At 44.1% G+C, this 72,089-nt stretch overlaps 1 long non-coding RNA gene and 1 other non-coding gene across 2 annotated transcripts; both read left to right on the top strand.

Annotated features, from left to right (window-relative positions):
* Nucleotides 1-18,093: 18,093 nt before the first annotated feature.
* LOC140120406 (uncharacterized) lies at nucleotides 18,094-27,257 on the top strand. Its single transcript, XR_011853768.1, has 2 exons — nucleotides 18,094-18,243; nucleotides 26,807-27,257. It is a non-coding gene; the product is annotated as an uncharacterized lncRNA (long non-coding RNA).
* Nucleotides 27,258-70,740: 43,483 nt separating this feature from the next.
* Nucleotides 70,741-70,822, top strand: TRNAS-GCU (transfer RNA serine (anticodon GCU)). Its single transcript has one exon. It is a non-coding gene; the product is annotated as a tRNA-Ser (tRNA).
* The last annotated feature ends 1,267 nt before the right edge of the window (nucleotides 70,823-72,089 follow it).

The raw sequence follows: 72,089 nt of genomic DNA, 5'->3' as shown, positions 1-72,089 counted from the left end.
GTCTGGTCTGGGGTCTGATGTTAATATCGAGGTCTGGTCTGGGGTCTGATATGACTGTAGCTGACATTGCTCTATAGTGAGGTCGCTGTACAATCTTAACACTACAATTCACACATTCAATAAGAAAAGGGGGCATAAACATTTTGTCTGGATATACAGCGGCCCCCAGTAGAGACCCCCCTATGACTATTATTATATGGGGCTCCTAGATCTGTGTTTTCTGTTCCCAGGATGGGGGGTTGTAATAATCTCATGGACTCCCCATCGCCCTCCGGCAGAAGTCCTGATTACTCATCTCTGGATGTGAAGCCTCCAGTGCATTAGCGGGTGATTTCGGGGGAGTCTGACCCCCTGGGGGACGCCTTGCTCAGCTTTGCACGGGGCGGCTGCACCCACATCAGCGGCTCCTGGGAGTGAAGACGTCTCGTTCCCTGTTTATTCTCCTTAAATTCCTTCCAGAATGATGTTACCCAGCAGGAGATGATACATTCCTCCCAGACGCTGCACACGTGGGGGTGGGGGGCGCTCTACCGAAATATACACAATACATATCCAGGGCGTGTGATTAATACAGCCGCTCATCCTGAGCCTCCTGGTTCATGAACATAATGCCAAAATTGTAGTGAAGACTAACACAGTGGACACAAAGGAATTCTCTTTTTACTTGACGTTTAATGTTCATGGTTGAATATTTAGTAACTTCTGTCTGTATATTATATCCTTATACCAACAGGAATTTCCTTTCTCTGATACAGAGTTGCAAAACCGCTGTATAAGAAGTTGAATGATAAAATACTCTCTGCTTATGGCCACCACTAGGGGGAGCTGAGTTAACAGGGTGCTGTTGAATCTTCAGCTCCCCCTAGTGGTTGCAGCAGGAAGAGAGAATTTAAACATGCAAATTAAATCTGTGATACAGGACTGGTGGTTCTTCAGGGGTGCGGAGCAATAAAAGGCAAGTCTGGGGCTATTTTTTTCTAATAAAACCCCACTTTTTTGTGATCTTGGACACCTAACTACCAAGTGAAATGATTCCATACCAACCGGGAAGTCAATAGAGAATTTATGATAGGCATGTCTACATGCAGACTGAAGCCCGTTATGGTGATATGTCCTCACACTGCTGTGCTCTGTGCAGCCAGTGTTAGGTATTGTCCCTGGAGAGATGCAAAATCATTCCTTTCTGTATGTTAGTAGCAGCGGGACTGTGATATATCGATTTGTATTCCAGGATTGCAGCTACTCCATTTGCAATGGGGGTGTCTATTCACACTGCTGTGCTCTGTGCACTTGAGTTGCTGTACATCGTCTTCCATGCTGTAGAATTCAACCAGAAGCCTGCAACAGCTGTTACTCACAGCACATGGGAGGAGCTGTGAAGCAGCTCTTTGCAGATAAATAAGAGCACAGCAGTGTAAGGACACACTGGCCTTATACAATCCCACAATAGTAATGGATTTCCTGCTGCTACAACACACATAAAGGTATGAATATACAGCTCTCCACGGGCAATAGCTAATACTGGCTGCAGAGAGCACAGAGCACAACAGTGTTAGGAGATAACCCTCGTACACTTGGGGAAGCTACAATTCTGTAATATTAATCCATATTTCACCGTCCTGCTGCTACTAACAACATACACATAGGTAGGATTACACATCTCTCCAGGGACAGTACCTAATACAGCGTGCAGGCTACATGACACAGAGCACAGCAGTGTGAGGAGATGCCCCCAGTGCACTTGAAGAAGCTACAATTCTGAAATATAAATAAACATATCACAGTCCTGCTGCTACTAACAACATACACATAGGTATGATTACACATCTCTTCAGGGACAATAACGAATACATTGTGGAGGATACCTGACAGAGAGCACAGAGCACAGCAGTGTGAGGAGATGCCCCCAGTGCAGTTGAAAAAGCTGCAATTCTGTAATATAAATCCATATTTCACAGTCTTGCTGCTACTAACATAAACAAAGATATGATTACACATCTCTCCATGGGCTTACCTAATACTTGATACAGAGAGCACAGAGCACAGCAGTGTGAGGAGTGGCTCCCAGTGCACTTGAAGAAGCTACAATTCTGGAATATAAATCCACATATCACAGTCCTGCTGCTACTAACATCATACACAAAGTTCTGACTACACATTTTTCCAGGGACACTAACACTGGCTGCAGTCTGTATGGTCACCACTGCTGACAGGTTCCCTTTCTTAAGCAGAGGATCTGGAGCTTTGTATCATACAAATAAAGATTATTATTCTTTATTACGGTTACGATTTCTGGACCTGTTATTAGGTGTTCCTGGTCCTGGTCAGTTGAAACCAGACGTTTCCTAATGAACCAGGAGGCTCAGGATGAACACATCTGTATTAGCAGCCGCTTTCTCTTGGAATGTTGCGTGTCTGTCCAGGATCGGCGCTCACCGTTCACCTCATTACAGATGGATGGCCGGTAGGTCTATTACTGATAAGACGCTGGCGCTGACACAAAGCAGCCCCCCGACTGCGGCGCATTAATATTAACCCTTTCCAGCATCCTAAATGTATAGGAGGGGCATCACTGACTCTAATCCAGACTACTTACCCCTGGAAGGGTCATCTCCGGATTTCATGTTATTTACTATAAGTAAGAGCCGTCAACTCCTAGAATATGCAAGATCTCTGCTTGCTGCCAGTAAATAGGAATGAATATTCTTCACTGAGGCCGCGTTCACACCATGCGTTGCGTCACGTTTTTTTGTTGCGTTTTTGATGCATTCCAAAGGCTTGATCCTTCATCACTGAGAACATTACATTTCGCTTCCACTGCATCTGCTAAAACGCAAAGTAACCTCAGCGTGTGATCACGGCTCAAGCCTTTGGAATGCGTAAAAAAAAACGCAGCAAAAAAAGTGACGCATTGTACGAACGCGGCCTGCCGGATTCAGAGAGTTCTCGCAGCAGAGGGTTTGTCACAGATGTATCCAGTCATATCCTATGTAAGGTAAATGTATCAGGACAAATCTCAACTTAATTTGTTACAATGTATCAGGGCAGGAACAATGTAGCAATAGAAGATTGTCTGGACCTGATACAAGAGTAAGGCCGCGTTCACACATTGCGTTTCGTTTGCTTTTTCATTGCATTTTGAAAAACATTACAACTTGCCTAAATGCATTATTGTTAACGCTAGCGTTTGCAATGTAAATGCAATGTTAACGCAAGCGTTAACAATTCCATAGGGGTCCAGTGACCGGGTCCTGAGGATATCAGCTGTGGAGGTCCTCTGCAATGAGGTGCTGGATAGTTCTGTTGCGGTGGGGGGTTCTGGCGGGCCGTGGTGCTGGGGTCTAGGTGACTAGCTGGAGAGGTCCTCTGCTGTGGGGGTCTTGTGGGCCATGGTGCTGGGGTTCGAGGTGACTAGTTGGAGAGGTCTGCTGCTGTGGGGGTCTGGCGATCAGGCGCTGGGGAGCTCCGCTGTGGTGGGGGGTCTGGCAGGCCATGGAGCTGGGGTCTAGGTGACCAGCTGGATAGCTCCGCTGCTGTGGTGGGGGGTCTGGCGGGCCATGGAGCTGGGGTCTAGGTGACCAGCTGGTAAGTGGTGCTGGGTGATTGGTAGGTGGCTTGGTGACCAGCACAAGTAGCTAGGGAAAAACACATAAGAAGAAGACAAAGCCTGGAGCAGACGTCCAGTGTAATATCACATGGCGTCCATTCCGGTATCTGACAGTCCGAGGGGCTACCAAACAGGAGACCCCTACCTCTATGGTGTCTATATATCCTTATAGTCATATAGACATAACAAAGTAAGAATAGTCCAGAAAACCAGGTCAGCAGAAGGGGTCCTAGGTAAGTCACTACTACTTTACCGCCCCTTTATTCTAAACCACACCCCTTTTTACTGTGCCACATAATGTAGGTACCCAAGTCCTGCCCCTTCAATAGCCCGATAGATCCGGGAACCTTCCACTAGCCTCGGCTTGCCCTCTTTTCCTTGGGACAACTTTTTTGGTGGCCTCCTGGACCTTTAGAGAAAATTTCCAAGAAGACCCACCTACCACAGCACAAACATGAATTTCTTTTACTCCACCTCTTTGCGTCGTTTAATAGGCGCCGCTCCACTGATTCGGATGCAGTTGGAATTTTTTCTCTAGCCCCTACCATTCCCAAGCAATTAATGTTTTTAGTTTTGGCACCCAGTATGCTAATAAGGCTCTAACCTGTCAAGTGGGCTGTCCTGGGGTGGGGCTTTCAGCCGGACACGCCCATCTGACAGCACAGCTGAGTTAAAATCATTGATTGCTTGGGATTGGGAGGTGCTAGAAAAAAAATTCCAACTGCACCGGAGTGTAGCCTATTGTTGGGTGCAAATAGTTGGAGGTAGTAAAAGGTTTTCTTAAAGGGAATGTGCACTTTTTTTTTTTTGTCTGAAAAAAGTTGCTTTCCCGAGATCCCATAATTATTTTAGGAGCTGAGGAAAGTCTGCGCTGCCTTAATCTACTTTACTGATGGAAGGTAAGAGGCAGCAAATGTGTTCCACATGTGTGAGCTCCGCGTCCCGCTCCGGACAAGCGATGGTATGTAAGAGGTTTCAATTACCCCTTATCCTTAAACACACACATCAGACTTGTTAAAATATCCAGGAGGACTTAAAATAAATCACGACAGAAAAATTATTATGATATCTAATTATCCGAGTTGATTCTGGAGACGTTCCAGGGAGGTCACGTGACGGCTACTACAGGAACTTCACAAGGAACTTTCCAAAAGATTAAGCCCAGAAGAAGATGGAAGAGCCAGAACTAAACATGGCGGCCGCCAGGAGCGCTGACTGTGGTAATAATATCGTGGCACTGATGGCGTCATCCAACAAGTGGACACCAGGAATATCTCCCGAGGGAAAAAATAGGAAATATGACCCTGATTGTTTATTCAAGTTTTTATGTGCAATTAATTTTTTCCACAATTTTAGGTATGTTCAATATGAACAGGGTATAGAGTGGAGCGTGTAAGGGTCCTATACTATATACTATAGATAGATAGATATGAGATGATAGATAGATATGAGATAGATAGATAGATAGATAGATAGATAGAAATGAGATAGATAGATATGAGATAGATATGAGATAGATAGATATGAGATAGATAGATAGATATGAGATAGATAGGAGATAGATAGATAGATATGAGATAGATAGATAGATATGAGATAGATAGATAGATAGATATGAGATAGATAGATAGATAGATAGATAGATAGATATGAGATAGATAGATAGATATGAGATAGATAGATAGATAGATATGAGATAGATAGATAGATAGATAGATATGAGATAGATAGATATGAGATAGATAGATATGAGATAGATAGATAGATATGAGATAGATAGGAGATAGATAGATATGAGATAGATAGATAGATATGAGATAGATAGATAGATAGATATGAGATAGATAGATAGATAGATAGATATGAGATAGATAGATAGATATGAGATAGATAGATAGATAGATATGAGATAGATAGATAGATAGATAGATAGATAGATATGAGATAGATAGATATGAGATAGATAGATATGAGATAGATAGATAGATAGATAGATAGATATGAGATATGAGATATGAGATGATAGGCATAAGATATAGATGAATAGATAAATAAATATAGTCACATATACAGTAGATACATAGGGGATAGATGTGAGACAGATAGATAAATAGACTGTATGATCTTAGACGTTTCTTCCTTGCACATATTTCCTTCTACCTACAATCTTCAGACGTGACCTTCCCTTTACATTCCTTCCCGTGTAATCTATATCTCTGGTGTCATCTGGTTTTAATAATTCTATGGAATATCTGGAGGTAAATGGGGATGTTATTCCTCACTGCAGACACCAGGGACCCGTACAAGGCAGTGTAAGGATCCTGGATAGTTCTCCTCTCATAAAATATATTGGTTCTTATCTATAGCTGTCAGTCACTGTGTGTGGGCGGGGTAATCAGGACTCTCACTGTCAATCACTGTGTGTGGGTGGGGTAATCAGGACTCTCATTACCAATTACTGTGTGTGGGCGGAGTAATCAGGACTCTCATTACCAATTACTGTGTGTGGGCGGAGTAATCAGGACTCTCATTACCAATTACTGTGTGTGGGCAGGGTAATCAGGACTCTCCTTACCAATTACTGTATGTGAGCGGAGTAATCAGGACTCTCACTATCAATCACTGTGTGTGGGAAAGGTAATCGGGACTCTCACTGTCAATCACTGTATTTGGGTGGGGTAATCAGGACTCTCACTGTCAATCACTGTGTGTGGGTGGGGTAATCAGAACTCTCACTATCAATCACTGTGTGTGGGTGGGGTAATCAGAACTCTCACTATCAATCACTGTGTGTGGGCGGAGTAATCAGGACTCTCACTGCCAATCACTGTGTGTGGGCGGAGTAATCAGGAATCTCACTATCAATCACTGTGTGTGGGAAAGGTAATCAGGACTCTCACTGTCAATCACTGTATGTGGGTGGGGTAATCAGGACTCTCACTGTCAATCACTGTGTGTGGGTGGAGTAATCAGGACTCTCACTGTCAATCACTGCAAATCAATGCAAATTTACTAAAGAGCTCCGGCTACTCCATGCCCCAGTAGCCTCTTTAGTAAATTTGCATATTAGGGGCGTTAAAAATTATAAAAGATTTGGGCAACTAAAGGATAAGCCCTGAAAAGGGCAATCCTGCTACAGATTAGAAGAACCTGCCACCAGATCTACCTTAATAGGTAGATCCGTGGTGGTAGGTTTCCTTTAAATACACGAATAAGAAGCACTTAAAGGAACGTGCAAAGGCCCTGTGTGTTAGTGGGTAATCAGGAGTCTATCTGTAGTCCTGACAAGATTTTACTCTGCGACAAATACTTACAAGTATATGTCATTGACCTCAGCTCTTTCCACTCTATCATAGAAAAAATCACCATAAAATTTCCCTCCAAGTGACTGGGAAGTTTCCCTCCAAACTTCCCTCCCCTCCTCTTGGCCGCCATATTGGAAACCTCTGGACCCTATGTTCTTGTCTCGTGGTATCTGCTACATGTGTGAATAAGTTGTGCTGTGCAGGAACATCTTGTTCTACCAACAAGATCACAGACCCAGCCATGTATGAGACCCCGGTGGTCCGCCGGCACGCGGGTGGGAAGAGACTGCGGAAGAATCTTGGAAGGAATCTTCCCTTTGTTCTTTCTCCAATCTACAAATAAATTAAAACCAGTTTAGTAAACCATGGCGACAACAGAACTAAGAATCCTATAGTAGATCCGTAATCTTCTGTGGTTATCTTTACTCCGCAGAAGAAGATGTCCAAACCCAAACGGGGCTTATGGGCACCTTGGAGGTGGGTGGATGAGTGAATGTGACCCTTGTATGTAGATGTGTCCATGCAGATGGTGATCCTCAGACCAGGACATCAATGCTCTATGGCAAATCTACTCCATTTAAAGGGATTCTGATCCGGCTCCTCCCTCCGGGCCCTGCACAAAGTATAATTCAATGAATCAGCTGTGACTGGAGTGTCCCTTTAAGAGAAGTTTCTTGAGAAGACAACACGTTACTTTGTCTAAATTGAAGGTTCTACCTTCTCAAAGTCGTCAGTGATTGCTGCTCACCCGTCATTGTTACTATAAGTGGCAGGAGGTGAAAAATAGTTGGAATTACTGTAATAATATCCAGACTGATCAATAGGTTCTGAACATCAAAGGGATTCAGAGCTGCCAGGACATTACATATACCGAAACATCTGAGAGGTCCGAAGCTTCACATACATTCTAGATGGTACGAGGCTGCCCTTACCAAAGTCACATAAGAGAATCTCTGTTACACTCCAGAGCTGTGCTCACTATTCTGCTGCTGTACATACATGACATTGCTCGTTCTGTATATCAGCTCTGGGGTATAATATCAGTACAGGATAAGTAATGTCTTATTTTTATAGACACTGTAGATTTATGTAGATTACCTTTTTATTTTAACTGTGAAATGACCCAAGGTCTGCATAAACACAACTTCCTACATTACCTGAACCCTATATAGCAGTGGTGGCGAACCTATGGCACGGGTGCCAGAGGTGGCACTCAGAGCCCTTTCTGTGGGCACTCAGGCCATTGTCCCAATTTCACCAAACAGGACCAAATCTTCCTGCAGTCCCAAGCAACTTAAAAGATACTGCTCTCAGAGCTATTTTAAAGCGACATTTCATTGGCCGTTTGACCTGCGGGAAAAGGGAGGTCAGTGGTCAGAACTGCATTGTCTTTGGAGGTCCTCCTGCTGGACCCACCATTCTTCCTGGAGAGAAGCTATAGTATAATGATGGCTTGAATTTGCCCTCCTTCTTTCAACTGTTTGGTGGCCTTAGGAGAGCCAATATAATTGAATGTTGGCAGCAATAAGTTACTGCTTGAAATGCCATGTTGGCACTTCATGGTAAATGAGTGGATATTGGTTGTAGCTTGGGCACTTGGTCTCTAAAAGGTTCTCCATCACTGCTATATAGATACAGGATGAGAGGTGATGCTTATGACAGCCATTACTCTCTCTATAAACACATTACTGCTCCCGCGTCCTCCATAATGAGGCTGTTTTTACTGCTGGACGTGACCCATAACCACAGGCTGGAGCCGGGTGTATTTCTTGTGTAATTGCCTGTGTGTCCTCCACTGATTAAAAAGTAAAACTCCAATACTGCGCATCTGTGTCCCATTAGGGATCAATCCTTAATTATCCCAAGTATAAAACTAATAACGAGATATTTTCTCAACCTCAGAACTGAGAGCGAACATCTGATGGGAAAACAAGACACAGAATATGAAAATAAAAAAGTGTCTAATAACATAAAGGATATTATCATATACTGTGTAACTTTCACTACATCTCCTAAACCAGTGATGGCGAACCTATGACACGCGTGTCAGTGTTGACACACGTAGCCATTTTCATTGACACGCGGCCGCCCGAGAGTTAAGCTTCATCCACGGCGCAGGTGCAGTAACCGGGAGGCTGAGAGATTGCACTGAGCTCCCAGCACTTCCTCCTCCTCCCCCGGGCCGTCCCGTCCCCCTGTGTGAGCTGTGCCTCGTGTCTCCAGTCAGCCCAGGTATCAGCACCGGGCACAGCAGGAGAGGCGACCCGGCCATACACCGAGGAGACTCCTCTGCAGCTCCTGATAGTTGTGGTGGGGGGAGGGTGGCAGCACAGACAGAGGCCACATCGCTGCTGCCCTGTGTGATGTCCCAGCAGCTGCCACCTCTACACGGACCATCTCCACAGCAAGGTTGAGGGAGGATAACCACTCTCATCATACAGTGAGTAAGGTCAGTGACTGTATAATAGATATCATGGCTTGTGTGTCAGTTTTGTGACGTACAAGCCCTGAAATAATCGCAACGCCTTGCATATCGCCAGACATTGCGATTATTTTGCTCCTCATGAAGGAGATGTGGACAGCGGCGCCTGCGCCCTCGCTATAACCTGTGAACTTTCATGACTGAAAGTTTGCAGGTTACTAAGCATTTCAACACGTGTCTGATTGTAACCGATCTATTACAATGTGTGATTTGTACTTAGTAATACATTATGTGGAAAATCCCTACTGTAATATGGCAGTACATGTTAGGATCAATCAGACAACCTAGGGTTAAAGTACCATAGAAGTTAAATAATTATACGTATTTGTTATTTAAACTATAAATGTCACAAAATTATGTTTTTTTTTTGTCAAGGTGACACACCACCCGAGTTATGCTCGTTTTTTGGGTGAATTTTGACACACCAAGCTCAAAACGTTGCCCAGCACTGTCCTAAACCATGTATAAGAATATAACTACTATAATACTGCCCCCTATGTACAAGAATATAACTACTATAATACTGCCCCCTATGTACAGGAATATAACTACTATAATACTGCCCCCTATGTACAAGACTATAACTACTATAATACTGCCCCCTATGTACAGGAATATAACTACTATAATACTGCCCCCTATGTACAGGAATATAACTACTATAATACTGCCCCCTATGTACAGGAATATAACTACTATAATACTGCCCCCTATGTACAAGAATATAACTACTATAATACTGCCCCCTATGTACAAGAATATAACTACTATAATACTGCCCCCTATGTACAAGAATATAACTACTATAATACTGCCCCATATGTGCAAGAATATAACTACTATAATACTGCCCCCTATGTACAAGAATATAACTACTATAATCCTGCCCCCTATGTACAAGAATATAACTACCATAATACTGCCCCCTATGTACAGGAATATAACTACTATAATACTGCCCCCTATGTACAAGAATATAACTACTATAATACTGCCCCCTATGTACAGGAATATAACTACTATAATACTGCCCCCTATGTACAGGAATATAACTACTATAATACTGCCCCTATGTACAGGAATATAACTACTATAATACTGCTTCTATGTACAGGAATATAACTACTATAATACTGCCCCCTATGTACAAGAATATAACTACTATAATAATGTTCCTATGTACAAGAATATAACTACTATAATAATGTTCCTATGTACAAGAATATAACTACTATAATACTTCCCCCCTATGTACAGGAATATAACTACTACAATACTGCCCCCTATGTACAAGAATATAACTACTATAATACTGCCCCCTATGTACAAGAATATAACTACTATAATACTACCCCCTATGTACAAGAATATAACTACTATAATACTGCCCCCTATGTACAAGAATATAACTACTATAATACTGCCCCCTATGTACAAGAATATAACTACTATAATACTGCCCCCTATGTACAAGAATATAACTACTATAATACTGCCCCCTATGTACAAGAATATAACTACCATAATACTGCCCCCTATGTACAGGAATATAACTACTATAATACTGCCCCCTATGTACAAGAATATAACTACTATAATACTGCCCCCTATGTACAGGAATATAACTACTATAATACTGCCCCCTATGTACAAGACTATAACTACTATAATACTGCCCCCTATGTACAGGAATATAACTACTATAATACTGCCCCCTATGTACAAGAATATAACTACTATAATACTGCCCCCTATGTACAGGAATATAACTACTATAATACTGCCCCCTATGTACAAGACTATAACTACTATAATACTGCCCCCTATGTACAGGAATATAACTACTATAATACTGCCCCCTATGTACAAGAATATAACTACTATAATACTGCCCCCTATGTACAGGAATATAACTACTATAATACTGCCCCCTATGTACAAGACTATAACTACTATAATACTGCCCCCTATGTACAGGAATATAACTACTATAATACTGCCCCCTATGTACAGGAATATAACTACTATAATACTGCCCCCTATGTACAGGAATATAACTACTATAATACTGCCCCCTATGTACAAGACTATAACTACTATAATACTGCCCCCTATGTACAGGAATATAACTACTATAATACTGCCCCCTATGTACAAGAATATAACTACTATAATACTGCCCCCTATGTACAGGAATATAACTACTATAATAGTGCCCCCTATGTACAAGAATATAACTACTATAATACTGCCCCCTATGTACAAGAATATAACTACTATAATACTGCCCCCTATGTACAAGAATATAACTACTATAATACTGCCCCCTATGTACAAGAATATAACTACTATAATACTGCCCCCTATGTACAAGAATATAACTACTATAATACTGCCCCCTATGTACAAGAATATAACTACTATAATCCTGCCCCCTATGTACAAGAATATAACTACCATAATACTGCCCCCTATGTACAGGAATATAACTACTATAATACTGCCCCCTATGTACAAGAATATAACTACTATAATACTGCCCCCTATGTACAGGAATATAACTACTATAATACTGCCCCCTATGTACAGGAATATAACTACTATAATACTGCCCCTATGTACAGGAATATAACTACTATAATACTGCTTCTATGTACAGGAATATAACTACTATAATACTGCCCCCTATGTACAAGAATATAACTACTATAATAATGTTCCTATGTACAAGAATATAACTACTATAATAATGTTCCTATGTACAAGAATATAACTACTATAATACTTCCCCCCTATGTACAGGAATATAACTACTACAATACTGCCCCCTATGTACAAGAATATAACTACTATAATACTGCCCCCTATGTACAGGAATATAACTACTATAATACTGCCCCCTATGTACAAGAATATAACTACTATAATACTGCCCCCTATGTACAAGAATATAACTACTATAATACTGCCCCCTATGTACAAGAATATAACTACTATAATACTGCCCCCTATGTACAAGAATATAACTACTATAATACTGCCCCCTATGTACAAGAATATAACTACCATAATACTGCCCCCTATGTACAGGAATATAACTACTATAATACTGCCCCCTATGTACAAGAATATAACTACTATAATACTGCCCCCTATGTACAGGAATATAACTACTATAATACTGCTCCCTATGTACAGGAATATAACTACTATAATACTGCCCCTATGTACAGGAATATAACTACTATAATACTGCTTCTATGTACAGGAATATAACTACTATAATACTGCCCCCTATGTACAAGAATATAACTACTATAATAATGTTCCTATGTACAAGAATATAACTACTATAATAATGTTCCTATGTACAAGAATATAACTACTATAATACTGCCCCCTATGTACAAGAATATAACTACTATAATACTGCCCCCTATGTACAAGAATATAACTACTATAATACTGCCCCCTATGTACAGGAATATAACTACTATAATACTGCCCCCTATGTACAAGAATATAACTACTATAATACTGCCCCCTATGTACAGGAATATAACTACTATAATACTGCCCCCTATGTACAGGAATATAACTACTATAATACTGCCCCTATGTACAGGAATATAACTACTATAATACTGCTTCTATGTACAGGAATATAACTACTATAATACTGCCCCCTATGTACAAGAATATAACTACTATAATAATGTTCCTATGTACAAGAATATAACTACTATAATACTGCTCCCTATGTACAGGAATATAACTACTATAATACTTCCCCCCTATGTACAGGAATATAACTACCATAATACTGCCCCCTATGTACAGGAATATAACTACTATAATACTGCCCCCTATGTACAAGAATATAACTACTATAATACTGCCCCCTATGTACAGGAATATAACTACTATAATACTGCCCCCTATGTACAAGAATATAACTACTATAATACTGCCCCCTATGTACAGGAATATAACTACTATAATACTGCCCCCTATGTACAAGACTATAACTACTATAATACTGCCCCCTATGTACAGGAATATAACTACTATAATACTGCCCCCTATGTACAAGAATATAACTACTATAATACTGCCCCCTATGTACAGGAATATAACTACTATAATACTGCCCCCTATGTACAAGACTATAACTACTATAATACTGCCCCCTATGTACAGGAATATAACTACTATAATACTGCCCCCTATGTACAAGAATATAACTACTATAATACTGCCCCCTATGTACAGGAATATAACTACTATAATAGTGCCCCCTATGTACAAGAATATAACTACTATAATACTGCCCCCTATGTACAAGAATATAACTACTATAATACTGCCCCCTATGTACAAGAATATAACTACTATAATACTGCCCCCTATGTACAAGAATATAACTACTATAATACTGCCCCCTATGTACAAGAATATAACTACTATAATACTGCCCCCTATGTACAAGAATATAACTACTATAATACTGCCCCCTATGTACAAGAATATAACTACCATAATACTGCCCCCTATGTACAGGAATATAACTACTATAATACTGCCCCCTATGTACAAGAATATAACTACTATAATACTGCCCCCTATGTACAGGAATATAACTACTATAATACTGCCCCCTATGTACAGGAATATAACTACTATAATACTGCCCCTATGTACAGGAATATAACTACTATAATACTGCTTCTATGTACAGGAATATAACTACTATAATACTGCCCCCTATGTACAAGAATATAACTACTATAATAATGTTCCTATGTACAAGAATATAACTACTATAATAATGTTCCTATGTACAAGAATATAACTACTATAATACTTCCCCCCTATGTACAGGAATATAACTACTACAATACTGCCCCCTATGTACAAGAATATAACTACTATAATACTGCCCCCTATGTACAGGAATATAACTACTATAATACTACCCCCTATGTACAAGAATATAACTACTATAATACTGCCCCCTATGTACAGGAATATATCTACTCTAATACTGCCCCCTATGTACAGGAATATAACTACTATAATACTGCCCCTATGTACAAGAATATAACTACTATAATACTGCCCCTATGTACAAGAATATAACTACTATAATACTGCCCCCTATGTACACGAATATAACTACTATAATACTGCCCCCTATGTACAGGAATATAACTACTATAATACTGCCCCCTATGTATAAGAATATAACTACTATAATACTGTCCCCTATGTACAAGAATATAACTACTCTAATACTGCTCCCTATGTACAAGAATATAACTACTCTAATACTGCCTCCTATGTACACGAATATAACTACTTTAATACTGCTCCTATGTACAGGAATATAACTACTATAATACTGCCCCCTATGTACAGGAATATAACTACTATAATACTGCCCCCTATGTACAGGAATATAACTACTATAATACTGCCCCCTATGTACAAGAATATAACTACTATAATACTGCCCCCTATGTACAGGAATATAACTACTATAATACTGCCCCCTATGTACAAGAATATAACTACTATAATACTGCCCCCTATGTACAAGAATATAACTACTATAATACTGCCCCCTATGTACAGGAATATAACTACTATAATACTGCCCCCTATGTACAGGAATATAACTACTATAATACTGCCCCCTATGTACAAGAATATAACTACTATAATACTGCCCCCTATGTACAGGAATATAACTACTATAATACTGCCCCCTATGTACAGGAATATAACTACTATAATACTGCCCCCTATGTACAGGAATATAACTACTATAATACTGCTCCCTATGTACAAGAATATAACTACTATAATACTGCTCCCTATGTACAAGAATATAACTACTATAATACTGCCCTCTATGTACAAGAATATAACTACTATAATACTGCCCCCTATGTACAGGAATATAACTACTATAATACTATCCCCTATGTACAGGAATATAACTACTATAATACTGCTCCTATGTACAGGAATATAACTACTATAATACTGCCCCCTATGTACAATAATATAACTACTATAATACTGCCCCTTATGTATAAGAATATAACTACCATAATACTGCCGCCTATGTACAAGAATATAACTACTATAATACTGTCCCCTATGTACAGGAATATAACTACTATAATACTGCCTCCTATGTACAAGAATATAACTACTCTAATACTGCTCCCTATGTACAAGAATATAACTACTATAATACTGCCTCCTATGTACACGAATATAACTACTATAATACTGCCCCCTATGTACAGGAATATAACTACTATAATACTGCCCCCTATGTACAAGAATATAACTACTATAATACTGCCCCCTATGTACAGGAATATAACTACTATAATACTGCCCCCTATGTACAGGAATATAACTACTATAATACTGCTCCCTATGTACAAGAATATAACTACTATAATACTGCTCCCTATGTACAAGAATATAACTACTATAATACTGCCCCCTATGTACAAGAATATAACTACTATACTACTGCCCCCTATGTACAGGAATATAACTACTATAATACTGCCCCCTATGTACAAGAATATAACTACTATAATACTGCCCCCTATGTACAGGAATATAACTACTATAATACTGCCCCCTATGTACAGGAATATAACTACTATAATACTGCCCCCTATGTACAGGAATATAACTACTATAATACTGCCCCCTATGTACAGGAATATAACTACTATAATACTGCTCCCTATGTACAAGAATATAACTACTATAATACTGCTCCCTATGTACAAGAATATAACTACTATAATACTGCCCCCTATGTACAAGAATATAACTACTATAATACTGCCCCCTATGTACAGGAATATAACTACTATAATACTGCTCCCTATGTACAAGAATATAACTACTATAATACTGCTCCCTATGTACAAGAATATAACTACTATAATACTGCCCCCTATGTACAAGAATATAACTACTATACTACTGCCCCCTATGTACAGGAATATAACTACTATAATACTGCCCCCTATGTACAAGAATATAACTACTATAATACTCCCCCTATGTACAAGAATATAACTATTATAATACTGCCCCCTATGTACAAGAATATAACTACTATAATACTGCCCCCTATGTACAAGAATATAACTACTATAATACTGCCCCCTATGTACAAGAATATAACTACTATAATACTGCCCCCTATGTACAGGAATATAACTACTATAATACTGCCCCCTATGTACAAGGATATAGCTACTATAATACTGCCCCCTATGTACAGGAATATAACTACTATAATACTGCCCCCTATGTACAAGAATATAACTACTATAATACTGCCCCCTATGTACAGGAATATAACTACTATAATACTGCCCCCTATGTACAAGAATATAACTACTATAATACTGCTCCCTATGTACAGGAATATAACTACTATAATACAAGGATATATCTAGTGCTATAATACTACCTAGTGCTGTATGATATGTGTATATAGTCTGTCAGTCACACACTTGCGGTATATATTTCAGCTTCACCCTGGGGAATCTTTGTGGAATTCTTCTTCCTACTGTGAAGGTTTTGGATTTTAGCAATTTAATTGGATTCCCAAAGTCACAGTGGGAGCGGCACTTCTGTCTCTCAGATATGTCTCTGCCCCCGGCCTCCCCCGCTGGGCTCTAGTGGTGGGGAACAGAGAAGTAGAAATCTCTGTCCTGTGTGATAAGGACTTACAGACTGATGGATTATTACAGCCTTGTACTAGGGGCATTTCACATGGGTCCACAATGTACAATCCGGAATTATCATTTTTAGAGCATAGAAACTGCATGTAGTTAGTAGCAGCAGGACTGTTATATATGGATTTATATTCCAGAACCGTTACTTCTCCAAGTGCACTGGGACATATCCTCACTCTATTGCATCCAGTTCAGCAAGTGTTGGGCATTATTCCTAGAGAGATGTGTAATCATACCTGTGTATACATTTTTAGTAGCAGCAGGACTGTGAATATGGACTAACATTTCAGGATTGCTCACTGCACTGCTGTGCTCTGTTCACCCGTTGTTAGTTATTATCCCTGAACAGATGTGTAAATGTACCTGTGTGCGTTTTGTTAGTAGCAGCAGGACTGTGAATATGGATTTATATAACAGAATTTCACTGGGGGATTGTCCTCACATTGCTGTGCTCTGTGCAGCCAGTGTTATCTAATGTCCCTAAAGAGTCTTTCCTTTGTGTATGTTGCTAATAGTAGCAGCAGGACTATGAAATATGGACTAACATTCCTGGATTGTCCTCACACTGCTGTGCTCTGTGGAGCCAGTGTTAGCTAATGTCCCTAAAGAGTTTTTCCTTTGTTTGTGTTGCTAATAGTAGCAGCAGGACTGTGAAAGATGAACTTACATTCCAGGATTGCAGTGGGAGATTGTCCTCACACTGCTGTGCTCTGTGCTCTCTGTGCTGAAATGCTCCACAGCACCTCTACTGCATTATTTTTACCCATTATGGGCTTGATTTTTTGTCTTATTTGATTTTTTTCCCTTCTTTCTCAGGATGATAGCCCAACAATGCTAGATCCTGGCCAATCCCTTTAAGAAACCAATCGTAGAATCGTAGTATCTCTATTTTAATTTGCTTCATGTCACAGGGCTGTCCATGGCCGCCCCTCCAGGCCCAGACCCCTGCCATGAGGATGAAGGAATGTCATTGATCCCTACGGTCCTACAACAATGGGACTGCAAACAGTCTAATGTGCAGAAAGAGGACGGAGCAGAGGGGTCAGAGGTTACTGCCGCTAACAGGTGGGTGACAACTGATGACCCTGGGGCTGGAGATGAAGAGCCCCATGTTGTACTCATGTTTTATGCCTGGATCACCTGACATGCCCATTACAGGTCCTCCTGCTGGTTCCTCAGATGGTGCCCCGGTCACTTGTTGCCCACCTGATGCACATCTGCCTGTGGACCACGTGTGGTATCGGGGGTCCGGGTGGTTTCCATTAGATTATACCCTAGTTTGCTTCCTCCTCTCCAGCTTTGGGATCCACTGGGCTCTGAATGATCTCGGGGATCTTGCGTAGGACCGCAATGAAGGGTCTGGCCTGCAGTTTACATGAATCTTTGGGTCCAGCATCTGCATTATTTGATGTCTGGTCTGGGCTATGGATTAATCTGGTGGTTTGAGTTAATTTTGGGTTTGGTCTGGGGTCTGAATTATTATAAATATTATGGTATATGAAATCAATTTTTGGTCTGGGGTCTGAATTATAAGTCTGTGGTCTGGGAAATAAGATTTGTGAAATGGGGTCTTATTTAGTTTTGCAGTTTGAATTATTATAAACTCTCGGGTCTGGGGTCTGAATTATTATAAAGTCTCTGGTCTGGGGTCTGATTTATTATAAAGTCTCTAGTCTGGGGTCTGAATTATTATAAAGTATCTGGTCTGGGGTCTGAATTATTATAAATTCTCTGGTCTGGGGTCTGATTTATTATAAAGTCTCTGGTCTGGGGTCTGAATTATTATAAAGTCTCGGGTCTGGGGTCTGATTTATTATAAAGTCTCTAGTCTGGGGTCTGAATTATTATAAAGTCTCTAGTCTGGGGTCTGAATTATTATAAATTCTCTGGTCTGGGGTCTGATTTATTATAAAGTCTCTGGTCTGGGGTCTGAATTATTATAAATTCTCTGGTCTGGGGTCTGATTTATTATAAAGTCTCGGGTCTGGGGTCTGATTTATTATAAAGTCTCTGGTCTGGGGTCTGATTTATTATAAAGTCTCTGGTCTGGGGTCTGAATTATTATAAAGTCTCGGGTCTGGGGTCTGATTTATTATAAAGTCTCTAGTCTGGGGTCTGAATTATTATAAATTCTCTGGTCTGGGGTCTGATTTATTATAAAGTCTCTGGTCTGGGGTCTGAATTATTATAAAGTCTCGGGTCTGGGGTCTGAATTATTATAAACTCTCGGGTCTGGGGTCTGATTTATTATAAAGTCTCTAGTCTGGGGTCTGAATTATTATAAAGTCTCTGGTCTGGGGTCTGAATTATTATAAAGTCTCTGGTCTGGGGTCTGAATTATTATAAATATTATGGTATATGAAATCAATTTTTGGTCTGGGGTCTGAATTATAAGTCTGTGGTCTGGGAAATAAGATTTGTGAAATGGGGACTTATTTAGTTTTGCAGTTTGAATTATTATAAACTCTCGGGTCTGGGGTCTGAATTATTATAAAGTCTCGGGTCTGGGGTCTGATTTATTATAAAGTCTCTAGTCTGGGGTCTGAATTATTATAAAGTATCTGGTCTGGGGTCTGAATTATTATAAATTCTCTGGTCTGGGGTCTGATTTATTATAAAGTCTCTGGTCTGGGGTCTGAATTATTATAAAGTCTCGGGTCTGGGGTCTGATTTATTATAAAGTCTCTAGTCTGGGGTCTGAATTATTATAAAGTCTCTAGTCTGGGGTCTGAATTATTATAAAGTCTCTAGTCTGGGGTCTGATTTATTATAAAGTCTCTGGTCTGGGGTCTGATTTATTATAAACTCTCGGGTCTGGGGTCTGAATTATTATAAAGTCTCTGGTCTGGGGTCTGAATTATTATAAAGTCTCTGGTCTGGGGTCTGAATTATTATAAAGTCTCTAGTCTGGGGTCTGAATTATTATAAATTCTCTGGTCTGGGGTCTGATTTATTATAAAGTCTCTGGTCTGGGGTCTGAATTATTATAAAGTCTCGGGTCTGGGGTCTGATTTATTATAAAGTTTCTAGTCTGGGGTCTGAATTATTATAAAGTCTCTGGTCTGGGGTCTGAATTATTATAAATTCTCTGGTCTGGGGTCTGATTTATTATAAAGTCTCTGGTCTGGGGTCTGAATTATTATAAAGTCTCGGGTCTGGGGTCTGAATTATTATAAAGTATCTGGTCTGGGGTCTGAATTATTATAAACTCTCGGGTCTGGGGTCTGATTTATTATAAAGTCTCTAGTCTGGGGTCTGAATTATTATAAAGTCTCTGGTCTGGGGTCTGAATTATTATAAAGTCTCTGGTCTGGGGTCTGAATTATTATAAAGTCTCTGGTCTGGGGTCTGAATTATTATAAAGTCTCTGGTCTGGGGTCTGAATTATTATAAAGTCTCTGGTCTGGGGTCTGAATTATTATAAAGTCTCTGGTCTGGGGTCTGAATTATTATAAATTCTCTGGTCTGGGGTCTGAATTATTATAAATTCTTTGGTCTGGGGTCTGATTTATTATAAACTCTCGGGTCTGGGGTCTGAATTATTATAAACTCTCGGGTCTGGGGTCTGAATTATTATAAAGTCTCTGGTCTGGGGTCTGAATTATTATAAAGTCTCTGGTCTGGGGTCTGAATTATTATAAAGTCTCTGGTCTGGGGTCTGATTTATTATAAAGTCTCTGGTCTGGGGTCTGAGTCGAATAAGTGGATGGGGGGTCATTTTAATTTAATTTTGTGGTCTTGTCTGAGGCCTGAATTCATTTGGTCTGGTCTGAATAATATTGGGTTTGGTCTCAGATCTAAATACATTTTTGGGGTCCAATCTGCGAAATGAATTATTTTGAGTAGAGGTGAGCGGACCTCAACTCTAGGTTAATCGTCCTCCATTCGGCAGCTCCGCCTCTCCTGGACATGTTACTTGATTGGCTGTAGAGCAGACAGCTTTATGCCCCTAGCAGCTAGGCATGGCTGTGATTGGTCAGGTGTTCCCATCAGCTGTCTATCTGGCCAATCACAGCCATGCCTAAGCCTGATTGGCTGCGCAGCGACCCCTCCAGAAACATGTCTGGATAAGGCGAAGCTGTTGGGGGCTGCTCATCTCTAATTTTGAGGTCTGCTCTGTGGTCTCAATTTTGTGGTATGGGGTCTGATTGCTATTTAGGGTCGAGGTTGGGGCCCAAATTATTGTTGGGGTCTAGGTTTTAGTCTTACAAGATACGATATTTACTACTCTATATTCATCCTGTAGGCCAGAATATTCACGGATGAGACCCCTGGTTAAAGGGATTGTACGTCTTCTTCCCGTAGTATCACAATGGGGGGCAGCGTTTTTGGGGAAAGGCTTGTGAGGAGGTGAATCCGGAGGACGCGCTGCTGTGAAATGAATCTCTAGTTATGAATGGGGGTGTCCCAGGGAAGGTGATATATACGGGGGAGGGGATGGCCTCGGGGGCTCTCGGTAATCCACTCACAGGGAATGAAGAAGCTGCCACAATTACCTGAGAGTGATGGACGGGGCCTGCGGCTCCGCTATTAGAGGGTCCTGTCACCTCTCCTGACATGTAGTAACTTCTAATATTTCCCCTATAACCGCAATCCTGCGCCATCTTTTCGCTTTGTTGTAATGTCCTTCTGTTATTCCTCCTGTAAAAAGTGACAGCTGGCTGCTCCCGTTTAAGGTGTGTGCCTGCGCCCATACTGATATCGTCCAATCAGTGCTGACCGCACCAGCATGTACAGGAACACACCCAGTTGTCAATTTCTATGTTCTTTTAGAGGATACATTGATCACTATTAACCATGGCATCTAGGGGGTTAAGGCATTATTGATGTCTTCTGGGGTCTGCCTTGTCACAGGTCCACTTAAGGCTATCCTGTGCCCAAAAAAAGTAATTTTAAAATTGTCTGTAAATGAAATCTACTGTCAAAATTAAGCATAATCAATCACCAGCACTTATAGATTCAGGAACCTTGACTGTGGTATCTTCTTATATTTGTTATCCATGGCTTCCTTCTCTCTATAATCAACTTTTAAAATTATGCAAAGAAGCCAGAAGGACTCCGGGGGTGCTATTTGAGCCCTTCTGTGCTGCAGTTCCACAGGCTGTTACACTGTCTCAGGCACCGTGACTGTGTTAAACTTATATTTGTTATCCATGGCTTCCTTCCTTCCTTCTAAAATCAACTTTTAAAATTCTGCCAATGATCCAGAAAGGCTTTGGGGGTGCTAGCGAAGCCCCTCCATGCTGCAGCTTCACAAGCTTTTACACTGTCTTCCCTCCACCTCTGCTCCCTCAGCACTTCCTCCTCCTTCTGCCTGATGTAATCTCACTGCAGAAAAAGAAGTTCAGCACACAGTGGGAGGGGAAATTCTCCAGTGCAGTGTAACAGCCTGTGAAGCTACAACACAGAGGAGCATTAGTAACACCCCCAATCATTAGCATAATATTAATAGTTGATTTTAGAAGGCAGGAAGATTACCACAGTCACGGTGCCTGGATCTATGAGTAAGTGTCCCTGGTTTATCATAATGGATTTTGATGGTAAATTTCCTTTAACCCAGAATATTCCAAACTGCTGGCACACAAAATCCCATGAGAGAGGAGGTGACCCACTATTTTTTTATGAAGATGAAAATTATAAAATAGGAGGTACATGATGCCCCCATCTATAACACAGATTGCCCTAGTTGCTTTCTGTCTCACCATTGCACCCTCCTACGACTTTTACAAATGATGAAATGATCAGGTTTGCATGAATGTATCAGGAATTGCAGTAATATATTTACCAGAGGTCACGTTGGAAGTAAAACTTATCTGGAATATCTGAGGTCTGGCTCATTCCCAGACATTTGTTTTTTTTTACACCGGCCATTGTGAAATGATGCGTCTCTGCCAGAAAAGACTTTGAAGAGGGAAGTGGTAAAATAATTTAGGGGCTGCAAAATTATCAAAAACAAAAGCAAGTGAAAAAAGTCAGTGATCTTAAAGGGGTTGTCTGTGATTTGGAAAAGTCTAATTTACTTTTCTAGAAAAGGCGCCATCCTTATCCATAGGTGGTGCCTGGTATTGCAGCCAAGTTACTTTTAAAGGAAATCTACCACCAGGATAAAGAATTGTAAACCAAGCACACTGACATACTGGTGAGTGCCCCGTCTGGCAGGTTCAGCTTTCCTTTTATCTTCTTAGGACCTTGTTTTTAAAATAAAAAGGTTTCACAAATTATGCAGATGAGCCTCCGGGGCTCCAGACTCTATAGATATCAATGGAGCTTGGAGCCCCAAAGGTTCATCTGCACAATTTTTAAAACCTCTATTTCTCAAAAACAAAGGCATATGAAGCTACAAGAAGAGCAGATCCTGCCGGAGTAGGCACACACCAGTATATCAGTGTGCTTGGTTTACAATCCTTCATCCTGGTGGTAGATTTCCTTTAAGATAATATAGGAAAAGCAATACCAGGCGTAACCTGAGATCAAGGGGGGCGCCATTTCTGTAAGAAAAATCTGAGAAGGAAAGAAGATGAGGAGGGAAATGTTAAAAATTCTAAAATCCGATGTGTAAGTGATCCTTAAAGCAACCGATTTTTGGGAAATGTGCCCTCCCGTGCCACGTTACTGATCTCCATGGGCACCAGATCAATGGCGGCCGCTCGTTACCCAGGTAATAAAACAGACAGCACATATGAGAATCATAACTGGACGGAATAACCCCGCGAGACCAAAAATTCCTTTGAAGATTTTAGGGAATTCGCCAACAGATGTTAAACAGCTTTAGGTGGAACTTGAGGATCTCGTTTCTCCTAATCATTTACGTTTCTCATGGACGGGAATTAGTCAGTGGAAATAATGGGAGAGCCGTCATGACAGTGGGAGCAGGGATAGGGTGACTACAGAGGGAGCAGGGGTAGGGTGACTGCAGAGGGAGCAGGGGTAGGGTGACTGCAGAGGGAGCAGGGGTAGGGTGACTGCAGAGGGAGCAGGGATAGGGTGACTGCAGAGGGAGCAGGGGTAGGATGACTGCCGAAGGAGCAGGGTTAGGGTGACTGCAGAGGGAGCAGGGATAGGGTGACTGCAGAGAGAGCAGGGATAGGATGACTGCAGAGGGAGCAGGGGTAAGGTGACTGCAGAGGGAGCAGGGGTAGGGTGACTGCAGAGGGAGCAGGGATAGGGTGACTACAGAGGGAGCAGGGGTATGATGACTGCTGAAGGAGCAGGGATAGGGTGACTGCAGAGGGAGCAGGGATAGGATTACTGCAGAGGGAGCAGGGATGGGGTGACTGCAGAGGGAGCAGGGATAGGGTGACTGCAGAGGGAGCAGGGGTAGGATGACTGCCGAAGGAGCAGAGATAGGGTGACTACAGAGGAAGCAGGGATAGGGTGACTGCAGAGGGAGCAGCGATAGGGTGACTGCAGAGGGAGCAGGGATAGGGTGACTGCAGAGGGAGCAGGGATAGGGTGACTGCAGAGGGAGCAGGGATAGGGTGACTGCAGAGGGAGCAGGGATAGGGTGACTCCAGAGGGAGCAGGGATAGGGTGACTGCAGAGGGAGCAGGGATAGGGTGACTCCAGAGGGAGCAGGGATAGGGTGACTGCAGAGGGAGCAGGGATAGGGTGACTGCAGAGGGAGCAGGGATAGGGTGACTGCAGAGGGAGCAGGGATAGGGTGACTGCAGAGGGAGCAGGGATAGGGTGACTGCAGAGGGAGCAGGGATAGGGTGACTGCAGAGGGAGCAGGGATAGGGTGATTGCAGAGGGAGCAGGGATAGGGTGACTGCAGAGGGAGCAGGGATAGGGTGACTGCAGAGGGAGCAGGGATAGGATGACTGCAGAGGGAGCAGGGGGGAGACGTCGGAGGCAATGTTGATGGGACATTCCTATTGTGCCACAGAGAAGAAGACCAGGAGGAACATCTCTGTATGTAGAGGCCCTGAAGAAGAGCAAGTCTTTAGTGTAATGCTTGATTTCACCTGAGGTGGCGCTGCAGGGGTTATCTTCTCTCACTGTTCTCCCAGGTTCTCCGTGCCGGTGGTTTTGGCCACAAAAATGCTAACTAGACTCTCTACTGTCAGATGATGGCAGCATGGCTCCGCCCACTTGGCTAATAGCATATAGGACGGTCAAGCTAACAAAAATGACTTCTCGGGAATGGTAGGAACTTGAGAGAAAATGGCGACTTCAGAAATTCCTATTAAAGGATGGGAAGAGTTGGTGTGGAAGATCATCAAAAGGTCACGTTTTCAGAGATCCAAGTTAAGGAAGAATTCTGGTGATGGTCAGGTCGCTTTGGGGGTGGGATGTAAAGTTTTTTACACTCAGCTCCTGGGTGCGGGTGGATCGGGGGCGGATTACGATGGACATTTTTTAATGGTATTTACTTGGGAAAGGAGGGAGGTCCCTTCTGTTCACTTTTAATTCTGCAAGTTAAGGACCTTTGGAGGACCTTCAAAGGTCCTGAAAGGACCCTGGTATAAGTATACGAGGATTTCATGGCTGGAGGTTCCTCTTTTTATTATCTCTATAAGACACTATCAAATTTGATGATTGGTTCAGGTGGTCAAGGCCCCCTAGAAGGCATGGGCCTCGGGCGGCCGCCCAAATCGCCTAAATTATAATCCACTACCGGGATGGATGGAAGTGTCAGACCTGATTTTACTCTCATCTCACACGCTATAGGCATGAGGGGGCCTACAGGATTGTTCATGGCAGGGAGTCATAGGCCCCGTAGAAGCCTTGGGCCCCGGGCGGCCGCCCAAACCGCCTAAATTACAATCCACTACTGGGGTGGATGGAAGTTTCATATGTGACTGTGCTCTCATCTCACAGGCTGTAGGCAGGAAGGGGCCTACAGGATGGTACACTGCAGGGAGTCATAGGCCCCTTTGAAGCCTTGGGCCCCGGGCAGCTGCCAAAACTGCCTAAATTTTGATCCACTACCGAGCTGTATGGAAATGTCAGACCTGACTGTGCTCTCATCTCACAGGCTATAGGCATGAGGGGGCCTACAGGATGATGCACGGCAGGGAGTCATAGGCCCCTTAGAAACCCTGGGCCCCGGGCCGCCGCCCAAACCGCCTAAATTATAATCCACTACCGGGATGGATGGAAGTGTCAGACCTGACTGTGCTCTCATCTCACAGGCTATAGGCAGGAAGTGGCCTACAGGATGGTAAACGCTAGGAAGTCATAGGCCCCTTAGAAACCCTGGGCCCCTGGCAGCCACCCAAACCGGCTAAATTATAATCCACTACCGGGATGGATGGAAGTGTCAAACCTGACTGTGCTCTCATCTCACAGGCTATAGGAATGAGGGGGCCTACAGGATGATACACGGCAGGGAGTCATAGGCCCCATAGAAACCCTGGGCCCCGGGCGGCCGCCCAAACCGCATAAATTATAATCCACTACCGAGATGTATGAGTATGATGTATAAGTGTCAGACCTGACTGTGCTCTCATCTCACAGGCTATAGGCATGAGGGGGCCTACATGATGGTACACAGCAGGGGGTCATAGGCAATATCTTACCATCAGGGGGTGGGGGGTTTTGTCTGGCTCCGAGCCGACCCCTGTGTCCCCTATAATATTGGGGAATGAAACGTCACAACCCTAATGATTGGCCTTTCCTCTTCCAGGACCGGAAAGCGATCATTCTTCTACAATCTCCGAGTAGGAGCCCAGATAGGAATCTATGAAACCAGCCAGAAAACGACAAAAACTCTCCAAAAGATAAATCCCGTTTTGCTTCGGATTTACGGGATTTTCACTGGCTGCAGTTTATTCTGGGAATAATAACAGAGGAAGACGAGAGGAGACGAAGACGAGCGGCTGCCGACATCTACAGATTCCAGAACACAATCCATGGACTGTAACAAGGAGAGCGCGGGACATCAATATCCGACTGCTGGACGGGATCCAAGCGCTGGAGCGCCCGGAATTCTTATATTCCCACTGATTCCCGCAGAGAGGACTGGCTGGATGATGGACTATAGGGGTCACGCGTCAGAGATGATTACATTAACCTGGTCCAACAACGCGGAGGTTAAAGGGGAGGCCCTACATAAATTCTCTGTGATACAAAGATAACATTGTTGCTTCTTGTTTGGCTCGGATCCAGTTAGGAGATCCACTACAGAGCATGGATGCAGCGGAGGCCGGTGATATGGGCACAGCAGAAGTGGATTATAATATGGGTGCATTGGGCGGTAGCCCGGGGCCCAAGCCTTCTAGGGGGCCCATGACCACCTAAACCAACCACCACATTTTATACTGAGAAGCACCTTCACCCATAAAATCCTCCTATCTGTGCCTACTCTCACTACACATGTACACAAGAGACATTTCAGGACCTTTGAAGGTCCTCCAAAGGTCCTGGAACCGCAGATTGAAAGCGGAAGAAGGGACACATCCTCCATTCCCCTAGAAGCTGATTCTAGTACCAGATGTAGGAAGTGATTCCAGACTTGTAGGGCTACAATATTCATACAGCCCAGGACCCAGGGCAATCTTATCTGCCCCTAGGTACTGGGGCAGTGACCTGAGGGGCATCTAACCGTCTCTTATAAAGAATGGAAATGGGAGCAAATTAGTTGACACCAAGGAGGGTGAAGTAAAAGTGTAATGTCAAATGTTTTGAATGTTTAAAAAAAAAAAATTAAGTTTTTTTTCTCCATTTTTGTTTAGCTTTTTTAAATTTTTGGAACTTGCTATGTTATGGAAACATCTGGATGTAAGTGCAAAGTTATGGTATGCCGCACTGCCTGGAGAGATGTGTAATCAGACCTCTGTGTATAAAGTTAGTAGCAGCAGGACTGTGAAATATGGAGTAATATTTCAGGATTGGAACTTCCCTGAGTCCACAGTCGGCATCTGCTCACACTGCTGTGCTCTGTGCTCTCTGCAGCCAGTGTTATGTATTGTCCCTGGAGAGATGTGTAATCATACCTCACACTGCTGTGCTCTGTGCTCTCTGCAGCCAGTGTTATGTATTGTCCCTGGAGAGATGTGTAATCAGACCTCACACTGCTGTGCTCTGTGCTCTCTGCAGCCAGTGTTATGTATTGTCCCAGGAGAGATGTGTAATCAGACCTCACACTGCTGTGCTCTGTGCTCTCTGCAGCCAATGTGAGGTATTGTCCCTGGAGAGATGTGTAATCAGACCTCACACTGCTTTGCTCTGTGCTCTCTGCAGCCAATGTGAGGTATTGTCCCTGGAGAGATGTGTAATCAGACCTCACACTGCTTTGCTCTGTGCTCTCTGCAGCCAATGTGAGGTATTGTCCCTGGAGAGATGTGTAATCAGACCTCACACTGCTGTGCTCTGTGCTCTCTGCAGCCAATGTGAGGTATTGTCCCTGGAGAGATGTGTAATCAGACCTCACACTGCTGTGCTCTGTGCTCTCTGCAGCCAATGTGAGGTATTGTCCCTGGAGAGATGTGTAATCAGACCTCACACTGCTTTGCTCTGTGCTCTCTGCAGCCAATGTGAGGTATTGTCCCTGGAGAGATGTGTAGTCATTAGAGATCACCGGACCTGCCGTTCGTGGTCGGCTGCCCGATGCGGACATATTTCTGGATTGGTGGCCGGATGACAGGTCCACTCATCTCTAATGACTACACATCTCTCCGGAGACAATACCTAACACTGGCTGTAGAGAACACAGAGCGCAGCAGTGTGAGCAGATCCCGACAGTGCACTCAGGGAATTCCAGTCTTGAATATTAACCCTGAAATATCATTTGCAGTAGTCATACCTTTGTGTATGTTGTTAGTAGCAGCAGGACTGTGAAATACGGATTTAAATTCCAGGATTGTAGCTTCTCCAAGTGAACTGGGCACGTGTCCTCACACTGCTGAGCTCTCTGCAACCAGTGTTAGGTATTGTGCCTAGAGAAATGTGTAATCATACGTAGATCTCTGCATTGAGATGCTACTACAGTCCCCCTCTAAGTAAAAGCTTAGCAGACTCAGCAAAGCAGCTTACTGCAGAGAGCACAGAGCTCAGCAGTGTGAGGGCGCTACAATCTTGGAATATGAATCCAGCCCTGCAACTACTACTACTAAAAACATACCCTAAGGTCTGATTACACATCTCTCCAGGGACAATACATAGCACTGGCTGCAGAGAGCACAGAGCACAGCAGTGTGAGGTCTGATTACACATCTCTCCAGGGACAATACCTAACACTGGCTGCAGAGAGCACAGAGCACAGCAGTGTGAGGTCTGATTACACATCTCTCCAGGGACAATACCTAACACTGGCTGCAGAGAGCACAGAGCACAGCAGTGTGAGGTCTGATTACACATCTCTCCAGGGACAATACATAGCACTGGCTGCAGAGAGCACAGAGCACAGCAGTGTGAGGTCTGATTACACATCTCTCCAGGGACAATACATAGCACTGGCTGCAGTCTGTATGGTCACACCTGCTGACAGGTTCCCTTTAATGGTAGGTCAAAATTCTGTAATCTCAGGGGGACCCCGTCATGATCGGTAGAGCCTGGGACCTTAAGTCAGATACAGAACCGCTCAGGTGGACCCGCAACCCCTTATTCTGCTGATCCAGCATTCAGAGCCCCCTGCGGGGAGGTGATGTATGTATGGAAAACCCCTTTAAGGTTACAAGAATTTGGTATTTTTGGAATTTGGAGTTTTTAATAACTTTTTTTGGATTCCTTTTTGATCCTCATTGACATGTTATGGGGAGCACCGGCGTAACCTGTATATACCATGGAGTAAGACAAGCCCTGACACTAGTCCCGGGGTCAGAGGTCACACCTGCTATCGTTAAATATTTTTGCTTATGAGAGGACGCATAACAATATGTGCCGCACCAAAGGCATTCCAGCCGAGAAACCAATCCCCTGCAGCTGTTATCAGGGGCCTGGACCTCAATAAGGAATATTATCCCCGAAACCATCTCCAGAAATTATTTCGCTATGCGTGAGAAATGCCTGACGATGTCCGTCTCCTCCTCCGGCACAATGGAGGAATTTCACCAAAAAGAGCAGGCACCCGGCAATTTGACTTCAGATCTGTAATTTTGGAATTAGCACTTCTGCGAGTCCTCGCTCATTACAGATCTATTTCTATGAGAGAAGCAGGAGGAGCTGAGCAGATTGTACATAGTGTCCTATCTGCAGACAGCATGTTATAGAGCAGGAGGAGCTGAGCAGATTGTACATAGTGTCCTATCTGCAGGCAGCATGTTATAGAGCAGGAGGAGCTGAGCAGATTGTACATAGTGTCCTATCTGCAGACAGCATGTTATAGAGCAGAAGGAGCTGAGCGGATTATTCATAGTGTCCTATCTGCAGGCAGCATGTTATAGAGCAGGAGGAGCTGAGCAGATTGTGCATAGTGTCCTATCTGCAGACAGCATGTTATAGAGCAGGAGGAGCTGAGCAGATTGTACATAGTGTCCTATCTGCAGGCAGCATGTTATAGAGCAGGAGGAGCTGAGCAGATTGTACATAGTGTCCTATCTGCAGACAGCATGTTATAGAGCAGGAGGAGCTGAGCAGATTGTACATAGTGTCCTATCTGCAGGCAGCATGTTATAGAGCAGGAGGAGCTGAGCAGATTGTACATAGTGTCCTATCTGCAGACAGCATGTTATAGAGCAGAAGGAGCTGAGCGGATTATTCATAGTGTCCTATCTGCAGGCAGCATGTTATAGAGCAGGAGGAGCTGAGCAGATTGTGCATAGTGTCCTATCTGCAGACAGCATGTTATAGAGCAGGAGGAGCTGAGCAGATTGTACATAGTGTCCTATCTGCAGGCAGCATGTTATAGAGCAGGAGGAGCTGAGCAGATTGTACATAGTGTCCTATCTGCAGACAGCATGTTATAGAGCAGGAGGAGCTGAGCAGATTGTACATAGTGTCCTATCTGCAGGCAGCATGTTATAGAGCAGGAGGAGCTGAGCAGATTGTACATAGTGTCCTATCTGCAGACAGCATGTTATAGAGCAGAAGGAGCTGAGCGGATTATTCATAGTGTCCTATCTGCAGGCAGCATGTTATAGAGCAGGAGGAGCTGAGCAGATTGTATATAGTGTCCTGTCTGCAGGCAGCATGTTATAGACCAGGAGGAGCTGAGCAGATTGTACATAGTGTCCTATCTGCAGGTAGCGTGTTACAGAGCAGGAGGAGCTGAGCAGATTGTACATAGTGTCCAATCTGCAGGTAGCATGTTATAGAGCAGGAGGAGCTGAGCAGATTGTACATAGTGTCCTATCTGCAGGCAGCATGTTTTAGAGCAGGAGGAGCTGAGCAGATTGTACATAGTGTCCTATCTGCAGGCAGCATGTTATAGAGAAGGAGGAGCTGAGCAGATTGTGCATAGTGTCCTATCTGCAGGCAGCATGTTATAGAGCAGGAGGAGCTGAGTAGATTGTACATAGTGTCCTATCTGCAGGCAGCATGTTATAGAGCAGGAGGAGCTGAGCAGATTGTACATAGTGGGGCACATTTACTTACCTGGTCCGTTCGCGATCCAGCGGCGCGTTCTCTGCGCTGGATTCGGGTCCGGCCGGGATTCATCAATGCAGTTCCTCCGCCGTCCACCAGGTGGCGCTGCTGCGCTGAAGTCCGCTGGAATGCCTCGAAATACACCGGCCTACCCAGGATGAAGGTGAGTGAAATTTTCGCGACACAATTTTTTTTTTAAATGCGGCGGTTTTTCCGAATACGTCGGGTTTTCGTTCGGCCACGCCCCCCGATTTCCGTCGCGCGCATGCCGGCGCCGATGCGCCAAATTCCGATCGCGTGCGCCAAAAACCCGGGGAAATTCAGGTACAATCGGCGCAAAACGGAAATATTCGGGTAACACGTCGGGAAAACGCGAATCGGGCCCTTAGTAAATGACCCCCAGTGTCTTATCTGCAGGCAGCATGTTATAGAGCAGGAGGAGCTGAGCGGATTATTCATAGCGTCCTATCTGCAGGCAGCATGTTATAGAGCAGGAGGAGCTGAGCAGATTGTACATAGTGTCCTATCTGCAGGCAGCATGTTATAGAGCAGGAGGAGCTGAGCAGATTGTACATAGTGTCCTATCTGCAGGCAGCATGTTATAGAGCAGGACGAGCTGAGCAGATTGTACATAGTGTCCTATCTGCAGGCAGCATGTTATAGAGCAGGAGGAGCTGAGCAGATTGTACATAGTGTCCAATCTGCAGGTAGCATGTTATAGAGCAGGAGGAGCTGAGCAGATTGTACATAGTGTCCTATCTGCAGGCAGCATGTTTTAGAGCAGGAGGAGCTGAGCAGATTGTACATAGTGTCCTATCTGCAGGCAGCATGTTATACAGCAGGAGGAGCTGAGCAGATTGTACATAGTGTCCTATCTGCAGGCAGCATGTTATAGAGCAGGAGGAGCTGAGTAGATTGTACATAGTGTCCTATCTGCAGGCAGCATGTTATAGAGCAGGAGGAGCTGAGCAGATTGTACATAGTGTCCTATCTGCAGGCAGCATGTTATAGAGCAGGAGGAGCTGAGCAGATTGTACATAGTGTCCAATCTGCAGGTAGCATGTTATAGAGCAGGAGGAGCTGAGCAGATTGTACATAGTGTCCTATCTGCAGGCAGCATGTTTTAGAGCAGGAGGAGCTGAGCAGATTGTAGATAGTGTCCTATCTGCAGGGAGCATGTTATAGAGAAGGAGGAGCTGAGCAGATTGTGCATAGTGTCCTATCTGCAGGCAGCATGTTATAGAGCAGGAGGAGCTGAGTAGATTGTACATAGTGTCCTATCTGCAGGCAGCATGTTATAGAGCAGGAGGAGCTGAGCAGATTGTACATAGTGTCCTATCTGCAGACAGCATGTTATAGAGCAGGAGGAGCTGAGCGGATTATTCATAGTGTCCTATCTGCAGGCAGCATGTTATAGAGCAGGAGGAGCTGCGCAGATTGTACATAGTGTCCTATCTGCAGGCAGCATGTTATAGAGCAGGAGGAGCTGAGCAGATTGTATATAGTGTCCTGTCTGCAGGCAGCATGTTATAGACCAGGAGGAGCTGAGCAGATTGTACATAGTGTCCTATCTGCAGGTAGCGTGTTACAGAGCAGGAGGAGCTGAGCAGATTGTACATAGTGTCCAATCTGCAGGTAGCATGTTATAGAGCAGGAGGAGCTGAGCAGATTGTACATAGTGTCCTATCTGCAGGCAGCATGTTATAGAGCAGGAGGAGCTGAGTAGATTGTACATAGTGTCCTATCTGCAGGCAGCATGTTATAGAGAAGGAGGAGCTGAGCAGATTGTGCATAGTGTCCTATCTGCAGGCAGCATGTTATAGAGCAGGAGGAGCTGAGTAGATTGTACATAGTGTCCTATCTGCAGGCAGCATGTTTTAGAGCAGGAGGAGCTGAGCAGATTGTACATAGTGTCCTATCTGCAGGCAGCATGTTATAGAGAAGGAGGAGCTGAGCAGATTGTGCATAGTGTCCTATCTGCAGGCAGCATGTTATAGAGCAGGAGGAGCTGAGTAGATTGTACATAGTGTCCTATCTGCAGGCAGCATGTTATAGAGCCGGAGGAGCTGAGCAGATTGTGCATAGTGTCCTATCTGCAGGCAGCATGTTATAGAGCAGGAGGAGCTGAGCAGATTGTACATAGTGTCCTATCTGCAGGCAGCATGTTATAGAGCCGGAGGAGCTGAGCGGATTATTCATAGCGTCCGATCTGCAGGCAGCATGTTATAGAGCAGGACGAGCTGAGCAGATTGTACATAGTGTCCTATCTGCAGGCAGCATGTTATAGAGCAGGAGGAGCTGAGCAGATTGTACATAGTGTCCAATCTGCAGGTAGCATGTTATAGAGCAGGAGGAGCTGAGCAGATTGTACATAGTGTCCTATCTGCAGGCAGCATGTTATAGAGAAGGAGGAGCTGAGCAGATTGTGCATAGTGTCCTATCTGCAGGCAGCATGTTATAGAGCAGGAGGAGCTGAGTAGATTGTACATAGTGTCCTATCTGCAGGCAGCATGTTATAGAGCCGGAGGAGCTGAGCAGATTGGGCATAGTGTCCTATCTGCAGGCAGCATGTTATAGAGCAGGAGGAGCTGAGCAGATTGTACACAGTGTCCTATCTGCAGGCAGCATGTTATAGAGCAGGAGGAGCTGAGCGGATTATTCATAGCGTCCTATCTGCAGGCAGCATGTTATAGAGCAGGACGAGCTGAGCAGATTGTACCTAGTGTCCTATCTGCAGACAGCATGTTATAGAGCAGGAGGAGCTGAGCGGATTATTCATAGTGTCCTATCTGCAGGCAGCATGTTATAGAGCAGGAGGAGCTGAGCAGATTGTACATAGTGTCCTATCTGCGGGCAGCATGTTATAGAGCAGGAGGAGCTGAGCAGATTGTACATAGTGTCCTATCTGCAGACAGCATGTTATAGAGCAGGAGGAGCTGAGCGGATTATTCATAGCGTCCTATCTGCAGGCAGCATGTTATAGAGCAGGAGGAGCTGAGCAGATTGTACACAGTGTCCTATCTGCCGGCAGCATGTTATAGAGCAGGAGGAGCTGAGTAGATTGTACATAGTGTCCTATCTGCAGGCAGCATGTTATAGAGCAGGAGGAGCTAAGCAGATTGTACATAGTGTCCTATCTGCAGGCAGCATGTTATAGAGCAGGAGGAGCTGAGAAGATTGTACACAGTGTCCTATCTGCAGGCAGCATGTTATAGAGCAGGAGGAGCCGAGCAGATTGTACATAGTGTCCTGTCTGCAGGCAGCATGTTATAGAGTAGGAGGAGCTGAGCAGATTGTACAAAGTGTCCTATCAGCAGGCAGCATGTTATAGAGCAGGAGGAGCTGAGCAGATTGTACATAGTGTCCTATCTGCAGACAGCATGTTATAGAGCAGGAGGAGCTGAGCGGATTATTCATAGTGTCCTATCTGCAGGCAGCATGTTATAGAGCAGGATATGCTGAGCAGATTGTACATAGTGTCCTATCTGCGGGCAGCATGTTATAGAGCAGGAGGAGCTGAGCAGATTGTACATAGTGTCCTATTTGCAGACAGCATGTTATAGAGCAGGAGGAGCTGAGCGGATTATTCATAGCGTCCTATCTGCAGGCAGCATGTTATAGAGCAGGAGGAGCTGAGCAGATTGTACACAGTATCCTATCTGCCGGCAGCATGTTATAGAGCAGGAGGAGCTGAGTAGATTGTACATAGTGTCTTATCTGCAGGCAGCATGTTATAGAGCAGGAGGAGCTGAGCAGATTGCACATAGTGTCCTATCTGCAGGCAGCATGTTATAGAGCAGGAGGAGCCGAGCAGATTGTACATAGTGTCCTGTCTGCAGGCAGCATGTTATAGAGTAGGAGGAGCCGAGCAGATTGTACATAGTGTCCTATCTGCAGGCAGCATGTTATAGAGCAGGAGGAGCTGAGCAGATTGTACATAGTGTCCTATCTGCAGGCAGCATGTTATAGAGCAGGAGGAGCTGAGCAGATTGTACATAGTGTCCTATCTGCAGGCAGCATGTTATAGAGCCGGAGGAGCTGAGCAGATTGTACCTAGTGTCCTATCTGCAGACAGCATGTTATAGAGCAGGAGGAGCTGAGCGGATTATTCATAGCGTCCTATCTGCAGGCAGCATGTTATAGAGCAGGAGGAGCTGAGCGGATTATTCATAGTATCCTATCTGCAGGCAGCATGTTATAGAGCAGGAGGAGCTGAGCAGATTATACATAGTGTCCTATCTGCAGGCAGCATGTTATAGAGCAGGAGGAGCTGAGAAGATTGTACATAGTGTCCTATCTGCAGGCAGCATGTTATAGAGCAGGAGGAGCTGAGTAGATTGTACATAGTGTCCTATCTGCAGGCAGCATGGTATAGAGCAGGAGGAGCTGAGTAGATTGTACATAGTGTCCTATCTGCAGGCAGCATGTTATAGAGCAGGAGGAGCTGAGCAGATTGTACATAGTGTCCTATCTGCAGGCAGTATGTTATAGAGCAGGAGGGGCTGAGCAGATTGTTCATAGTGTCCTATCTGCAGGCAGCATGTTATAGAGCAGGAGGAGCTGAGCAGATTGTACATAGTGTCCTATCTGCAGGCAGCATGTTATAGAACAGTAGGAGCTGAGCAGATTATACCTAGTGTCCTATCTGCAGACAGCATGTTATAGAGCAGGAGGAGCTGAGTGGATTATTCATAGTGTCCTATCTGCAGGCAGCATGTTATAGAGCAGGAGGAGCTGAGCGGATTATTCATAGTGTCCTATCTGCAGGCAGCATGTTATAGAGCAGGAGGAGCTGAGCGGATTATTCATAGTGTCCTATCTGCAGGCAGCATGTTATAGAGCAGGAGGAGCTGAGCAGATTGTACATAGTGTCCTATCTGCAGGCAGCATGTTATAGAGCAGGAGGAGCTGAGCGGAATATTCATAGTGTCCTATCTGCAGGCAGCATGTTATAGAGCAGGAGGAGCTAAGCAGATTGTACATAGTGTCCTATCTGCGGGCAGCATGTTATAGAGCAGGAAGAGCTGAGCAGATTGTATATAGTGTCCTATCTGCAGGCAGCATGTTATAGAGCAGGAGGAGCTGAGCAGATTGTCCATAGTGTCCTGTCTGCAGGCAGCATGTTATATATTTCAGCTGAATACCAAGCAAAATCTCCCAATATAAGATACGGGACATGATTATCAAATAATTTTTTTTCCCTTTGGCTGGATTCACATTTGTCTGTGATCATGAAAAGTGCAAGGGACTGAATTAAGAGCAATATATTGATATGTGATGCACTGAGTTCTTGTTTCCCCAATGTAGCAGATCCGACACTGTACTGTTGCCTCTGCTGCATATCGGGAAACAAGAACTTAGTGCATCACATATCAATATGATGCACAGTATCCAGTCCTGGGCAGAGTGATCAGTCCCCGGCAGAGTGATCAGTCCCCGGCAGAGTGGTCAGTCCCCGGCAGAGCGGTCAGTCCCCGGCAGAGCGGTCAGTCCCCGGCAGAGTGGTCAGTCCCCGGCAGAGTGATCAGTCCCCGGCAGAGTGATCAGTCCCCGGCAGAGTGATCAGTCCCCGGCAGAGTGATCAGTCCCCGGCAGAGTGATCAGCCCCCGGCAGAGTGATCAGTCCCCGGCAGAGTGATCAGTCCCCGGCAGAGTGGTCAGTCCCCGGCAGAGTGGTCAGTCCCCGGCAGAGTGATCAGTCCCCGGCAGAGTGATCAGTCCCCGGGAGAGTGATCAGCCCCCGGCAGAGTGATCAGCCCCCGGCAGAGTGATCAGTCCCCGGCAGAGTGATCAGTCCCCGGCAGAGTGGTCAGTCCCCGGCAGAGTGGTCAGTCCCCGGCAGAGTGATCAGTCCCCGGCAGAGTGATCAGTCCCCGGCAGAGCGATCAGTCCCCGTCAGAGAGGTCAGTCCCCGGCAGAGTGATCAGCCCCCGGCAGAGTGGTCAGTCCCCGGCAGAGTGGTCAGTCCCGGCAGAGTGGTCAGTCCCCGGCAGAGTGATCAGTCCCCGGCAGAGTGGTCAGTCCCCGGCAGAGTGGTCAGTCCCCGGCAGTGTGATCAGCCCCCGGCAGAGTGGTCAGTCCCCGGCAGAGTGGTCAGCCCCCGGCAGAGCGATCAGCCCCCGGCAGAGCGATCAGCCCCCGGCAGAGCGGTCAGTCCCCGGCAGAGTGATCAGTCCCCGGCAGAGCGGTCATTCCCCGGCAGAGTGATCAGTCCCTGGCAGAGCGGTCAGTCCCCGGCACAGTGATCAGTCCCCGGCAGAGTGGTCAGTCCCCGGCAGAGTGATCAGTCCCCGGCAGAGTGGTCAGTCCCCGGCAGAGTGGTCAGTCCCTGGCAGAGCGGTCAGTCCCCGGCACAGTGATCAGTCCCCGGCAGAGTGGTCAGCCTCCGGCACAGTGATCAGTTCCTGGCACAGCACTTTTCATGGTCCATTATCACGGACTGATCGCGGACAAGTGTGAATCCAGCCTCATAGTTTGGAATGATGACAAAAATTTACATTTTCGAAACCTTTTCCACCACATTATAGGCTAACGCGTCACTGAAGCCATCGAGCGGGTGAGGAGAGATTTAATGGTAGATAAGAGAAGGTAAAGCGACATGACATCATACCGCCCCGATGCCAAGTATCCGACGCCTCATGTGAAAATATTGCATTGCGACATCTCACACGTTTTTACGAGCTGTGAACAGGCCACATAAAGCAGGTCTGAGCCTCTCACATAACAGGACATTGTCCCAGGAACCGGAGGCTTCTCAAAATCTCCACCTGTCAGGAGCCTCGTTAAACCAAAGGGACTGTCTGAGCTCCTAAATACTGACCTGGCCCGAAAACGATACCATGAGGTCAACCCTGCGTTTATTCTTAAAGGAACTTACCGCTTATCCTGTCCTAATCTCTTGGTGTCTCACTTCTAGGAGACCCATCGATCATGAGAATGAAGAGCAGAAGTTGTACATGGACTTGGTTATCTTCTTCAGTCCCATGGTCTATGGATGGGGAGAAGCCAAAATGAATGGCCCAGGATGGAAGGATGGAGGCTACAGAAAAAACTGAGCCTGAATCAGTGGGTAAAGAGTTGGTGAAGGTCGCGAAAGGTTCAATTTAAGACAAATGTTCCTCTTGGTCCATAAACCGTAGACATCTACGGAGGAATAAGATGGGGGCACCATCTCCGAGTGGACATCCCTTTGAGAAACCTAGGTGAGAGTAGCAATGGCTTCCATCTTGTGTGTTTTGGGTTGGACCTGTTGTTGGGTGATGATTTGGGTTGGACCTGTTGTTGGGTGATGATTTGGGTTGGACCTGTTGTTGGGTGATGATTTGGGTTGGACCTGTTGTTGGGTGATGATTTGGGTTGGACCTGTTGTTGGGTGATGATTTGGGTTGGACCTGTTGTTGGGTGATGATTTGGGTTGGACCTGTTGTTGGGTGATGATTTGGGTTGGACCTGTTGTTGGGTGATGATTTGGGTTGGACCTGTTGTTGGGTGATGATTTGGGTTGGACCTGTTGTTGGGTGCGCCTTTGGATGCGTTGAGACCAGGACTTCCTGTTAGGCTTTTTCAGGATCAGGTCTTCCAGACGGTAAATGGGAAATCCCACCTCTGGAAATTGTTGCCTGAAGTTGAAGGGGAACTTCATGTCTACCTGGATATCTAGGCTTGGTAATATTGCCGAACTTTTTGGTTCCTTATACTGTATTTGTTAAAAAGTTGCATTTTTTAATCAACCTTTCTATAAATGAGCCTTGTTTCATGAGAGGATTTCGAGCCCCTTCCCCTAATCCATCTTTCCAATCCGGCCTGATGTAATCTGTAATCTTATCCAACCATTTCCAGATCCATGACGTTCCAGAACAATGGGTCTTCTGCCTGGATTGTACCGTTACAGATACGACGATACACATCTCCTCTGGGCTGCGGCTGGGATAGAGATTTTCAGACACGGGTGAGGATACACGTATTGGCTGAATGTAGAAATGTCCAATTTAAGTGAGTGCACAATAAGATCTGTGCCAAAATGTCCTGCAATGCGGCAAGCGAGTCAAGGACAAGATGACAACACCTGGGAATGACTCAACCAGATGTAGAACATTATACATGGGGGGTCGTCATACAATCAGATAAAGCCCCTTGTCTCACCTGTTTAATCCCAGACACTAAATCCCCTTCCCAGCCGTCTCTACCTTATTGCCTCGCCTACCATAAGAAGTAGTAGACAACTAGTCGACATTTCCCAACTGCACCAAAGTACTGACATGGAAACAAAGACAAGACCAAACAAAGTCAAAGTCAAAAGGACAAGACAGTACAAAATAACTTAGGAAAAGGGATGGTCAGGAATACAGGCACGAGTCAGAAACCTCAAGATATAGAATGACAGAGTACCACAAGCTTACTAAGTATAGACTATAGTAGGCAAAGAGGTGAGGGAGGGCTGATGTGCAAATCCATAGACCGGGTGTAACCCCACGCCCAGGCCATATCCGGGGTTAAAGTGGCCTAGACTAGATTATACCCTTGGGTATATTTTGGCCTATGATAGATTATAACCCCCCCCCCCCCCCAGGGATTCAGGATTCATGAAACACCCTTTTAATCTACTTCTCTAATCTGAGTCTGTCCAAAATGTAAAAAAAAACATATATAAAAACCATTTTCCTACATATGGGCGGAGTTATAGAAGAAGGCATACTAAGCATTGGTCAAGGCTATACCTGTCTTTGTAAGGCAACTGGCTGTAGCAGTACCCCCTCCACATCACTTTGCCTGTAATAGAGGACCAGCAATCCTTAATTGTGTCTAAATCCCAATCCCTCAGCTGCTACTGACTATCTCTAAGCAGGGGCGTAACTTGAGGGGGTGCAACCGGGCCCATGAGGCTTAGGGGTCACTTTCCCATATGAGGAGGCTAGTACTATAAACCATGGATTATAATCAGGGACCTGGAACAGAAATTGCACTGGGTCCCGTCAACTTCAAGTTACGCCACTGTCTCTAAGCTTAAATCCCTGAACAGGATTGTATCACCAAATCCTGACAATTTATATGAGTTTTTCAACCTCTTCTTTGTTGACAGCAGGACACATCCCCTTTACTCTCTGACATGGGGGGACAGTCTCCTCTCAGCACTCACACTAATCCTGAGGCAGCTCTAAATATTTCAGATGACTTTTACATTTGAATTGAATGCAGGACCCTTAGTATAAGAGGCAGCAACAAAGTACAGTGATACATAATTTAGGACCAAAAGCCTCAAGAATATTCCTCTTTATTACACATACCAGTATTTTAGGACAGTTATAGGTGATTTCCTTTGAGGCTTTTAGGCTAAAAAAAAATTGTCATTTTACTACAGATATGTTTGTGCCATACTACATTATTTTATAGCTTCTGATATCAGGGGTCATGGGACAGAATTCCATCAAAGACCCATTAAATAAAGTAACTGTAATATTTATAGGCAGCAATGTAAGTGTGAGTGCTGAGAGGAGACAGTCCCCGGTGTCAGAGGGAAGTTTCCTGCTGAACAAGTCTTGAAGACAACTGTCTGTAGCAGGAGCCCTCCCCCATTACAGCCTGCAATGAGATAGCAGAAGGCAGTCGCAGGGAACCCATGGCGAGCCCATATGATAGTAATTGGAGGGAAACACATGGAAGAAGTTTGTGGATATTTTTCCCCACTTATATTGTAATGTGAAACCGGAGATTATCTAGAAGGAATCGTGACTCCTCAGAAGATTCTCTCAGGAAGGATTAGGACTTTGCGGATCACTGAGGAGACAAGGAAAAAGTCCCATGTATTTAACGGTTAAGGGGTTTCTACATGTAAGAAGGATTAGAGGAACCTACAGGTCATGTTATGCCTAGTGCCGGGCTTAAAGGATTCATAGGAGATTTAGTGGAATATCCTCCCGGCCTGCACTGCACCCGCACCCCAACCTACATAACCTGGCACCGGATGCCTCTCCGAGCATCTCCTATAGGTGCTACCTACCTCCCCACTCTTTCTGACTAACATTGCTGGCGGAGAACTTTATCTTTTCCTTTCAGGAACGAGGAATCAAGTGTCTGTTCTGCATCCGAACACACATGTTGGACCAATGGAAGCTTTTGCTGTATGATCTAATTTATCTTAGGCTGGCGCTAATGCCCCTACCCCCGGCACTCGCCGGATCCATTAGGAGGCTCCAGACTCCTAATAAATATCGATGGGCGACAGCGCAGGGGCACTTCTACGGCAGTTCTGACCTAGTGTAGAATTGCACCATAGCCATTGTATAAATGGGTGCAGGCTGTAGGCAGGGCGCACCCCCGGGGCAGGAAGCCCACGTGCTGGTGCACTGCATGGCCAATACCGTCCCCTACCCAACTGGCATAAAGAGTCGGAGAGGTGGCAATTGCCGGCACTGCACTGGGGATTATGATATGATATATAGATAGATATGAGGTAGATGATACATAAGATAGGTAACATAAGATAGGTTGGAAAGGATTAGCCGGACATATGACCTGCTTTTGAGAAGTGAGTGGGAGCTGCAGACAGGACAGAAAAGTGTCCGGTGTAGCAGGATAGAAGAGAAGTGATTGGGAGCTGCAGACAGGACAGAGAAGTGTCCCGTGTCGCAGGAGAGAAGAGAAGTGTGTGGGAGCTGCAGACAGGACAGAGAAGTGTCCCCCGTGTAGCAGGATAGAAGAGAAGTGAGTGGGGGCTGCAGACAGGACAGAGAAGTGTCCCCCGTGTAGCAGGATAAAAGAGAAGTGAGTGGGGGCTGCAGACAGGACAGAGAAGTGTCCCCCGTGTAGCAGGATACAAGAGAAATGAGTGGGAGCTGCAGACAGGACAGATAAGTGTCTCCCATGTAGCAGGATAGAAGAGAAGTGAGTGGGGGCTGCAGAAAGGACAGAGAAGTGTCCCCCGTGTAGCAGGATAAAAGAGAAGTGAGTGGGGGCTGCAGACAGGACAGAGAAGTGTCCCCCCCCGTGTAGCAGGATAGAAGAGAAGTGAGTTGGAGCTGCAGACGGGACAGAGAAGTGTTCCCCATGTAGCAGGATAGAAGAGAAGTGTGAGGGAGCTGCAGACAGGACAGAGAAGTTTCCTCCGTGTAGCAGGATAGAAGAGAAGTGAGTGGGAGCTGCAGACAGGACAGAGAAGTGTCCCCCGTGTAGCAAGATGACCACTCTGGTGTCTGTGGAGGATACTGGCCAGAATTACAGGGGTGCAGCAAGAGACCAGCACTGGGGGATCCCCTCCAGGAGAAGCCACTGCTGAGGAGGTCACTGGGTGCTGGGTGTCACACACCTGGGTGCTGCTGTGAGGGTCATTCTCATGCTGGGGTGCGGGAGAGAAGCAGAGAGGAGTTTGTAGGAGGATCACATGTAAGAGCCCGAATCTAACATTGCTCCTAAACTGCACCTAAAATAAAGTGATTAATAAGAGGCAGGAACTCAACTCATCACAGATGGATGTAGCTTGTGATAAGTCTGCAGCAACAACGAGACTTGAGTGCAGAACACTGATAGATCCGGCCCGATGTGGTGAAAATAGATGGGTAGATAACAGATATAACATGTAGTTTCTCTGTCGCACACTAGATGCGGTGATAATGAATGAGGGCCGTGTGCGGCGGTTCCTGTGGACGCTCCGTGTTTGTTCTGCGCACAGGACCCGGCACATTCCCCTCTCGCAGATGAATGGGGTTTCTGTAAGGAAATGTACGAGTGATCTCCGGCTACACGTCTCGCCTCTTTCATGTCGGAATATCTCGGCACAGCCATAGGCCGGAGCAGACGTCTATAACAGCCCCCGAAACCTTCCCCCCCCCCTCCTGGCCCCCCGCCAGCGCCTCTACCACTTTACAATGATTTCATTTCCTTCACCGGCCGCCAGGAGAAAACGCCAAACACCATGAACCGGAGTTATTATTGTAGTTATATTCCTGTACATAGGGGGCAGTATTATAGTAGTTATATTCCTGTACATAGGGGGCAGTAGTATAGTAGTTATATTCCTGTACATAGGGGGCAGTATTATAGTAGTTATATTCCTGTACATAGGGGGCAGTATTATAGTAGTTATAGTCTTGTACATAGGGGGCAGTATTATAGTAGTTATATTCCTGTACATAGGGGGCAGTATTATAGTAGTTATATTCTTGTACATAGGGGGGCAGTATTATAGTAGTTATATTCTTGTACATAGGAGGCAGTATTATAGTAGTTATATTCCTGTACATAGGGGACAGTATTATAGTAGTTATATTCCTGTACATAGGGGGCAGTATTATAGTAGTTATATTCCTGTACATAGGGGGCAGTATTATAGTAGTTATATTCTTGTACATAGGGGGCAGTATTATAGTAGTTATATTCCTGTACATAGGGGGCAGTATTATAGTAGTTATATTCCTGTACATAGGGGGCAGTATTATAGTAGTTATATTCTTGTACATAGGGGGCAGTATTATAGTAGTTATATTCTTGTACATAGGGGGCAGTATTATAGTAGTTATATTCTTGTACATAGGGGGGAGTATTATAGTAGTTATATTACTGTACATAGGGGGCAGTATTATAGTAGTTATATTCCTGTACATAGGGGGCAGTATTATAGTAGTTATATTCCTGTACATAGGGGGCAGTATTATAGTAGTTATATTCCTGTACATAGGGGGCAGTATTATAGTAGTTATATTCTTGTACATAGGGGGCAGTATTATAGTAGTTATATTCTTGTACATAGGGGCAGTATTATAGTAGTTATATTCTTGTACATAGGGGGCAGTATTATAGTAGTTATATTCCTGTACATAGGGGGCAGTATTATAGTAGTTATATTCTTGTACATAGGGGGCAGTATTATAGTAGTTATATTCTTGTACATAGGGAGCAGTATTATAGTAGTTATATTCCTGTACATAGGGGGAAGTATTATAGTAGTTATATTCTTGTACATAGGGAGCAGTATTATAGTAGTTATATTCCTGTACATAGGGGGAAGTATTATAGTAGTTATATTCCTGTACATAGGGGGCAGTATTATAGTAGTTATATTCCTGTACATAGGGGGCAGTATTATAGTAGTTATATTCTTGTACATAGGGGGCAGTATTATAGTAGTTATATCCCTGTACATAGGGGGCAGTATTATAGTAGTTATATTCTTGTACATAGGGGGCAGTATTATAGTAGTTATATTCCTGTACATAGGGAGCAGTATTATAGTAGTTATATTCCTGTACATAGGGGGCAGTATTATAGTAGTTATATTCCTGTACATAGGGGGAAGTATTATAGTAGTTATATTCCTGTACATAGGGGGCAGTATTATAGTAGTTATATTCCTGTACATAGGGGGCAGTATTATAGTAGTTATATTCTTGTACATAGGTGGCAGTATTATAGTAGTTATATTCCTGTACATAGGGGGCAGTATTATAGTAGTTATATTCTTGTACATAGGGGGCAGTATTATAGTAGTTATATTCCTGTACATAGGGGGCAGTATTATAGTAGTTATATTCTTGTACATAGGTGGCAGTATTATAGTAGTTATATTCTTGTACATAGGAGCAGTATTATAGTAGTTATATTCTTGTACATAGGGGGCAGTATTATAGTAGTTATATTCTTGTACATAGGGGGCAGTATTATAGTAGTTATATTCATGTACATAGGGGGCAGTATTATAGTAGTTATATTCTTGTACATAGGGGCAGTATTATAGTAGTTATATTCCTGTACATAGGGGGCAGTATTATAGTAGTTATATTCCTGTACATAGGGGGCAGTATTATAGTAGTTATATTCTTGTACATAGGGGCAATATTATAGTAGTTATATTTTTGTACATAGGGGGCAGTATTATAGTAGTTATATTCTTGTACATAGGGGGCAGTATTATAGTAGTTATATTCTTGTACATAGGGGCAGTATTATAGTAGTTATATTCCTGTACATAGGGGGCAGTATTATAGTAGTTATATTCCTGTACATAGGGGGCAGTATTATAGTAGTTATATTCTTGTACATAGGGGCAGTATTATAGTAGTTATATTCTTGTACATAGGGGGCAGTATTATAGTAGTTATATTCTTGTACATAGGGGCAGTATTATAGTAGTTATATTCTTGTACATAGGGGGCAGTATTATAGTAGTTATATTCTTGTACATAGGGGGCAGTATTATAGTAGTTATATTCTTGTACATAGGAGGCAGTATTATAGTAGTTATATTCCTGTACATAGGGGGCAGTATTATAGTAGTTATATTCCTGTACATAGGGGGCAGTATTATAGTAGTTATATTCTTGTACATAGGGGGCAGTATTATTGTAGTTATATTCTTGTACAAAGGGGGCAGTATTATAGTAGTTATATTCTTGTACATAGGGGGCAGTATTATAGTAGTTATATTTCTGTACATAGGGGGCAGTATTATAGTAGTTATATTCTTGTACATAGGGGGCAGTATTATAGTAGTTATATTCTTGTACATAGGGGCAGTATTATAGTAGTTATATTCCTGTACATAGGGGGCAGTATTATAGTAGTTATATTCCTGTACATAGGGGGAAGTATTATAGTAGTTATTTTCCTGTACATAGGGGGCAGTATTATAGTAGTTATATTCCTGTACATAGGGGGCAGTATTATAGTAGTTATATTCTTGTACATAGGGGGCAGTATTATAGTAGTTATATTCCTGTACATAGGGAGCAGTATTATAGTAGTTATATTCCTGTACATAGGGGGCAGTATTATAGTAGTTATATTCCTGTACATAGGGGGAAGTATTATAGTAGTTATATTCTTGTACATAGGGGGCAGTATTATAGTAGTTATATTCTTGTACATAGGGGCAGTATTATAGTAGTTATATTCTTGTACATAGGGGGCAGTATTATAGTAGTTATATTCCTGTACATAGGGGGCAGTATTATAGTAGTTATATTCTTGTACATAGGGGGCAGTATTATAGTAGTTATATTCTTGTACATAGGGAGCAGTATTATAGTAGTTATATTCCTGTACATAGGGGGAAGTATTATAGTAGTTATATTCTTGTACATAGGGAGCAGTATTATAGTAGTTATATTCCTGTACATAGGGGGAAGTATTATAGTAGTTATATTCCTGTACATAGGGGGCAGTATTATAGTAGTTATATTCCTGTACATAGGGGGCAGTATTATAGTAGTTATATTCTTGTACATAGGGGGCAGTATTATAGTAGTTATATCCCTGTACATAGGGGGCAGTATTATAGTAGTTATATTCTTGTACATAGGGGGCAGTATTATAGTAGTTATATTCCTGTACATAGGGAGCAGTATTATAGTAGTTATATTCCTGTACATAGGGGGCAGTATTATAGTAGTTATATTCCTGTACATAGGGGGAAGTATTATAGTAGTTATATTCCTGTACATAGGGGGCAGTATTATAGTAGTTATATTCCTGTACATAGGGGGCAGTATTATAGTAGTTATATTCTTGTACATAGGTGGCAGTATTATAGTAGTTATATTCCTGTACATAGGGGGCAGTATTATAGTAGTTATATTCTTGTACATAGGGGGCAGTATTATAGTAGTTATATTCCTGTACATAGGGGGCAGTATTATAGTAGTTATATTCTTGTACATAGGTGGCAGTATTATAGTAGTTATATTCTTGTACATAGGAGCAGTATTATAGTAGTTATATTCTTGTACATAGGGGGCAGTATTATAGTAGTTATATTCTTGTACATAGGGGGCAGTATTATAGTAGTTATATTCATGTACATAGGGGGCAGTATTATAGTAGTTATATTCTTGTACATAGGGGCAGTATTATAGTAGTTATATTCCTGTACATAGGGGGCAGTATTATAGTAGTTATATTCCTGTACATAGGGGGCAGTATTATAGTAGTTATATTCTTGTACATAGGGGCAATATTATAGTAGTTATATTTTTGTACATAGGGGGCAGTATTATAGTAGTTATATTCTTGTACATAGGGGGCAGTATTATAGTAGTTATATTCTTGTACATAGGGGCAGTATTATAGTAGTTATATTCCTGTACATAGGGGGCAGTATTATAGTAGTTATATTCCTGTACATAGGGGGCAGTATTATAGTAGTTATATTCTTGTACATAGGGGCAGTATTATAGTAGTTATATTCTTGTACATAGGGGGCAGTATTATAGTAGTTATATTCTTGTACATAGGGGCAGTATTATAGTAGTTATATTCTTGTACATAGGGGGCAGTATTATAGTAGTTATATTCTTGTACATAGGGGCAGTATTATAGTAGTTATATTCCTGTACATAGGGGGCAGTATTATAGTAGTTATATTCCTGTACATAGGGGGCAGTATTATAGTAGTTATATTCTTGTACATAGGGGCAGTATTATAGTAGTTATATTCTTGTACATAGGGGGCAGTATTATAGTAGTTATATTCTTGTACATAGGGGCAGTATTATAGTAGTTATATTCTTGTACATAGGGGGCAGTATTATAGTAGTTATATTCTTGTACATAGGGGGCAGTATTATAGTAGTTATATTCTTGTACATAGGAGGCAGTATTATAGTAGTTATATTCCTGTACATAGGGGGCAGTATTATAGTAGTTATATTCCTGTACATAGGGGGCAGTATTATAGTAGTTATATTCTTGTACATAGGGGGCAGTATTATAGTAGTTATATTCTTGTACATAGGGGCAGTATTATAGTAGTTATATTCTTGTACATAGGGGGCAGTATTATAGTAGTTATATTCTTGTACATAGGGGGCAGTATTATAGTAGTTATATTCTTGTACATAGGAGGCAGTATTATAGTAGTTATATTCCTGTACATAGGGGGCAGTATTATAGTAGTTATATTCCTGTACATAGGGGGCAGTATTATAGTAGTTATATTCTTGTACATAGGGGGCAGTATTATTGTAGTTATATTCTTGTACAAAGGGGGCAGTATTATAGTAGTTATATTCTTGTACATAGGGGGCAGTATTATAGTAGTTATATTTCTGTACATAGGGGGCAGTATTATAGTAGTTATATTCTTGTACATAGGGGGCAGTATTATAGTAGTTATATTCTTGTACATAGGGGCAGTATTATAGTAGTTATATTCCTGTACATAGGGGGCAGTATTATAGTAGTTATATTCCTGTACATAGGGGGAAGTATTATAGTAGTTATATTCCTGTACATAGGGGGCAGTATTATAGTAGTTATATTCCTGTACATAGGGGGCAGTATTATAGTAGTTATATTCTTGTACATAGGGGGCAGTATTATAGTAGTTATATTCCTGTACATAGGGAGCAGTATTATAGTAGTTATATTCCTGTACATAGGGGGCAGTATTATAGTAGTTATATTCCTGTACATAGGGGGAAGTATTATAGTAGTTATATTCTTGTACATAGGGGGCAGTATTATAGTAGTTATATTCTTGTACATAGGGGCAGTATTATAGTAGTTATATTCTTGTACATAGGGGGCAGTATTATAGTAGTTATATTCCTGTACATAGGGGGCAGTATTATAGTAGTTATATTCTTGTACATAGGGGGCAGTATTATAGTAGTTATATTCTTGTACATAGGGAGCAGTATTATAGTAGTTATATTCCTGTACATAGGGGGAAGTATTATAGTAGTTATATTCTTGTACATAGGGAGCAGTATTATAGTAGTTATATTCCTGTACATAGGGGGAAGTATTATAGTAGTTATATTCCTGTACATAGGGGGCAGTATTATAGTAGTTATATTCCTGTACATAGGGGGCAGTATTATAGTAGTTATATTCTTGTACATAGGGGGCAGTATTATAGTAGTTATATCCCTGTACATAGGGGGCAGTATTATAGTAGTTATATTCTTGTACATAGGGGGCAGTATTATAGTAGTTATATTCCTGTACATAGGGAGCAGTATTATAGTAGTTATATTCCTGTACATAGGGGGCAGTATTATAGTAGTTATATTCCTGTACATAGGGGGAAGTATTATAGTAGTTATATTCCTGTACATAGGGGGCAGTATTATAGTAGTTATATTCCTGTACATAGGGGGCAGTATTATAGTAGTTATATTCTTGTACATAGGTGGCAGTATTATAGTAGTTATATTCCTGTACATAGGGGGCAGTATTATAGTAGTTATATTCTTGTACATAGGGGGCAGTATTATAGTAGTTATATTCCTGTACATAGGGGGCAGTATTATAGTAGTTATATTCTTGTACATAGGTGGCAGTATTATAGTAGTTATATTCTTGTACATAGGAGCAGTATTATAGTAGTTATATTCTTGTACATAGGGGGCAGTATTATAGTAGTTATATTCTTGTACATAGGGGGCAGTATTATAGTAGTTATATTCATGTACATAGGGGGCAGTATTATAGTAGTTATATTCTTGTACATAGGGGCAGTATTATAGTAGTTATATTCCTGTACATAGGGGGCAGTATTATAGTAGTTATATTCCTGTACATAGGGGGCAGTATTATAGTAGTTATATTCTTGTACATAGGGGCAATATTATAGTAGTTATATTTTTGTACATAGGGGGCAGTATTATAGTAGTTATATTCTTGTACATAGGGAGCAGTATTATAGTAGTTATATTCTTGTACATAGGGGGCAGTATTATAGTAGTTATATTCTTGTACATAGGGAGCAGTATTATAGTAGTTATATTCTTGTACATAGGGGGCAGTATTATAGTAGTTATATTCTTGTACATAGGGGGTAGTATTATAGTAGTTATATTCTTGTACATAGGGAGCAGTATTATAGTAGTTATATTCTTGTACATAGGGGGCAGTATTATAGTAGTTATATTCTTGTACATAGGGGGCAGTATTATAGTAGTTATATTCTTGTACATAGGGGGCAGTATTATAGTAGTTATATTCTTGTACATAGGGAGCAGTATTATAGTAGTTATATTCCTGTACATAGGGGGCAGTATTATAGTAGTTATATTCCTGTACATAGGGGGCAGTATTATAGTAGTTATATTCCTGTACATAGGGGGCAGTATTATAGTAGTTATATTCTTGTACATAGGGGGCAGTATTATAGTAGTTATATTCTTGTACATAGGGGGCAGTATTATAGTAGTTATATTCCTTGTACATAGGGGGCAGTATTATAGTAGTTATATTCTTGTACATAGGGGGCAGTATAATAGTAGTTATATTCTTGTACATAGGGGGCAGTATTATAGTAGTTATATTCTTGTACATAGGGGGCAGTATAATAGTAGTTATATTCTTGTACATAGGGGGCAGTATTATAGTAGTTATATTCTTGTACATAGGGGGCAGTATAATAGTAGTTATATTCTTGTACATAGGGGGCAGTATTATAGTAGTTATATTCTTGTACATAGGGGGCAGTATTATAGTAGTTATATTCTCGTACATTGGGAGCTGTATTATAGTAGTTATATTCTCGTACATTGGGAGCTGTATTATAGTAGTTATATTCCTGTACATAGGGGGCAGTATTATAGTACTTATATTCTTGTACATAGGGGGCAGTATAATAGTAGTTATATTCTTGTACATAGTGGGCAGTATTATAGTAGTTATATTCTTGTACATAGTGGGCAGTATTATAGTAGTTATATTCTTGTACATAGGGGGCAGTATTATAGTAGTTATATTCTTGTACATAGGGGGCAGTATTATAGTAGTTATATTCTCGTACATTGGGAGCTGTATTATAGTAGTTATATTCCTGTACATAGGGGGCAGTATTATAGTAGTTATATTCCTGTACATAGGGGGCAGTATTATAGTAGTTATATTCTTGTACATAGGGGGCAGTATAATAGTAGTTATATTCTTGTACATAGGGGGCAGTATTATTGTAGTTATATTCTTGCAATAGGATTTTTTATACATTTTGTCACATGCGGAGGTGGTTAATAATATTATGTATACACCCGTCTCCATAATGCAGTTACTGTTCCCCAGTCTTTCTATAGGCTGGGGGGTGAGATCGTCCACCTGGCGCTCAGTGTCAGTTTCCAGTAAGTGACAATTAAGCTGGAGAGATCTCAGGACGTTCCTCTCCCGGAGCTCCACGTGGGGGGTGATGTTTTGTCCACAACATGAAAACATGACACCACTGGAGATCTCCCCGGGATTTGAGCGGAGGTGCCCAAACATTATTCTAGGCAAAATAACATGTTTTCTTACTAATCCCTACTCTCCCGGCCAGGAAACTCATTTATACAAACTGGTGGTTTACGTTAAACATGTGACCGTACAAGTGAAACTTTATTTAAACTATACAATTTTGAAAGACGTTACCGAATCGAAAGTAGAAAGTAAAAATAAATTCTACACGGACCTGCACTTGACTCTACTCATCCTATTTTCACATGAGTCAACTTTGGTTGTTGTAAGTTGAGTTGAAGCCCAAATCTTCTGCCCTATAGCACCTAGAAACACGCTGCTGGTGTCACATTAATTATAAGGATCTCATCTTTCAGAACACATCAGGCTTATGGCTTTGTGAGCTACAGAATTACGGGCAGCTAAAGACATAGTTGGAAATGCAAACTGCAGATAAAGATCCAGTTCATTCCTATTTTTTATGTGGCTCATGTGAAAGATGATATTCTTATCTTTAATATGACACCAGCAGCATGTGTCTAGGTGCTATAGAACCAGAAATAGAGGCTTTGGAAGTGACACTACCTCTAAATTTGACTCATCTCATGTTAAAAAGAAGTGAGAAGAGTCATATTTACCCCACTTTGGAGGAAATTTTTAAAGGTAAATATTTAATAGTCTCACAGTAACATCCCGGTCACGTAGGGTATGAAATATCCTTTCTAGAATTCTCTCTTTTATGTGTAATCTCAAACCTATCAATTTATTCTCCAAAGTGAAGTGATGATAAGCAGAGAAGAGTCACATATTGCCTAAGATGAGTCAGGTTTAGAGGCTAGAGGAGGAGAGACAATTCAGATGACCCAGACTTTCGTTCTATAGGACCTAGAAACATGATGCTGTTGTCATATTAAAGATAAGAATTAAAGGCTTGTGGTTCTGTCAGCTAGAAAACTGGAGATAAAGACGGCTGAAGACATGTGGAAATTGTATCTTTACCTCAGGTAAAATTTGACTCGGCTCATGATTTTTGAGGCAATATTTTACATGTGAATGGGTGAGTTTTCACATAAAAGAGGGAATCCTAGAAAGGACATTTCATAACCGACCTGAGGTGGATGGTGGTTTACTGGGTAAAACCTGCTCACATGCTCCCTTTAGAATTGGTCAGTCAGCTGAGTCACCTCGTCTTTAGAATTGGTGAGAGTCAGCAGTCATCTTGTCTTTAGAATTGGTCAGAGTCAGCAGAGTCATTTCGTCTTTAGAATTGGTCAGAGTCAGCAGAGTCATCTCGTCTTTAGAATTGGTCAGAGTCAGCAGAGTCATCTCGTCTTTAGAATTGGTCAGAGTCAGCAGAGTCATCTCGTCTTTAGAATTGGTCAGAGCCAGCAGAGTCATCTCGTCTTTAGAATTGGTCAGAGCCAGCAGAGTTATCTCGTCTTTAGAATTGGTCAGAGTCAGCAGAGTCATCTCATCTTTAGAATTGGTCAGAGCCAGCAGAGTCATCTCGTCTTTAGAATTGGTCAGTCAGCAGAGTCATCTCGTCTTTAGAATTGGTCAGAGTCAGCAGAGTCATCTCGTCTTTAGAATTGGTCAGAGTCAGCAGAGTCATCTCGTCTTTAGAATTGGTCAGGGTCAGCAGAGTCATCTCGTCTTTAGAATTGGTCAGAGTCAGCAGAGTCATCTCGTCTTTAGAATTGGTCAGAGGCAGAAGAGTCATCTCATCTTTAGAATTGGTTAGTCAGCAGAGTCATCTTGTCTTTAGAATTGGTCAGAGTCAGCAAAGTCATCTCGTCTTTAGAATTGGTCAGAGTCAGCAGAGTCATCTCGTCTCTAGAATTGGTCAGAGCCAGCAGATCAATCTCGTCTCTAGAATTGGTTAGTCAGCAGAGTCATCTTGTCTTTAGAATTGGTCAGAGTCCGCAGAGGCTTTTCGCTATTATTTGATATCCAGGGATGTGATTACGCCTCTTCTGTTCCCTTTTAATATTATATCATAACCTTTGTACACGGTGATTACACGTTACTGTTGCCCGCAGCGCGTTTTGTACAGAATTTTTTACAGTCACGTATATAAATAATGATATAAAGAAAACGCAAAGAACAACGACTGCAGGAAGAAATGAAATCCATGTGTTTCACTATAAACACATTAATAAACGAGGAGTCGGTTTCCTTTGAAGTCACTTGTTTCATCTAGGAAAAGATGAGTTTTCAGGATATAATCGGATCTCGGATCGGAGTTTTTGGGGAAAATAATGGAGTTCTTATGTTGAATGATGCAGCTTGATAAATCCTATAAATTATTCTTCACCGGATATTTCCAACCAGCCACATGTTGTAAATTCTCACTACGAGCTGTCAGAATCCGTGATACTTATAGGACCCTAAGAGGTCCTTCCATCAGAGGTCATTATCCAATGGGTACAGCCACCTATTAGTTGTTGATGACCCCCCCCCCCCTGTATATTTCCAATGTGGACACATAAAGAAGGATCTAAATAAATGTAACATGTGACCAATAACAATTAGTGGCAGATTAACACTTGAAACACAGCAGTAATACCAAAAAAATGATTAATGAACCAAAAACTGTACACAACCGGCTTCGGTAGTCATGTTAAAGGAAATCTACCACCAGGATGAAGGATTGTAAACCAAGCACACTGACATACTAGTGTTCCCCCTCTGGCAGGATCCGCTCTTCTTTTAGCATTTTATGCCCTTGTTTTTCCAGGAAAAGGTTTCAAAATTATGCAAATGAGCCAGAGGGGCTCCGGGTTCCATAGCTGTTCATTGAGCCTGGAGTCGTTTGTATTAATTTTAAAGTATTTTTTCCCTAAAAACAAGGGGTTTAAGAGCTAAAAGAAGAGTAGAATCTCTCAGAGGGGACACACCAGTATGTAAGTGTGCTTGGTTTACAATCCTTCATCCTGGTGCAATCTACCATTAAAATCCACTTACTCATAGATCCAGGCATAAGACTATAATAATCTTTCTTCCTTCTAAAATCAGCTTTTATAATTATGCTAATTAGCCTGTAGGGCTCTTGTGGGTGTTTCAAGAGCCCCTCCGTGCTGCATCTTCATAGGCTGTAACAATGAGCAGCGCAGGTCTCCCTTCCCCCTGCACTTCCTGCTGTTGCTGCTAGATTAAAGAGGCTGAGGGAAGAGGGAGAGAGCAGGGGGAGGGGAGATCTGCTCATTGTAACAGTCTGGGAATCTGCAGGACTGAAGGTATCTGAAAACAACCCCCAGATCCCTTAAGGCTCATCAGCATAATTATGAAAGTTGATTTTAGAAGGGAGGAGGCCATGAATCACAAATATAAGAAGATTCCAACAGTCTGGATCTATGAGTAATGTCCCTGGTTTATCATGATGGTAGATTTCCTTTAGAGGGCACTTTTCTGAGATTTTACCCCCTTAAACTACCAACCCCCTCAGGCAGGAGATGAAATGTCCAACTTTTATGTGAAATCTTACCCCTTTATCTCTATCTATCATCTCCTCCAAAGTGATGTGACAATGAGCAGAGACGAGCCATATTTTGACAGTGATGAGTCAACTTTATTAGCTGCAGGGGGAGGTCACTTCAGACGCCCCCATCTTCTGTTCTAAAGAATCTAGAACCTTTGTTGGACATGGTAATAATGTAAGCTCAGATAATGATTCAGTTTCTTTTACTTTATATCCGGATCTGTTGCTCACAGAACCATATGCCGGATACAATCCCAATGATATTCTTATCTTTAAAACAAGTCTAGCAGTATGTTTCTAGGTGCTATGGAACTGGAGATGGGACCTTTCTCCTGAAGCCTCTAAACTTGACTCATCTCAAGTAAAATATGACTCTTCTCTGCTCATTGTCACATGAATTTGGAGATTTTTTGTTGGTAAATGGGTGATATTTCACATAACAATTTCATTTTACTGATGAATTGCTCGTCAGTCAATAGATACGGATGTTCGTTGTGTTTTTGGTATCAAACAAACCACATGAATGGGCTTGTCCTTTGTCGCAGCGATAGTTAAATATTTGCTGGCACCGATGACAAGGTGCTCCATTGAAATGCGCATTTCGGGAGGTATTGATGCTTTATATAGAGGCTTCTACCTTTAAGGGAAAGTCCTATTGATAAGATAACAATGGATTGGGCTGGGGGCTGTGTTCTCCACAGCTGTAGTCTAATACCTGGAGCTGCAGGCGACTCCGAGCGCCGCCTGATGCTGTCAATCAAGAGTTAAAAAATATTTGCTCTGTTTTTTTTGAGAGGTGAAAAAGCTGTGGACACGGAGACCCTTCCTATGTTTCTCATTATAGACATTAATCAGTGGATTGGGAATTGTGGGAGGGGCTTGACCACTGAAACGGGGACAGCAAAACGCCTGAATTTATTCTTGGTCGTCCTATTACAGGGATATGTTTGAGGCTTTGTGCTGTTACTATGTGCGTGGCACTCACTTTGGCAGAACCAAGACATGGAGTAGTTTGTGGAAAATCACCACAACGCTCCAAGGCTGGGAAAACCGGTAACAGGATGAGATTGATGGTGTTTAGGCACAGCAGGTAGGCCTGAGGCCTACGCTGGAGATGTGAAGCAGCCCAGGGATCTGTGTCCTCTGCACATGGCAGTTCCTGCCAGAACTGGCTTCTACCCCCTTGGTGACTCCTCCCTCAGGAAGAAGGAAGGTCATGTGACATCTCTCTAACACCTGTACAAAGATACGCATAGCTCCTAACCGTCCCAGATTCAGTGGGATAGTCCCGGTTTTCAGGCGCTGTCCTGCTGTCCTGGGAAGTTGGGAGAATGTCTGCCCCTCTCTGCCCCGGTTTGTCCCACCTCCTCCTGGTCTCGTACATAAGAGCTGCAGAGCAGCCAAAGCATCAGGGTCAGGAGGAGGCAGGATCAGCTCTGGATCATGTCTGAAGGAGTCATGTGAAGATGGAGCTCCTCCGCTCAGCTGGATCCACCCTCTTGTCACAGTCAGCGCCCAGGGTAAGAGGCAGTGAGACTGCTGCAGGGAATGAGGGAAGGTAAGTAACAGATTTTTGTTTAATGCCTTGGAACAGGGGGCTACAGAAAGAGAAGTCTGGAGGACAGGAGGCCCTGGAGGAGGAGGCTGGAGTGCAGGATGTTACAGTATGAGAAGGCTGGAGGACAGGAGACCACAGAGAGAGGAGGCTGGAGTGCAGGATGTTACAGTATGAGAAGGCTGGAGGACAGGAGACCACAGAAAGAGGAGGCTGGAGGACAGGAGGCAACAGAAAGAGGAGGCTGGAGGACAGGAGGCCACATAAAGAGGAGGCTGGAGGACATGAGGCAACAGAAAGAGGAGGCTGGAGGACAGGGGACCACAGAAAGAGGAGGCTGGAGGACAGGAGGCCCAGAAGGAGGAGGCTGGAGTGCAGGATGTTACAGTATGAGAAGGCTGGAGGACAGGAGACCACAGAGAGAGGAGGCTGGAGGACAGGAGGCCACAGAAAGAGGAGGCTGGAGGACAGGAGGCCACATAAAGAGGAGCCTGGAGGACAGGAGACCACAGAAAGAGGAGGCTGGAGGACAGGAGGCCACAGAAAGAGAGGACAGGAGGCCACATAAAGAGAGGACAGGAGGCCACAGTATGAGGTCAAAAAAACAAAGTGAAATAGTTTTCATAATATTCTATACTTAAGATTTTAACTCATTTAGTAGTAATAAAATATTCTTAGATTTTATGGGGTCAGGCATTTTGTGGATGTTACAATCCTGCATTTTTTTGTTTGTTTTTTGTAAAATTAAATATGATATGCATTTTTAAAGCATTATATATTTTTTAATTCTTTTTTTTTTACTTTCTTTTTAGGCCTTGCCCCCGAGGAGCCCAACAGACACGACGCTTATATCTCATATATCTCCCGGCAATTTTAGCATGTCTGTAATCATTGGTGGAAAGAGCTTAGAAAACTCCACCTAGAAGTGGGTGGTCCTTGTTGGCTGCATAGTATATGGGGTGGGGCTTCAATGTCCTAATTTTTTTCAAAGTAGATTTTGGCATGACATAAATTTTCTTCCTCTGGTGGTTTATAATTCCCAGTGTCAGGGTCTGTCACTCAGCTCACACACCAAGCTCCACCCCTTAGCATGCACATCAGGCTCCACCCCTTAGCGCACACACCAGGCTCCACACCTCAGTGCACTCAGCAGGCTCTACCCCTCAGCACACACACTAGGCTCCACCCCATTAGCGTGCACATCAAGCTCCACCACTTAGCGTGCACATCAGGCTTCTCCCCTTAGCCCCTCCCATCAGTGCACTAAATTGTCTCCACCTCTCAGCACACACACACAGCTCAGTTCCTCAGTTCACACCAGCTTCCGTCTCTCAGCGCAATCACCATGCACCGCCCCTTAGTACATGCACCATGCTCCTTCGCTCAGCGCTTTTACCAAGCTCTGCCCCTTAGTGTATGCACCATGCTCCACCACTCAGCTCTTGTACCAAGCTCTGCCCCTTAGTGTATGCACCATGCTCCACCCCTCAGCAATTGTACCAAGCTCCGCCCCTTAGTGCGTGCACCGTGCTCCACCGCTCAGTGCTTGTACCAAGCTCTGCCCCTTAGTGTATGCACCATGCTCCACCGCTCAGCTCTTGTACCAAGCTCTGCCCCTTAGTGTATGCACCATGCTCCACCGCTCAGTGCTTGTACCAAGCTCTGCCCCTTAGTGTATGCACCATGCTCCACCGCTCAGCTCTTGTACCAAGCTCTGCCCCTTAGTGTATGCACCATGCTCCACCACTCAGCTCTTGTACCAAGCTCTGCCCCTTAGTGTATGCACCATGCTCCACCGCTCAGTGCTTGTACCAAGCTCTGCCCCTTAGTGTATGCACCATGCTCTACCTTTCAGCAATTGTACCAAGCTCTGCTCCTTAGTGCTGCACCGTGCTCCACCCCTCAGCTCTTGTACCAAGCTCCGCCCCTCAGTACATGCACCATGCTCCTTCGCTCACTGCTTTTACCAAGCTCCGCCCCTTAGTGTATGCACCATGCTCCACCGCTCAGCGCTTGTAAGCTCCGCCCCTTAGTGTATGCACCATGCTCCACCGCTCAGCGCTTGTAAGCTCCGCCCCTTAGTGTATGCACCATGCTCCACCGCTCAGCGCTTGTAAGCTCCGCCCCTTAGTGTATGCACCATGCTCCACCCCTCAGCAATTGTACCAAGCTCCGTCCCTTAGTGCGTGCACCGTGCTCCACCCCTCAGCTCTTGTACCAAGCTCCGCCCCTCAGTGCATGCACCTTGCTCCACCCCTCAGCACTTGTAGCAACTCTGCCCCTTAGTGCATGCACTGTGCTCTCCCCCTCGGCGCTTGTATCAAGCTCCGCCCCTCAGCACATGCAGCGAGCTGTGTGTACATTTTCCTCCCTGTACCCCCTGTGTTACTCCGCCCTCTCCGTCATCTTTAGCGCAATGTATTACTTATGACTTATCTGCATCTGATATTTGTTATGGCCAATTATTACATTTCTAATTCAATCCTGAAAACAGGAAAAATAATAAAAGGAACCCGGCGCTTCAGTAACGGGGAACCCCGCTGGATATAACGAGGTGCGGCCAGACGCCGATCCTTAGGCTGGGAGATCAAACGCTGACCTATGACCCCTGAGATCAGATATTGCTGTATGATACTTAGCACCTATTACCCAGCTGCTCATTAGGAGGCGCCGCTTCTCTCCGCTCAGTATTAGGGGGGGGGGTAGTTGGGTTCTGGGGAAATTGATTTTGGGGACAATAATCCTTTCTCCTTTTTATCCTTTCCCCAAACTGATAACAGATGTCGTGTGGCTTTCGGTACGACTGTGAATACGACTACTTAGAAATTTCCAGATCAGGTACTATTAACCCTCTGCTGCCCAGGTTACAATGGACGAAAAAAAAATTGGGGTATATAATATTAAGGTTGGAGACCTAAAATTTTTGACTGGGAAAATGTTGCATGTACCAACCCCTTAGGAGCCCCCATATGTAGCTCCATATATCTGTGTGGGATGTGTTGGATCTGCTGACATCTAGTGGCCACACAGGCGACACTGCAGGCTGGCCAAAAATACAGGGTCTCGCTTTACGGCCTGCAGTAAAATATCTCTAGTAGAATCTATTGTAGGGCAAAGGGTTGATGATCTCACAGTGTATGAGGAGAGGACTAGTGCTGTCATAGAGTAAATCAACAGAGTTAACTATCCGAGGTTTAGATGATGTCACAGTATAAGAGGACTGATATCTAGGGAGGGCTATGATGTCATAGGGCAAGCGCTTTCTACAGAGGGTCGATGATGTCACAGTGTGAGGGATTCATTATCTGCAGAGGACCGGTGATGTCATAGAGTAAATAGAAGGTGGTAACTTTAGAGGGTTGAGGATTTGTATCAAGCTAGTGATGTCACAGTGATGATGTCACAGTGTGAGGGATTCAGCTTGTATCAAGAGTAAATGGGCGGAGTTAGGGGGTTGATGAAGTCACAGTGTGAGGGGATTAGTATCTAGGGAGGATTGGTGATGTCACATTGTGAGAGGACTGATGATGTCATAGGGTAAATGGCAAGTGTTACCTAGGAAGAGATGGTGATAAGTAAGAAAGCAGAATTATCTAGGAAGAGACGGTGATGTCATTGGGTAAAGGAGAAGCGTTACCTAGGAAGAGATGGTGATGTCATAGAGTAAGACGGTAGTGTTAAAGAGATGATGTCATAGGGTAAATGGAGAGTGTCACATAGAGTATTACAAACCTAGTGGACCGGGACAGTAGACCCTTCACAGAAGACCTCACTGCCTGCTGGACCTCAACTTCAGTCCATAGAAGGGCGAGTCCCCACTTTGGGTTCCTCCTCCGCCGCCCCCCACCCGATGACATCATTACTTCTGGCCTCAAACCTAATTTCTAACTCACATGCAGAAAATCTGAAAACCCTTCCCGCGATTCGTCTCTATTATGACAATCTCTTAATAAGTGGAATCCATAACAAATGGGCTCCGTGCTCGGGATGCAGATGTTCTCTGCAAGATATTATCGGATTATAATGTTAGTATAATGGAGGGTGCGGAGGTGCGAGGCGCGTGAGGACAAGGGGGAACATTTGGGTTCACGAAAAGGAGGCAAGAAATATATACGATGATACCAAATCCGACTGAGATGATGGGTTGATATCTTTGCTGATCTTCTCCACCTTTAGCTGGACTCTTGATGACCTCGGGGCGGGGCTTGGGCATAGGGCGGGATTTAAAGGTGTATTCCATATTAATGCAAGGGTGAAGTGTTTCTTGGCTCACTAATGCTCCCCTCTCCTGGTCTGACTTTGGCTTGTTCCTGACCACTACTCATCTGACCACCAGGCGGTTCCTTCTGACATCTCTAGAACTGCCCTGGTTAGAGGGTACAACCCAATAAGTACAGCACCAGAACCCAGCTCAGTACATAAAAACAACACCAGAACCCAGCTAATCACATAACAATAGAACCAAGCTCAGTGTGAAAAAATATTGAGTGTTGAATTGTAACACCAGCACCAGTATGAATGCGATGACGTCTGATCGAAGGAGTCTCTTTCTTCTTCTTCTTCTACCTGGACACTATTTTAGCTTCTTCCAGCCACAACTTCTCTCTGCAGATTTAGAAACACAAAAAGGTTTATGTTCTATTGTTTCCTTAGAGATCACAATTGTGCTTCCACAGTAGCCCATATAGTAATGGTTCCTCCACACAGTAGCCAATATAGTCAGTGTCCTTCTAAAGAAGTTAATCTAGTCACAGTGCCTGCAAATGGTTCACAGTTCTTCCACACAGAAGCCAGTAATCACAATTTCGCCACACAGTAGCCAATAGTCATCCACAGTACCCAGTAGTCCCAGCAACAGCCGCACAGTAGCCAATAATTACACCAGCAGACCCTGGTAGCCAAAAAGTAAATAAGTAGCCAATAAACATAGACATAGTGCCTGCCCCAGTAGCCAAAGTTATGTCTCCAGTAGCCAGTAGTCACAGTGATCCCCTCAGTAGCCAGAGTGATGCCCCCAGTAGTCACTGTGATGTCCCCAGTAGCCAGTAGTTAGTGATGCCCCCAGTAGTCACAGTGATGTAGCCAGTAGTCACAGTGATGCCCCCAGTAGCCAGAGTGATGCCACCAGTAGCCAGAGTGATTCCACCAGTATCCAGTAGTCACAGTGATCCCCTCAGTAGCCAGAGTGATGCCCCCAGTAGTCACTGTGATGTCCCCAGTAGCCAGTAGTTAGTGATGCCCCCAGTAGTCACAGTGATGTAGCCAGTAGTCACAGTGATACCCCCAGTAGTCACAGTGATACCCCCAGTAGCAGGAGTAATGCCACCAGTAGTCAGTATAATTGTGATAGCCAGAGCCAGAGTGATGCAACCAGTAATCACAGTAATGCCTCCGCAAGCAAGTAGTCACAGTGATGCTGCCAGCAGGCAGTAGTCACAGTGATGCTGCCAGTAGACAGTAGTCACAGTGATGTGTTTAGTAGCCAGTAGTCACAATGATGCCTCCAGAAGCCAGAGTGATGCTGTCAGTAGCCAAAGTGATTCCACCAGTATCCAGTAGTCACAGTGATGCCTCCTGCATCAAGTTTTATAATGGCAATTTGCATATACTCCAGAATGTTATAAAGAGGGATCAGCTTAACAGCAATTAATTGCAAAGTCAATATTTGCCTAGAAAATGAACTTTTTCTCCCAAAACACATTTCAACTTCATTGCAGGCGCCTTAAAAGGAGCAGCTAACCTGGTGTCAGTGATGTCTCCAGTAACACAGGTGCGGGTGATAACACAGATGAGGACACAGCTGGGGGACAATCTGTCATGATTAAGTAAGAATCACACCACTGGACACTTTACAAGGAGGCTGGTGCTTGGCATCATTGTTTCTCTTCTGTTAACCATGGTTATCTCTAAAGAAACACGTGCAGTCATCATTGCACTGCACAAAACTGGCCTGACCGGTAAGAGCATCGCAGCTAGAAATATTGCACCTCAGTCAACAACAGTGGCATACCGATCGCTGGCGCAAGTGCGAACGGGCCCATTGGACGGGAAGGGGGGGGGGGCTGGGCCACAACCGCGATTGGTACACTCCCTGTTAAGCATTGGCTGCTGGAGAACTATTATGATGCCCGCGGCAATTCTGTATCGGAGCCTGGTTGAATAGAATAAAACTCCGCCTGCCTCTCCCCCACCACCGCTCACTCTGGCCCGCCCCCCAGCCAGACTCCGGCCCGCCCCCCAGCCAGACTCCGGCCCGCCCCCCCGCCAGACTCTGGCCCGCCCCCCAGCCAGACTCCGGCCAGCCCTCCAGCAAGACTCCGGCCCGCCCCCGAGCCAGACTCCGGCCCCCCCCCAGCCACACTCCGCCCAGCCCTCCAGCAAGACTCCGGCTCGCACACCCACTTAAACTCTGGCCGGTCCACTGAACAACTCCGAACCAAACTCTGGCGCTTGCCCGCACTCCGTAAGCAGCCCCCCTACCCGCACGAACACAACGGACCCCCCCCAAGCCCGCACTCCTGCACCCCCCTAAGCCCGCACTCCTGCCCCCCCAAGCCTGGACTCCGTGTGCTCCCGCCCGAACTCTGTGCTACCCCCTCCCGCTCGAACTCTGTGCGTCTCCCCAAGTCCTCACCCTCGTGCGCCCCCCCAAAGCCATCTGCCGGCCAGACCGCCGACATGAACACCCGCCTGCCAGCATGGCCACCACCTTGGACACCCAAACGGCGAGACTATATAGGGGACATTAATCATAGTCTGTTTTGAGCGTCTTTTAGCGCAAGAATCTGGCACATTCGTTAATTTGGTGCATTTATGCGCCATTTTCTGGCGCACGGCAAAGTTCGGCACTTAGTGGTTTTGAGTCCCTGCGTCTTATCTGACATAGTGAGTGCGTCCTATACAGATGTTTGCACGGGATCTATCACAAAATTGCGCCTAAAAAGGCGCAAAAATGCACCTACTCTGAGCAGCTGCACTTCCAAAAAACTTCCCTTTTCATTACTAAAAACATAAATTTTAGGTTCCAAAATGAAGAATTCCCTCTATGCAACATGGAAAATCCTTCGGAGCAGTTTTATAATGTAAAATTTCTCCAGTAACGACTTCATCATTGTCTATGGGATCATCTCTGGGAGTGATTATTGTCTTATTGTACAGATCTGAGAATATTATCAGACGCCATTTCCTGGACATTATAATAACAAAGGAAAAGACTCATTTCAGCAAGAATTTTTTTTCCATCTCTGTCACTTTTAGTCCCTGCAGTTACATCACAATGATAGTTCTTTGTGCAGAGATGACGCCCTGAACGTTCTGTCACATTTTCTCAGTCTCCTTTCATTATTGCTCACAAATGAGATCGAACAATTGGAGACAAATTTGGCGCAAATTTAGGCGCAAATGAATGGGACATGCGACAAATCCAAAACGCATTTACTAAGGCAGAACCAGATCCATCATAGATCAGGAGCCCAAAAAGAAGAGCAAACCAGGCGCAAAAACAGGCGAAGCTGAGACCCCCCTATGATTAATGTCCCCCAATATATTTCTATGTATGAGTGCATTTATACACATAGCTGTGTAAAGGGCTTATTTTCTGTTATTTATTATTCCATGCAGTGTACTAGGAAGCTGGGAAAAAAATGGTGAAATTGGCTTAAAAAACGCATTTGCATCAGTGTCTTGTGGACTCAGATTTTAATACTTTCCCTTTGCGCTCCAAATGATTCATCTCCTTTATTCTTTTTGCTTTGGTGCGATCACAGTGAGCCCAAATTTGTAGGTTTTATTGTGTTTTTAATACTTTTTCAATGATTAAAACAGTGTACGAAAAAAAGAAAATCTTCTGCCGCTTGTAACTTTTCATATTTTGGTGCACGGAGCTGTGTGAGGTGTCGTTTTTTTTGCTACCATTTTGAGGACTGTGCGACCTTTTGATAACATTTTATTACATTTTTATGTGAAGTAAAATTGTGTAAAAGTGACGTTTCATTTTTACATAGGATTCATTATAGTTTGAGTCACTGTAATGAATCTCCAGCAGCCGTATAGCAGACCCGAGCCTGTCATGGCGGCCCTGATGATGTCACGGGGAGCAGCGATCTCAACAAACATGGCGGCGCCCACTAAATCAATGCTAGCACCAATCGTTGGTATAAGCAGTGGGTGTTTGCTGCAATATGCAGTGAACCCAACCTCTGTATGAATAGGGATCACCCCATGAGCCCTGTGCATACACCCTTTGTAGTTCTGAACAGCGCAGAGCGTGAAGGAGATATAAGTATATAAATGTGTGTAATTGTATGAACATGTTTGTACAAAATATGGTCAACAATCTATGGCATCATCAAGGAATTCATGGAGAGAGGTTCCATCGTTGCCAAAAAGGCTCCAGGGCGCCCAAGAAGGACCAGCAAGCTCCAGGACCGTCTCTTAAAAGTGTTTCAGCTTGGGGATGGGGCTCCCAGCATCGCAGAGCTCAGGAATGGCAGCCGGCAGGTGTGAGGCATCTGCACGCACTGTGGGACTGCGGAGACTCCTGGAGCAAGGCCTGGTGTCCTGGAGGGCAGCACAGAAGCCACTTCTCTCCAGAAACCATCAGGGACAGACGGATATTCTGCAGAAGGTGCAGGGAGTGGACTGCTGAGGACTGGGGGAAAGTCATTGTCTCTGATGAATCCCCTTTCCGATTGTTTGGAACATCTGGAAAACATCTTGTTGGGAGAAGACAAGGTGAGCGGTGCCCCCAGTCTTGTCTCCTGCACCTGTAAAGCCTCCTGCAGCCATTCATGTGTGGGGCGGCTTCTCAGCCAAGGGAATCGGCTCTCTCACAGTCTCCATGAATAAAGAATGGGACCAGAATGTCCTCCAGGAGCCGCTTCTCCCAACCCTCCAGGAGCAGATGGTGATGAGCAAGGCCTCCTCCAGCATGACGGAGCACCTGCCATAAAGGGGAGAACTAAATGGCTCCAGGAACAGAACACAGAGATTCTGGGTCCATGGCCCGGGAACAGAACACAGAGATTCTGGGTCCATGGCCCGGAGACTCCCCAGATCTTATCCCATTGAGAACTTGTGGTCAATCATCAGGAGACGGGGGGGGGACAAACAAAAACCAACACATTGTGACAGAATGCAGCAGTGATTGTCCAGGAATGGACGGCGATCAGTCAGGATCTGGTGCAGGAGGTGAGTGAGAGCCGCCAGGGAGAATAGCAGAGGTCCTGGAGAAGAAGGAGAGGTCCTGCAGATACTGACTCGCTGCAGTAACTCATTGTAACGGTCAATAAAAGCTTCTGCTCCCCATAATATGATTGCACTTGTATTTCTGTATGTGATAAACATCTGACAAACCGGAGGGCAACAGATCATGTGACAATAGAAGATTTGTGTCATTCTCAAAACTTATGGCCATGACAGTAGTCACAGTGATGCCATCAGTAGCCAGAGTGATTCCACTAGTAGGCACAATGATGCCTCCAGTAGCCAGTAGTCACAGTGATGCCCCCATTAGCCAGTAGTTACAGTGATGCCCCCATTAGCCAGTAGTTACAGTGATGCCTCCAGTATCCAGTAGTTACAGTGATGCCCCCATTAGCCAGTAGTTACAGTGATGCCCCCATTAGCCAGTAGTTACAGTGATGCCCCCATTAGCCAGTGGTCATGGATCATCTTTGAGGGATCATGAGGAGAAGGACGATTCTAGAGACAGAAAGCAGATGACCCGTCTACTCTCTCTGAAGGAGGATTGTCTGGATGTGCGGGGGCTCAACATGGAAATATAGCATTCAGGGACTAAAGGAATATAAGAACATATAAGAATGTGTAGTAAGGTCTATAGTAAGTAAATGGAGCCTAAGAATACTTTCATCTGAATTCCCCTCTTAATGCACAATATTTATCCTTAGGTTTGTGTTCCTGACATAAGATAACTATGGTAGGATATATTACCGCACTGTTACCTGTACTGCCATCTAGTGGTAGAAAATAAACGAATAGCATTACAGCTCAGAACATAGAAGGGGATAAGAGACAAACTAGATCGATGTCATCACATTTATGTGTACATTGTGCTGTGTGAATACGGCCTTCTTCATGGGATTATATTTGCAGCATATGGCGGTATTATCCTGGCGATATCTGATGTAGTATGGAAATTATGAGGAAAGCTTTCTGTAAAAGGCAAGTGGAAGGAGACAAAACCCAGACCCCTTTTACGTTGATAGGAATTAAGATAATAATAAAAGACCTGTCTGATCTCCTCTTCTGTATCTTCTGTACGGTTAACTTTTTACTGCAAAGTTTAAAAAACCTGCATTATTATAGTGTTTCCTTTTACTGCCACCTGGTGGTCAAAATCTGAAAGTGGGTATAATAGGGACATTACAACAGCCTGTAAAATGTTGATGATGGATGTATAGATAGATAGATAGATAGATAGATAGATAGATAGATATGAGATAGATAGATAGATAGATAGATAGATAGATAGATAGATAGATAGATAGATAGATAGATACACTCACCAGCCACTTTATTAGGTACACCATGCTAGTAACGGGTTGGACCCCCTTTTACCTTCAGAACTGCCCCAATTCTTCGTGGCATAGATACAACAAGGTGCTGGAAGCTCCTCAGAGATTTTGCTCCATATTGACATGATGGCATCACACAGTTGCCGCAGATTTGTCGGCTGCACATCCATGATGCGAATCTCCCGTTCCACCACATCCCAAAGATGCTCTATTGGATTGAGATCTGGTGACTGTGGAGGCCATTTGTGTCCAGTGACCTCATTGTCATGTTCAAGAAACCAGTCTGAGATGATTCCAGCTTTATGACATGGCGCATTATCCTGCTGAAAGTAGCCATCAGATGTTACAGGGTACATTGTGCTCATAAAGGGATGGACATGGGCAGCAACATTACTCAGGTAGGCGTTGTACCAAGGGGCCCAAAGACACCATGACACCCCCACCACCAGCCTGAGCCGCTGATACAAGGCAGGATGGATCCATGACACCCCCACCACCAGCCTGACCCGCTGATACAAGGCAGGATGGATCCATGACACCACCACCACCAGCCTGAGCCGCTGATACAAGGCAGGATGGATCCATGACACCCCCACCACCAGCCTGAGCCGCTGATACAAGGCAGGATGGATCCATGACACCACCACCACCAGCCTGACCCGCTGATACAAGGCAGGATGGATCCATGACACCACCACCAGCCTGACCCGCTGATACAAGGCAGGATGGATCCATGACACCACCACCACCAGCCTGACCCCCTGATACAAGGCAGGATGGATCCATGACACCACCACCACCAGCCTGAGCCGCTGATACAAGGCAGGATGGATCCATGACACCACCACCACCAGCCTGACCCGCTGATACAAGGCAGGATGGATCCATGACACCACCACCACCAGCCTGACCCGCTGATACAAGGCAGGATGGATCCATGACACCACCACCACCAGCCTGACCCGCTGATACAAGGCAGGATGGATCCATGCTTTCATGTTGTTGTACCAAATTCTGACCCTACCATCCGAATGTCGCAGCAGAAATCGAGACTCATCAGACCAGGCAACGTTTTTCCAATCTTCTACTGTCCAATTTCGATGAGCTTGTGCAAATTGTAGCCTCAGTTTCCTGTTCTTAGCTGAAAGGAGTGGCACCCGGTGTGGTCTTCTGCTGCTGTAGCCCATCTGCCTCAAAGTTGGACGTACTGTGCGTTCAGAGATGCTCTTCTGCCTACCTTGGTTGTAACGGGTGGCAATTTGAGTCACTGTTGCCTTTCTATCAGCTCGAACCAGTCTGCCCATTCTCCTCTGACCTCTGGCATCAACAAGGCATTTCCGCCCACAGAACTGCCGCTCACTGGATGTTTTTTCTTTTTCGGACCATTCTCTGTAAACCCTAGAGATGGTTGTGCGTGAAAATCCCAGTAGATCAGCAGTTTCTGAAATACTCAGACCAGCCCTTCTGGCACCAACAACCATGCCACGTTCAAAGGCCACAAATCACCTTTCTTCCCCATACTGATGCTCGGGAGAACTGCAGGAGATTGTCTTGACCATGTCTACATGCCTAAATGCACTGAGTTGCCGCCATGTGATTGGCTGATTAGAAATTAAGTGTTAACGAGCAGTTGGACAGGTGTACCTAATAAAGTGGCCGGTGAGTGTAGATAGATATGAGATAGATAGATAGATAGATAGATAGATAGGAGATAGATAGATAGGAGATAGATAGGAGATAGATAGATAGGAGATAGATAGATAGATAGATAGATAAATAGATAGATATGAGATAGATAGATAGATAGATAGATAGATAGATAGATAGATATGAGATAGATAGATAGATAGATAGATAGATAGATAGATATGAGATAGATAGATATATTCTATCCTGCTACACGGGGGACACTTCTCTGTCCTGTCTGCAGCTCCCACTCACTTTTCTTCTATCCTGATACATGGGACACTTCCAGTGGCGTAACTAGGAGAGACAGGGCCCCATAGTGGACTTCTGAATGGGGCCCCATTTACCCCTTAAAAATATACATACACCATATAATGAAGAAAAAATGGAGATGAGGCAGCACTCCTGGAAAAAGCTAGGTGTTTATTCACCCAATGTGAAAGGTGCGACGTTTCAGCCCCTCAATGGAGCTATTTTCAAGCATGCTTTTTCCAGGAGTGCTGCCTCATGTCCATTTTTTCTTCATTGTTTGCTTACCTTGAGTCCGGCCAGCGGAGGGTGCACCCACACTGGGACTTTAGTCCCCTCCTTCACAGTGCTGCTCTACCTTCATAGTTGTACATACACCATATATATGCACATACATAAATAACCACATGCACCCATCATATACACAGACATACAACATATACACATCACATATGCATACACATTTAGAGCATATACACATCACATACAGCATATTCACATGCAATACCCCGGTTTCCTGGGCCCCCTGATACTGTGCGCCCCATAGCAGCTGCTATGGCTGCTACCCCTGTAGTTACGCCTCTGGACACTTCCTTGTAATATCTGCAGCTCCTACACTCTTCTCTTCTATCCTGATACACAGGAAACTTATCTGTCCTGTCTGCAGCTCCCACTCACTTCTCTTCTATCCTGCTACACTGGACACTTCTCTGTCCTGTCTGCAGCTCCCACACACTTCTCTTCTATCCTGCTACACGGGGCACTTCTCTGTACTGTCTGCAGCTCCTACACACTTCTCTTCTATCCTGCTACACCGGACACTTCTCTGTCCTGTCTGCAGCTCCCACTCACTTCTCTTCTATCCTGCTACACCGGACACTTCTCTGTACTGTCTCTTCTATTCTGCTACATGGGGGACACTTCTCTTATATCCTCCTACATGGGACACTTCTTTGTCCTGTCTTCTTGCCAGTCCCCTCAGTATACAGCCAGCCTGCCCCCCAGTATATAGCCAGTCAGTTCATCCCTGTATATAGCCAGCAGCCTCCCCCCAATATATACCCAGCCAGTCCCACCCAGTATACAGCCAGCCCCCCAATATATAGCCAGCCAGCCCCTCAGTATATAGCCAGCCCCCCCTTATAAAGCCGGCACCCCCAGTATATAGCCAGCCAGCCCCCCAGTACACAGCCAGCCCCCCTCCATTATAAAGCCAGTCAGTCCCCGCGATATACAGCCAGCCCTCCCAGTATATAGCCATGCAGCCTCCCCCCAGTATACAGCCAGCCAGTCCCCTAGTATATACCCAGCCAGTCCCCCCAGTATACAGCCAGCTCCCCCCCAGTATATAGCCGTCCAGTCCCCACAGTATACAACCAGCCCCCAGTATAGACCGGCCACGCACCAGCTCCACTGCAGGAAGCCCCTGGAGAGACTGATAGTCAGACGAGGTGGCCGAGTGGTTAAGGCGATGGACTGCTAATCCATTGTGCTCTGCACGCGTGGGTTCGAATCCCATCCTCGTCGGAGGGATCTTTTTCCCTAGAAATTGCAGAAAATTGTAAAAATAATAGAAATTGTAACTATATCCAATAGTGAATATTAATGAGAGCCCATGACAATTGCCGTCTGCCCCCTCCACTGGCAGGGAATAGTCATTCATTACAAAGTTCCTTGTTGTACACTTTCATTTTCTTTCTAACATTTATTTATCTTTAACTTGCCAATTTTTTCCCCCTTTTTTATTTTTTTGACCCACATTATTTTTTTCTTTTATCTTCATGATCCTTGTTTTTCCTTACAGTAAAATTTTATCTTTGCCAAATAACAATTTTTTTCAAGATCTTTATTAAAAATATGACATTTTAGTCAGTCCCCGTATATAGCCAGTCAGTCCCCTCAGTATACAGCCAACCTGCCCCCCTAGTATATAGCCAGCCCCCCCAATATATACCCAGAGAGTCCCCTCAGTATACAGTTAATCCCCTTTATATAGCCAGCCCCCCAAGTATGCAGCCTGCCAGTCCCCCCAGTAAACAGCCAGCCCCCCACTATATAGCCAGACAGCCCCCCAGTACATAGCCAGACAGTACCCCCAGTATACAGCCAGCCCCCCAGTATACAGCCAGCCAGTCCCCCCAGTATACAGCCAGCCCTCCCCAGTGTACAGCCAACCCCACCAGTATACAGCCTGCCACCCGAGTTTACAGCCAGCCCTCCCAGTATACAACCCGCCAGCCCCACCAGTATACAACCAGCCCCCCAGTATACAGCCAGCCCCCACCATTATACATCCAGCCCCCCAGTATACAGCCAGTCCCCCCAGTATACAGCCAGCCTCACCAGTATAGTTAGTCCCCCCAGTATACAGCCAGCCAGTCCCCCCAGTATACAGCCAGCCAGTCCCCCCAGTATACAGCCAGCCCCAACAGTATACAGCCAGCCCCCCCAGTATACAGCCAGCCAGCCCCACCAGGATACAACCAGCCAGTCCCCCCAGTATACAGTCAGCCCCCACCAGTATACAACCAGCACCCCAGTATACAGCCAGCCAGCCCCACCAGTATACAACCACCCAGTCCCCCCAGTATACAGCCAGCCACACCAGTATACAACTAGCCCCCCAGTATAGAGCCAGCCCCCCAGTATACAGCCAGCCCTCCTCAGTATATAGCTAGCCAGCCCCACCAGTATACAGCCAGTCTCCCCAGTATACAGCCAGCCCTCCCCAGTATATAGCCAGCCAGCCCCACCAGTATACAGCCTGCCCCCACAGTATACAGCCAGCCAGTCT

The sequence above is a fragment of the Engystomops pustulosus genome, chromosome 3 (genome assembly GCF_040894005.1).
Source record: "Engystomops pustulosus chromosome 3, aEngPut4.maternal, whole genome shotgun sequence".
Lineage (NCBI taxonomy): Eukaryota > Metazoa > Chordata > Amphibia > Anura > Leptodactylidae > Engystomops > Engystomops pustulosus.
The sequence above is the reverse complement of the archived record's forward strand: the minus strand, read 5'-3'. Positions and strand labels throughout refer to the sequence as shown.